Source organism: Daphnia magna, linkage group LG5 (genome assembly GCF_020631705.1).
Source record: "Daphnia magna isolate NIES linkage group LG5, ASM2063170v1.1, whole genome shotgun sequence".
NCBI lineage: Eukaryota > Metazoa > Arthropoda > Branchiopoda > Diplostraca > Daphniidae > Daphnia > Daphnia magna.
Genome location: NC_059186.1, coordinates 4,903,430 through 4,964,377, shown reverse-complemented (window position 1 = coordinate 4,964,377; position 60,948 = coordinate 4,903,430). Strand labels below are relative to the sequence as shown.

Below are 60,948 nucleotides of genomic sequence, written 5' to 3'. Positions count from 1 at the left end.
GCACGAAGTGGAACTGAATATTCAAATTTGCTGGGCAAATTTAGAAATAAAAAGTATGGGGCAAAGGGGATTCAAGAAACCCGATGAAATGCTAAAAATAGCAATCAACTATGTTAATTATAATATCTAATGCCATTCGTCTTGCATTTCCGGTCTCAACTTCCTGATGTGAATAATTTGTTTTGCATTTTTTTTTTTATTCTTTGCAACCGTTAATAAATGCCAGGCGAAATGAAACTTAATTTTTCTTTTTCCTTTTGTTCCTCTTGGGCATGTAAATGCAGGAAAAAGAGAAAAATTTCATTTTTCAAGGTCCCGATCGTCACACGTTTAAAGCTGAGCAAATGCTGCTCAGTGTGTAGAAACTGGAGACGTATTGAAAAGGATGGAAAAGAAAAAAAAAAGAAAATAAAAAGTGTTGAACGCTCTAGTCCCGCCGAAAGGCAAACCAACCAATCAAAAGGTCCCATCTGTAAAAAGCTTTAAGGCGACCGGTATAGGATTTAAGAAAAAAAAAAAAAAGAAAGTATCCTAAACTCCTTTTTTAGACGTTCCTTTTTTTTTTTTTTTTTGCATTTGACTCTGTCTGATGATTACTGGGAGATTCTCCCAGGTTTGAAGGAAAAAAAAAAAACATTTTGAACCGAAAGAAGAAAAAAAAATATATGAATGTGCATATAAATTTGAATAAAGCAGGAAAAAAAAAGGAAAAGCCAAAGGAAAAATATGTGGATGACCATATAAGAAGTCTATAGAAGAAAAAATATATATATATATAAATAAAAAATAAGAAAAAAAAAATAGAAGAATGAGGGAGGAGTAGAGGAAAAATGAAAAAGAAAAAAAAGGGAAACGAGATTTTTCGTGTTATCTTTTGTATAGCTGTACATGTTATGCACATATATGCTGCATGTGTGTATCCTTCAAGATGTGTATAAATACGAGCGAGAAAAATGTTACAAATATTTTTGAAAACATCAAGCTTGATGGGCTTTGCAAAGAGAGGCAGAGAGAGAGAAAAGTGGGAGAGAGTTGAATGCGAGATACTTTGCCAACAGGCATCATTCACGACAAAGGCCAACTTTTAAATACCTTATACCATAAAAAATTTGTTTAAAAAAAAACAATTGAAAAAAAAAAACCCAAAAGGTAAAAAAAACAAAACAAAAGACTAACTGATGAAATAAAAACAAGTCGACGTTTCGTATATAATAATCAAAATGTTTTTTCTGTCTACCGTTTCAGAAATGCAGTTGAGCGTGAATTGATGGTCAATTTGATGATGACATTGAGGGATGCGTTATTCATGCGTACCGGATTCCATTTTTTTAATGATCGTAATCAGCAGACGGCTAATTCTATTCTATTGGAAGCCAACTGCTTTCCGTGTGGCAGCAGTTCGCGAGTCATCCAAATATTTATGTTTTTTTTTTATTTTTTCATTTTTCTTTTTGCAATTTATTAGCGCAATTGCAAGATGGAATGCTGTTACAGTATATCTATATATATACAGTATATAGTATACAACATTTAATTATCGGCGATTTATTCATTATATCGCGTTTGAGACTTAAAATAACAGGAACTTGGACTACATTAATATATGGAAAAGAACCGATTCATTGATTGAGGTGGTTAACTTTGAAAACAAATTTCGTGGAAGACGAATGCTCTTTTTTCATTAATTGGATTCCTCTTATATTTTCTATATAGACTACTGATGTTCCCGAGAACTTGCGTGCGGCCGTCTATATATACAACGCTGACGCGGTTTGACCAGTTCACCGACACGGACAAATGTTCCGGCACGGTATATATTAGTCTATATAATTAAGCACATTGTATTGAATTCCGATTTCATTTTAAACTAAACACGAAAAAATAAAAAAATTAAATGAAAATTATCTGAAATAAAGGACTTTTTTTTTAGGCCTTTTTATTCGAAATTTCACATTTAAATATGCAAAAAAAAAAAGAAAAATGAATGAAATTTAGGCCATCACCGTTACAAATGTTATAGTCTATACCTTTATGCAATCGAGTGTAGAGATATTTTTTGGCGTTTATTTATTGCCCGCCGAATTCTAAAGGCGGATAACACAATATAAGTTCAATGATTGAACATATGTATAAGAATTCTGTAGCCTATATAGCAACTCGGTAAGTCTTTTTTTCTATTTTCTATTTTCTTTTTTTTTTTTTAATTCGCCACTTTGTTTCGTAACCCCTATGCCTATACCGATACGCATATATAGCCCCATATACATATACTTGTGAATATGTAAATTGTGTGGGATATGCAGCTGCAGCCCCCAATATTCACCCCGATTCTCCCACATTTCTTCGCAGGTCTACATCGCTATGGGAACGATACGAACGCGCTCGAAATGTATCACTTGGTATTCACCCTTTTTCTGAACGCGCATAATAAAAAGCTTCAAATTCACATAATACAGTGTATATACTATATACTCTGTATAGCTAGTGTATAGATACATACATGCAACCGAATCTTAACAGCTATCTGGCGATGGGTGTGGGACAACCAATTAAGCTCGAATTCAACCGAATTTCGCTGCTCCAACGGCTGCAATGGGCGAACTGTAAAAAAATTGTAATCATAATTAAAAAAAAAAAGAGAGAGAGAGAGAGAAAAAAGGGCCGTGCGAACAGGAAATGCGGCAACATTAATAACCTGACCTAATTTTTTGAATAGTATATAATTATGCACAGCTAAATTTGAATCCGAGATTTTTTATACGTTTCCGTGCCAATATGTTTGTGAAAATTCATAGGTTCAGGTAAATGCTGGTCATTCATTCGTCGTCGGCTCGGCGATTCTAGTTGAATTCAATGAAACATCTACGTAATAGTCTAAAACGTTGACGTCATCTCTATGAGATGCGCAGTTACTGTAATTTGAATCATATATAAATTTTTTTGGGGCTTAAAATTCTGTAAAAAATGTATTGCCTAATGACTTGAAAAATGAAATACACACCGTAAAAAATGGTTTCCCACATAACATTCGTCATCAAAGTTGACCTATAGCTCAAGTTCAGCTTAGACCAGATTTTTGGTAGTTGCGCAATCCCACTGCAATGTCCACCCGTTGATGAGTGTACGTCTACCAATATATCATTTACGAAATTCATCAATTAGTGCAGCCGTTTTTAGGCTGGTATATATAATATAAGCCTTTTTACAATGAAGAGGCAGAATGAAAAACAGAATTCGTCAAGGTCGTGGGAAACCACGCGTGGGGAAGGGGGATTATTATAGATATTTTTTTTTGTTGCATCGTCAGACAATCAGCTGCAATGTGTCAACGCAAATGCAAAAAAATAAAAAAATAATTCAAGGGCGACGATTTTCAAGGCAAGTTCAGGCAAGGCGGGAGGGGTTTGCAAAATGATCAACATCGTCACAAATCAATTGTGTAATGGAAAAAGAAGATTGTATAAGATCGATTATAAGTCTAGAAAAGAGGTCCCGCTGGTATTTTAGGAAATTTCACATTGAAATAGCAGCACATTTTTACGTTAAACATCCCATAAGATTGGCAAAATGCTCTTTCGACTGTGATGCGCGAGTCCCGCGTTCGATTCCCGTCGCAGCCAATTCTTTTTTTTCTTAAAAAAAATACGAAAATGAATTGCGTATTTTAAGACTTAATCCTTAGCCACTTAAGGTGTATAGATGGGTAGTTTACACTTTGCCTTTTGCTAACTTGTGAACATCATCACTATGTGGGCATTTTATACCCATAGGCTATACTGCTGTTGCTGCTTAAAACGTTTAACGAAACAAGCTAAATTTTTAAACTTCCCATAGCGCATTTTGGGAATTCATTTATACTTCTGTATAGACCTGCCATTCCAAAAAATATTACAAATGGACTGCAGAATACTTGAAATATGAGATTCCGCAATAAACGTTGAGCGCATTCGTTCGCTTAAATATATAGGACATGAGGCGTCTATACCTGGAAAAAGCGTGTGCACTGCTTATTAAATTTTAATCCTGGAACTATCGCTCCAAATGCGGAAATAAGAACATTTTTTGTTGTTGTATGTTTCAAACGAATTGATGCCGAGTTTTTTTCCCTCTTATTTTCGTGCGCTTTCACGGTGTAGAAAAAAAAACCTGAGGTGGAATGTATATAGAGTCAAACCACAGCAGCAGTTGCGGGAAGAGAAGATGAAACAAAACACTGGACAAGAGACACAAAGGCATGTGCGCATCAGCTGAATTTCTTTGATACTTTATTTAAATGACATCGTTTGAGGTAAAATCCTTTATAGTTCCTCATATGTACCGTCTGTATATGGACATTGATGCAAGGACTGTGACGTTGCTGTGCAGCAACATACGAAACATATATATATATACCCAGTAAGCCTGTCGTTCTATTTTATTCTTATATTGTATTTTCCTTTTTTCTTTTTTTTGCGTGATTTTTTAAAAGATGGCGGGGATGTAGGTACGTACATATAGTACTGTATCTCTCTGATGCCGTCGTATGTATCTAGTGGCCGTGAACGGCGTGCTCATCAAATATACAAAACGAAGTCGACGGGAGGCATCGCAATATATCGCTTAGATCGGGGGAAAAAGCTTTGGATATCGCGTTCAACCATCGCGGCTGCGCTGGATTATGATTATTATTTTCTTTTTTCCTTTCTTTTTTCGTCCTTTTTTTGTGTGTGTGTGTGTGTTTAAAACGGCGCCGCAAGCGTCGTTTCTCGTAACAGATGCATTCCTAAGCTCGGATGGGCGTACGATTTATATTTTTTTGTCCGTCTTCCTCAAAATGTGTTTCGGAAAAAGAAAGACTGCCTAGAGAATGGAATAAAAGTAGGAAAGAAAAACAGGCACGGTCGTAACACTTCGTCTTCCCGTCCGAAGTCGAGAATAGAGAAACCCTTTTCGACGTTAACTACCTTCTCCGGCCGTCAGCGTTGTTTTATTTTGTGCTTGACTTTTCCTCGTGAAACATGTCAGAGCGCCATCTTTGAATCAACATTTTGCATAGGTCCTACGAATCAGATTTCTTTTGTATTTTATTAGTTGCATATTTGTTCTGGATACTTATAAAAAGACATGATCATTTTAGGGACGAACTTTAAATCTCACTTATTCCCCCAGTTTCACTTGGGCATGAAGCAGCGAACTTGTGTCCCAATTAAAAAGTTGCTAATTGGTGGCGCTGATTTATTTCGTCGTCTAGACCGGTGGATGAACGAAGTTTTTAGTTTTGCTACTCCCGCCTTAAAATAACAAAGAATAAAATAAAATAAATAGAAAAAAAAACATGGCCTTAGACGCGATGCACACCTCCAAAGTCTAAACATGCACTGTCAGTAGAGTCACGTAGCGGCCAGTTACAGAAGTATAATTTGAAAATCAAATTCTTTTTAACTTTTTAACTTTTTACAGCTAAATCAGAATAGTACAATTTACGAAAAGTTAAATTAATGAGGGATAAGCTTTAAAAGAATTTTTAAATTATATTTTTTTAAATAATAATTTTACAAATACAAAATACGTCTATGTATTTTCCTCTCTTGGATTCACTTGCAAATTTGCACATTAGCTACCTGAGAAAGCAGAAAGAGAAATTAAATTTTGAGCGCTAAACAAGTTTGTTTTGTTCGCGTAAAATACCAACTGTTCATCTGTTAATCGAAAAAGTTTATTAGGAAAATTGTTGTTTACGGGAACCGAAAAGCGATGCCAAGTGAAGTCATAACCCTACAACTGGGGCAATGTGGAAATCAAAGTATTAAACTATTGTCACTTATAGAAAGAGAATTCATTTTTATTAAGACGTCGCCTTTAGCTATTAAAAAGCCTATTAGATGCAAATGTCAGGCGAGATTCATTTCCTTCTTAAAACTATTAAAAGCAATTCTATTTTCTCAACTAGCTTTTGTTTCTGTGTGACATTGTCTAACATTTTCACATGTTGCGCTCTCAATACAGTCGGATTCGAGTTCTGGAAGAAGCTCTGTGCAGAACATGGAATTAGTTCAGAAGGAGTACTGGAAGACTTTGCAACTGAAGGTGTTGATCGAAAAGATGTCTTCTTCTACCAGGTTTGTATAAATTATCACAATATCATAAAAAATATTCATATTATGAAATATATTTTGCTGTATCTGTGGTAAATACAGTATGAATACAACATATGCTTTCTATTTGGGTTGTATTAAAATGTTTATTTGTACATCATAGGCTGATGATGAGCACTACATTCCCCGGGCTGTCCTGCTTGATTTAGAACCTCGAGTTATAAACACAATAATGAATTCCCCATATGCCAAAGTATAAAGATATCCATGTTACTTTTATTCTTGAATAATGACATGATGTTATTTTGTTTTATCAGTTATACAACCCGGAAAATATTTACCTTTCAAAACATGGTGGAGGAGCAGGAAACAATTGGGGTTCTGGCTACAGCCATGGTGAAAGACTTTTTGATGAAATTTTCGATATTATCGACAGAGAAGCCGAAGGCAGTGAAAATCTTGAGGTGTGAAAGGAAAGAAAATATGTTACCGCCATCAAGCACATTTATTGTGTCATTATTTTATTGACAGGCTTTCACACTTTGCCATTCAATTGCTGGAGGAACAGGTTCTGGATTGGGTTCGTACATGCTGGAAAGAATATCGGAACGCTACCCAAAGAAATTGGTGCAAACCTACAGCGTATTTCCAAATCTAGCCGAATCCAGGTAATACAGAATAATTAGAGAAAAAAAAAGAAACACGACCATGGAATCACATGATTTCTCTCTTTCCTAAAAAGCGATGTTGTTGTTCAACCTTACAATTCATTGCTGACGTTGAAGCGATTGACGCTGAACGCTGACTGCGTCGTAGTTCTGGACAACACAGCCCTGAATCGGATTGCCACCGATCGACTGCACATTGAAACGCCATCTTTTACGCAAATCAATTCACTCGTCTCAACCATAATGTCTGCATCAACCGCCACCTTGAGATACCCGAGCTATATGAACAATGACCTCATAGGTTTGGTCGCTCCGCTTATTCCGACACCTCGGCTACATTTCCTTATGACAGGCTATACTCCACTTACGAACGACCACGAGGTAAAAATGTTGTCATCATCTGGTTTAACATTTTTCATTTTATAATCCTAAATGGACAGGAAACATCTGTAAGGAAAACAACTGTCCTGGATGTTATGAGACGTTTGCTTCAGCCTCAAAACATGATGGTCTCTACAACACCCGACCGCAATGGCTCGCACTGCTACACGTCTATACTAAACATTATCCAAGTAAATGAATCCTCCTTGTTTAGTGTTCAGCAAGTTCTAACTTCTAGTTCTTTAGGGAGAAGTAGACCCGACGCAGATCCATAAATCGCTACAGAGAATTCGCGAAAGAAAACTGGCACAGTTCATCCCTTGGGGTCCGGCTTCTATCCAAGTGGCTCTTTCACGCAAGTCGCCTTACGTCACAACATCGCATCGCGTATCCGGATTGATGTTGGCTAACCATACGAGTATTTCCACTGTAAGCAGAGTCACGTTGATTGCAACAGCCCAATGGTAATTACCTTTTCTTTATTCCTGTCAGCTTTTTGCGCGGACGCTGCAACAGTTCGATAAACTGAGGAAACGGGAAGCTTTTCTCGATCAGTTCCGCAAGGAAGCCATGTTTCAAGATAGCCTTGACGAAATGGATGATTCCCGTGACGTCATTCAAAACCTGGTGGACGAATACACGGCTGCAACAAAGTCTGACTACCTCTCCTGGGGTATGAACCGTCCCGGATCTTCGGCTGCAGGCGCACAGACGTCAGCCTAATGTTAAAACTTGTACACGGAAGATTATTAAAATACAGACTGGCTTTCATTTCACAGTAAATTCTACAAAAGGCTGTGTTTTTGTAGGTGATGTCTTGCGACTGATTTAAGGCAATAGAGAAACGACCCCCTTTTGCTGAAATGTCATAATTTCGGAAGTTGGTCGGGAGCCTCATTCTTTTCTTAAGAACAAAAATCAATATTCCGTACCTAAAGCGAACCCTCTTTCTAAGGGTTGTACTTCCAGCGTTAATTTCCCAATAATTTGTCTTGTAAGCTTTATCGATTTGTATTGTGTTACCTCCGCCGTCACGCTCCGCCTTCTTCCGCTAAGTGCATGCGCACGCATTTTTTTTTTTTTCTCCTTGTGGAACCCCGTCGAGGAGGATTTGATCAAGACATTTTCCCAGTACAATACGTGGTCTCTTACTCGCCGTTTTCGCGATCGTTTGAGAAGTGCAAGTACATTTACCTAGAAATCAAACATCTGGCAAGTAATTATGTATTTATTTTTTCTTAGACAACAGCAGTTGAAGGGCCACTGTGCTTTAGTTTCCTCGCATCGTGGTATAAAACCTGTCGCCGTGACGCAACAACGTACTACGAAGTTCAACAAGTTGATAAGTAATGGATGCTGGCAATGCAACTTGCGAGGAGGAAACGAGGCACATATTGTCCGTTGAAAGTCAACACCCACACGCAGTAAGCAGTACGTTGGTTGAGTTTACTTGCTATTTATTCTAACAGAGATTTGATTTTGTTATTTCAGAAGGATGAGGAAGGGAAGAAAGAGGGCAGCAGTTTACCAGGTAGATTGTGATGTAATCAATCCAAATGATGTACCTAGTGGTTATGGAACATTATCGTTGCACGCTAACGTTTCAGTTATACCTTTACAGTTTGGTTGTCGTTTAGGTATTTGTATAATCAATCATTCGTATCGTTTGTTGAAGTCAATTCATTTTGAAATGAGGCTTTCAGCGAGCCTTTAGCAATAAGTATTTTGGATTTCGTTTACAATGAACTAGGAAATTTTGAAAGTGTTTGTGGAATTTTTTTAACGTGGTCGGGATTGAAAGTTAAACGCGACTGAAAATGGCACGAAAAAAAAAAAAACTTAAGCAGCAGCAAAGAAGATGTTAAAATAGCATAGATTGTGAAACGCGAAGTAAGAAGCTTGTTATTGATCCGACTTGTTTTTTAAACACCCGGCTTATGTTTATTGGGTCAAAAACAAATCTACAGGGATCGCATCTTTGTTAATAAAGAGATGGTAAATTCGTTTTGAAAATGAATCAGTCCTACTGTACCGTAGTAGCACATCTTTAAAGTTTTGTATTTGTAAAATGTGAGTGTGTTAGTTAGCAACAACATAATTGCTATACAAATATTTAAATATTTCTTTTTTGTAGCGGCGTCGTTTAATTACGTCAACTCAATCGTAGGAAGTGGCATTATTGGTAAGTCTACTTTAAAACTTTGATCTCATTTTTACATTCCCGAAAACCGAAAATTTAATTGAGGCAATTGATTTTTAAACGCGGGCTATCTCCTTGATGATTGTTGTCCTTTTTGAATTACACGCCTTGCGCTTATTATTCGAGTAAATAAAAAAGAAGATATCATCATGCTAAGATATTAGCAACTTAACTTCTGAATTAATTTCCCTCAATTGAGTAATCCACCACTGTGATTCCCGGAGCAGTTTGACGGTATATAACAACATTGTATCAAAAGAGAAATTTCTTTTCATTTACAGGAATGGCATTCGCGGTAAAAACGAAAACTTTTGATAGATTGATTTCAAATCGATAATGATTTATGCCACTTTATTACCTGAATTCAGCTAAATCAAGCCGGAATTCTTTTGGGTACGTCAATCAACGGATCGTCTGTATCGTTTTAATTGTTAACTACAATAAGAAATTCGATTCACCTAAATTTTTCACATGGATCCGCTTTCAAAACGTTTTACACATTACTTTTAGGACTGATCCTCATTATCGGCTTGGGAATGGTAACGTAAATTGAAGCTACACTTCACAAAATTTATCCTTTGTCGCTTGAAGCTGTTTTCACATTTTGGATCCTTGAAAACGAATGTGCCAATGTGCCACTTGCTGTCTCTCGTACAGAAAAAAAACATGCTTTATTAAAACAAAACATATCCATTCATAGTAAAGTCATAAAAAAACAAACTATTATCGATGAGCATGGAAAAAATCTTATCCCAAAATGTAGGCTATATACGTATTAAATTACTTCACACCTAATGTCATTATAACAGGTCACCGATTATTCTCTTATCATCCTAATCCGATCAAGCCTGATCTCGGGTACAAATTCATATCAAGGTGTTATGAAGGCTGCATTTGGAAAAGTTGGATATTCAGTTCTATCACTCTTGCAATTCATCTATCCGTTCATTGGTAAATTTAAGTTATTAATTTTTTAAAAATTGAACACGTTTTTACGATTTCCCCTTCATAAAAAAAAAAAAAAAATAAATAAATAAAAATGTACACCAGCAATGATCAGCTACAACGTTATCGTTGGCGACACCATAACAAAAGTTCTAACGTATTACACCGGACTGGAAAGCGGCAGCGTTTGGGTGCGCCGAGAGCTCGTTATAACAATCATGTAAGCTCACTCACTATTTATCAAATGTTATTGGAAAATCAGTATATCGAGTTAACCTTTCTTTGAACCCCTTCACGTGGGAGTTTAAAAAAAATTGATTAAAAAAAGATACCATTCTTAATTTATCGAAAACAGGACACTGTGTCTGTCGCTTCCTCTATCTCTTTGCGACGGAATGGCGAAATTTGCAAGAGTTTCATTCATTTCTTTAGTTGTCACCGCATTTGTATTGCTCGCAATCATCATCCGCCTATTCACGCTCGGCCCCTTCGTGTGAGTTGTTTATGATTGAATCAGAATCGCCAAAATGTGCAATTCAATCGTATATGCAAATAAGTGCGTCAATGTGCTTACTTGCAGACCGCAATCAAATGACGCTTGGGTCCTGGCCAAACCTGGGATTACTCAAGCGGTTGCTATTGCTTCGTTTGCCTACATGTGCCACCACTCCACCTTCCTACTGTATGGCTCTCTCAAACAACCAACCGAGGCCCGTTGGGCTCGACTTACGCACGTGTCCGTTTTCACTTCGGCCCTCATTGAAATCTTCTTCGCTTTGTTTGGCTACGCCACCTTCACTGGATTCGTTCAAGGTAAGCTTTCGGAGACACAGGATCATTTGCTTATTCGCGGGCGTGGTAACAAATTCAAAATGATGACCAAATCTCAATTAAATTGGGGCCCCGTAAACTCGATTTGGGAATATTTTCAGTTTTTTGCACGCCATGATGGCGCTACCCGCATCACCAGCTTTCCTTGTTGTCTATTTCATATCATCTGTGACCCCCATTTGCCTGCTGATAAATGCCTACTTTTGTTTTTCAATCTAACCACAATTTTAGGCGATTTATTGGAAAATTATTGCCACGGAGACCACCTGATGAATGCCGCTAGAATAATGTTTTGCGTGACAATTCTACTAACATCGCCGATCGAATGTTTTGTGGCTCGTGATTTAATAATGAACACCTTATCGGGACAGAATGGCAATTGTGAGGAGTCCACCACCAAAACTAATTTCCTGTCAAAGATCATTGTCACCTTTTCACTTGTTACTGCGACGTGTTTAATATCTTTCTCCACCGACTGTTTGAGCATCGTGCTGGAATTCAACGTAAGAAGACATTTCGTTTTGCTTTCATCAGTATGGTTTTTAACCTTTTCGTTACATGACCCAGGGAGTTTTCGCTGCCATACCGTTGGCGTACGTCCTTCCGGCGTTGTGTTACATACGCCTCGAACCCAGTTCATGGAAAACCTGGCATAAACTACCAGCTATAATGATGGCATTTTTCGGCATACTCATGTCCTTCAGTGGTCTCATTATGATATTCGTCAACTGGGGTATGAATTCTAGCTGCAGTCACGGCGCTGAGATGAGCTATTGCCCATTGTGGGTCAACGCTACGCAAACAAAATTTTAAGTGTGGAGGCAAATAATGTTCTATGTACAATTTTTGTGTGGGCTTTAAATGTTGTTTCATTGAAATTTATAAATCATGACTAATGAACTGTGAAACTGGTATACGGGATCGATTGCCGGGGGAGGTAGCTAGTTGCCGAAGGCAAACGGGTATTCAAACCAGTACGTCTGTTAAAGCAATGTTAGAGGCCGACAAAGTGACAAAATGGGATGAAGGACCATTGAGAATAATTCTGACAATAAAGTAAGGATCAAAATAGAGCTGAGCCCAAAATGAAGAAAAACAGCATACAAAATAATAAAATAAAATAAAACCCGTTACGCATCGTACAGCGTCGTACAGTTCCGTTTTTTTTGTGTCCTGTTCCAGCAAACTTGTCAGCCTGGATTTCAATATCGAAATATAAGAAACAGTTGCACCCGTTGGTAACACTGAAAAAAAGAAAAAGAAAACGGAGATGGCATGTGGTGTGATAATTGCTTCATATTAGTGCATGTTTCATAAGCTGCCATACATCTATTTCTTTTAGGCACAGTGATCGTATAGGCTAGGCAGAGTCATAGAGAGGAAGGATCACCAGCTTTAGCAAATTTCACCATAAGCCGCTGTGTCACTTTTTTGCCTCTGATACTATTTCCACCTAGCGGATAAGGACGGGGCTTATTGCACACATGACCAATCAGGTTTGAAAGTTTTGCGCCATACCTCAACACGGTCTCATATCCCCTGTTTTCATCCAGCCAGCACAATAAGAAGTTGATTGTGTTATTTTAAAATCATATCTATTAAAAAGAAATGCACCGCTGGTTAGTTAGATCAGAGTCATAGAGGGGATGGTTCGTTCACGGCGTCGACTTTGGCCATAAGGCTTGGTCGTCAAAATTCTCCTTAACGATGGTGATGGCACCTAGTGTGTTTCAAGTAAACTACATGTCAATCCTAGGCTAGGTTATATCAAGAAATTTAAAAAGGAGTGAAAACATAAGATATTCTTTAAATGCTGCAACGGGTTTGTTCCATACATTTCCAATTCAAGCTAAAGTTACGTTTATAAGCTAAATTCCAGCTACCTAAACCGTTCTTTTAGCGTTTTTCCTTAACTACTGTGCTGCCCTCTGTTGTATCAGTTAAAAACAAAAACAAAATCCTTAAAAAACCCTTGAAAACTGACGACCAAGCCTTATGGCCAAAGTCGAAGCAATGAACGAACCATCCCTCTATGACACTGGTTAGACAAAATTAATTAACAAGTTGAATTTTTGTTAGGTATTTTATTCATGTGCTACCCTCTCTTTCAATCTTTTTATATTATTATGTTAGAATTACGTTATTTAAATTAACGTAAATCGATTGATTGCAATCGGGGATGCATCTCCGACTATGCACCCCAATTTAACCCCGATTGGATTCAGGGCGAAACAAATTTTACCCCGAACCCCAAACGCCCCGCCCCGCTCCCCAAAATGCCAAACCCGATTGAAAAAAAAGCACCCCGATTTGGGTCGGGGCGATTCCTAGCTGGTATAGAGCTTTTCGACATCTTTTTGTTACCCTTTCCAGATCGTGCAACGCAGCAATCGATCGAGGACCTCCCAACTTGATCTTCGGTCGTCGGGTTGGAGGTGAACCCTACCGTCTTTCATGGGTACACAGAAAGTTGGTAGGGTTCGCTCTGACGACACTAAGGGAAATTTTTTACATCGTGAAGCTGCGCATCTTCCCTCCTCAAAAAAAAAACCACCGAGCCGTTATTTTATCTGTTATTGTCGCGGGTAAAAAGGGAGATTGGTTATCTCTTCGCAGAGATGAGTCACCATCTCCTTGTACAACGCTGCGATCGTAGTGAAGAAATTATCACGAGAAGTCCACTCTAAGAAAGTTACGGAGATACGCAGTCCGGAAGGGGAGTAATTCGTGCAACGGTATAAACCACTACCCCGAATATACGTTAGATGAGTCTCCATCGGGTGAGCTCCCGGAGCTGGGCTCTGTTAGAGGAGTTCCCTGGTTTCCCTAGAGGTCATCAGACGCTTCTTTGAGTCTTTGTAAATTGTTATTCTCCTTTTGGCTTTAGTAAAACATTGTTTAGTTTAAGTCATCACTTGTTGTATTATTCCTTGTTTGTGCTAATAGAGCAGTAAAACATCCTGCGTTGCGCGTTTTCCACAAATGCGAAAATCTCATTTGTGTCCAAGTTGGTCTGCTGCGGCTGCAGCGTTTTATGGAGAAACCATCTTCTTCACGTTAAGAATTAAGTTTTCATAACTATAATTTAGATTTCCCCCTTTTCTTCCTAGCAGTGGGTACCCTATTCATCTTTTCATTTCAAATTTTTTTTTTCTAGCCCCAGTTCTATCTACTTTATTTTTATTTTATTTTTGTTTGTAAGTTGCTCGTCTCTTTTAGCCGAAGAATTTCGTTTGGTGCCAGAAATTCGTCTGCCACAAGCGGATGAACAACAAACCATTCACAAACAATAGCTGAATAAAAATAAACCAGATAGAACTAGGGCTAGAAAAAAATTGGGAAATGAAAAAATGAATAGGGTACCCACTGCTAGGAAGAAAAGGGGGAAAATCTTAATTATATTTATGAAAACTTATTTTTTAACACGAAGAAGTTGGTTTCTCCATAAGACGCTGCAACCGCAGCAGACCAACTTCGACACAAATGAGATTTTCGCATTTGTGGAGAACGTGAAACGTAGGATGTTTTACTGCTCTATAAAACATTCCTGTGACATTATTATTTATGTTTATTGATATTTTTTGCTGATTCATTTCCGAAATACAATGTATTTTAACTTTATAGTTTTGTTTTGCTATATTAGAATATTACTTAATTAAAAAACTGTGTAATTTCATTAAAATTTGTTTTAAAATTGTGAATTTTCACTCATGGGCATTCGGGTAGTAGTACCGATTTCAAAACCCAATATCAATACTGTGTACCCTATTTGACTTGCTTTGTGCAATACATTATAGTTTTATTTATTTTCCTTCACTTGCCCACCCTTTTTTAAATTAAGGCTGGGCAATATTGTCGCGGGTGAAAAGAGAGATTGGTTATCTCTTCGCAGAGATGAGTCATCCGATCCTTGGACAACGCTGCGATCGTGGTGAAGAAATTATCGGGAGAAGTCCGCTCTAAGAAAGATACGCAGATATGCAGTCCGGAAGGGGAGTAATTCGCGTGACGGTATAAAAAACGCTGCCCTGAATCTGCATTAGATGAGTCTCGATCGGGTGAGCTCCCGGAGCTGGGCTCCGTTAGAGGAGTTCCCTGGTTTCCCTAGAGGTCTTTAGACGCTTCTCCAACTTTTGGTAATGGTTATCCCTTTTTGTTCGAGTTAAACCATTGTTTAGAATTTAAGTAATCACTTGTTGTATTCGTTTGTGCTTGTTTAAATACAACCAGTGTGACAATATCGTTTAAAGTGGGTATTTTGAACGAAATAAAACTGCTTGAAAAGCACCTAAACGAGCAATGACCGATCAGCTATTTTTCAGGTATTTCACGGATTTATGGGCCGAATCATACAACTGCGCTACCTACACTCTCAATCGGACTCCATCAACGGACAGTCACGTCACTCCATACGAACTATGGTTTAAGAAAAAGCCACATCTAGGTCATCTGAGGATTTTCGGATGTACTGCTTACGTCCACGTTCCCGATTGTGACAGAAAGAAGCTGGATGCCAAGAGCACTCGTTGCATGTTCATTGGCTATTGTGACACGACTTAACCGTATCGTCTATGGGACCTAGCCACACGGAGAATAAAGATTAGTCGTGATGTAAGTTTTGACGAGTTCAGCCCGGCATCCTCCTCCGACAATCCGGACATGGAACCCTCCATTCCTACCAACTCTATCCCACTATTAGCCTCAACATCAGACTCATCAACACCACGGCGATCATCTCGTGGTCCCCAACCGAAGCATTGCTGGGTGGAATCTGCCAGCCTTCACTCCACTATCCTTTTCGATGATAAAAAAGAACAGAGTCTTACTCTCGCGCCATTTCAGACATCAACGCTGAGTCATGGAAGAAAGCAATGTCAGAAGAAATTCAATCACTACTTGACAACCACACCTGGTCCTTGGCAGAGCTACCCCCTGGTAGGTCAGCCATTGGCAGCCGATGGACTTATAGAATCAAACGATCTCCCGACGGATCCATCGAAAGGTACAAGGCTCGTTTCGTAGCAAAAGGGTTCTCTCAGAGACCTGGGATCGACTACTACGAAATACATTCTCCTGTCATTAAACTTGACTCACTTTGCGTCATCCTATCTATGGCCGCCAATCGCGATCTTTCAGTGACACAATTAGATGTAAAAACAGTTTTTTTGTATGGTGACGTGACCGAAGAACTTTACGTCCGCCAACCCGAAGGCTTTACTACACCCGGGAAAGAGAAATGGGTCTGCAGGCTCCACAAAGGATTGTATGGTCTAAAACAATCCTCTCGTCTCTGGAACATAAAGTTCGAAGCATTCATCACCAAGAATGGACTCACCAGCACACGATCTAGTGAAAACGAGTTCATCATACTAGGGATATGGGTTGATGACGGCCTCCTATGCAACAATTCATCAACACTCACTGTGTTACGGATCAGGTCCGTGGAAATGACTACAGATATATTAATCACGAGAACGGCTCCTTTTTATTCTTGTTCACTCTCGTTTTTTACAGTTCAGCCAGAGGAGAGAATCAAAAACTTGTGTCCCGTTTGGTGTCTCCTTCTTCGTCCCCTTCCCTTTCCTCCGCAGCGTTGCCGGCGCCCACCAAACTCCGTCCCTCTGGCGCTGGTGCGCCACAGTCCGGTGGCCGGCGACGATGTGATTTAATTCTGGGGGCCAGCTGCAATAAAACAGAGTTTAACAACAGGGCGGGTTAGTATAGAGCGAGGGATTTTGACAGTAACTCTTTGAACTACTCCATCACTACTGGGATGAACGCTAGTGACCGTCCCTGTAAGCCATTCCCCACGCTTAGCATTCTCGTCCATAATAAGAACTTGGTCGCCAATTCGAAGAGGACGAGCAGACTGATCCCATTTTTCTCTCCCAATTAGACTCGGGACATATTCCTGCATCCAGCGACGCCAAAATTGATTGAGGATGAACTGAGATTGCTTCCATCTTCTTCTTGTCAGACCGTCGAACGCCTCTTCACAGTCGGGTACACGGTGTGGATGGGCGCCACCGAGTATAAAGTGGTTTGGCGTTAAAGGCTCAGGCTCTGCTGGGTCGATGTGTACATGAGTGAGAGGCCGACTGTTTAACATTAATGCAACTTCCGCAAATACTGTACGAAGCACCTCGTCAGTGACAGATCTAGAGTGGAGAATAGTGCGCATTACGGCCTTGCTTGACCCGATAAGTCGTTCCCACACACCACCAAAGTGGGATCCAGAAGGTGGTGACTTGCGCCAGTCGATGCCTCAGTCAATGAACTCTTCCGTGACTCGTGCAGAATTAAGGTTCGCAATTCCTTGCGCGAGCTCCTTCTCTCCGGCCATCTGATTAGTCCCATTATCGGAGTAAATCACCTTCGGGCAACCGCGGATGGAAACGAAATGGCGGAGGGCCATAATAAATGAGTCGGCATCCATAGTGTCGAGAACTTCTAGGTGAACGGCGCGTGAGGAAAGACACGTGATAAGGAGGCCGTACCTCTTGTTTGATCGCCTACCGTTCACAACACTAAACGGGCCAAAGCAGTCTAAGCCAACATTAGTAAAAACACGAATAAACGCCTCGAGACGCTCTTTTGGGAGGTTCGCCATACGGGGCGGTTTCGGCAACGAACGTTGAATTTTGCAAGGCTCGCACCTTGCCAGGGTGCGTCGGATCGCTCTGCGTCCTTGGGGGAGATAGAATTGTTCACGGATGACACTAAGGGTGTGCTCGACACCCGCGTGATGAATTTTTAGATGACGATCATTAATGAGGAGCTTGGTCAGCGGGTGATCAGTGGCAATGATGATTGGGTGTCGAGTTCATGCCGGAAGCTCAGCATGTTCCAATCGTCCGTCAACCTTGAGTAAACCGTCGTTCTCGAAAATGTATGGCCCGACACGTCGTAAAGTCGAGTCGCGGGGAATCACTTCTCCTTTAAGGAGCACCTTTCGCTCTCGCGGAAACGATTCTTCTTGGGAAACCATCACACTAATGCGGAAGGCCTGCTTCAGGTGGTTGGCAGTCATATTGTCACGTTCCGTCTGTTCCCTAATACTTTTGTTCTTTAGTTGAGCGCTAGATGGCTTCGCGGCAACCTGACTTTACTCTTTAACCCCTTTTTCCCTTAGCAGATTGTGTCTACTTGTTGCGTCGGTCGGTCGCATCTGTTCTCTCGTCCGAGTTTGCTCATTTTGTCTGTGTGTTGCTTGTGTGTTAGCGTGTGAGAGTGCGTGTGTGTAAGTTGGTTGTAGACCCATTAGGGGCATTATAGGCGTAGTGTTAGAATAGTTAAGTGTAGAGCCGATGGTGAAGGCCACCGCCTTGTCCTGTGCCGTGTCGATTGGCCAGCATTGCGGTGCCTTTTACAAGTGTTTTCTCAACAACGAGTGTGCTAACTAGATTGCCCGTGACAATATTTGGGTTCACTGGTGAGCCGGGCTAGATCAACTGGGCGACATCACGCTTCAACTCGTTCAGTTGCGTTGCACGAGAGATGAGGTTAGAGATAGCGGGCGCCAACGGATGGGAATAAACTGTTGCCAGGGTTAGTTCTCCAATGGTGATGATTGGTTCTATTTGATCGTGTTCTGGCGTCGTAGTATGGGATATGAATGGTACTGGAACTTATTTATGATCCACCTACAGTTTGGTCCAAAATCTTTTGGTGGAGGAGCGCGAGTGCAATCGTCGGCCGGGTTGTCTTCGCTACGGACGAAGTACCAGCGATCTAATTCAGAATGGAAAAGGATCTCGTCACGCCTTTTACACACGAACGACGGACGATTGGGCTTGTGGTAACGCAGCTGATGCAGTACAATCTGTGAATCGGTGTAATAGTCAACAGCGTAGATGGGAATTCGGAGCTCCTGTCTTATCAGAAGTGACAAGCGGACCACTAGCACCGCCGGATCCAACTCAAGACGCGGCACAGTAATTGGTTTAAGAGATGCGATCCGGCCCTTAGCCATCACGAAACTGAGACTAGCTGATCCATTACATTCAGCCCGCAAATATGCCACCGCTCCAAACGCAACCGATGACGCGTCCGCAAATATGACAAGACGAAAGATTGACGCTTCCAACGGAAAATCGACGGGGCGAAAACAACGGTTTACACAGGGAAAGGACGTATTCTCCAAACTAGTGGCCCAAGTCTTCCACTTTGCCAGTATATCAACGGGCAAAGGTTTATCCCAGCACCGCGACGAAGAGTGGTCGAACATTTGCGTTTCTTGAAATAACAATTTTGCGGCTGTTATAACTGGGAGACAAATACCTAAAGGGTCGAAAATTAGAGAAATGGCCGATATAAATTCTCTCTTGGTTTTGACATTTGTCATTGAACGGACTCGGATGCCATAGATGTCAGTAGCCAATTCCCATTTCATGTCAAGCTGGTATTCGACAGGAAGTGCACTCAGATTAATGTCCAGTACTTGGGGTGACCTGTCTTGCTGGGGAATCGTCTCTAGAATTTGGTGGGATGATGAGGCAAATGCTGTTAGTCGAAATCCGCCTGCTTCGAGGGTCTTAGTAACTGCTTTGGCAAAATCGACTGTTTCGTTTTCTATTTCGAAGGAGTCAACCAAATTATCAGAGTAGAAGTTATCCCGCATTTTAGCGCCCACTTGTGGAAAGGTATTATTGCTTTTGGCGGCGTATTGAAGGGTTTGGACCACGGCAGAGGACGAACATACAGCGCCAAAAATCAGCGTCGTGAATTGAAAAGTTCGTACGGGTTCGCTGCTTCCAAACGGTAGAAAGACGAAGCGCTGCAAAGATTGATCCTGCTTCTCAACTCCTATACGGTGGTAGAATGCTTCAAAGTCTGCGGAGAGCGCGAAACGATGCTGTCTTGCACGAAGGAGGACACCTACTAGGCTTGGAATAGAAGGTGGGCCCCGCAATAGAAGGTCGTTGTATCATAAGCCGTAGAAGCGGGCAGCGACGTCGAATACCACTCTAATCTTGTCCGGCTTGTTGTGATTCACGGCGAATAAACGCGGTAAGTACCAAACCTTGCCGGCAGGTTCGTTGATGTCTGAACTATTCACGTGAACGGCTGTTCCCGACGCGATCAACTTCTCTATGGCGCTCCGGTACTTAATTGCAATGTCGGGCATATCAGGTTGGATGAGGCGGTATTCGATACTGTAAAAACGAGATAAGGCCTGATTCCGATTATTCGGAATCGTCGTGAAATTAAGACGAAGGGGTAGTGCAATCCGAAAGCCGCAATTGACAAAGGTTATCGAACGGTGAAGGATGCCTACCATCTGAAGGTCTTCGTCGTCTTGAGCTTTGGTTGAATTAGGTTTGGGCACTATGCCGAACGTTTCAAGAGAGCGATATTGATCAACCACACTAGAAAGCGATGGTAAAAGGCACGCGGACTGAAGGTTGACATTTTTCTTGTTTCTGGGTCCCACAACGAGGCTTTGAGGGATATTTCCGGCCACCGCCCAGCCGAAACGCGTGTGATGCGCTGCAGGCCCATCTTCGCCCTCGATGGGCCCAATTATTTGGTTCGTTTGATGGGTTGTTGATAAATCCATTCCGATTAATAATTTGACCTGATCGGAATCGATTGGGGGTAGCTCTAAACCGGCCAAGTGGGACAAGCGATGCTTAATTTCGGGCCAATTAATTCTTCGACAGGACAAATTAATTTTCGGGACTACTAAACCGTTCGCAGTTTTTGTGTGTGCGTGCGTGTGCGTGCCGTCGATCGATTTCAATTTAAAACACACCTTTTCGGATTCGATCAGCACCGAGCTACTGAAGGAACCGAATTGAACTGACATGGAAGGCCCTTGAAGGTGAAGCAGATTAGCTAACGAGCGCATGATAAGGGTGGCCTCACTACCTGGGTCGAGGACTGCGGAGGTTATGCAAGACAAACCATTGGCTTCTATCACGACTGGAACTGTCGCTAGGAGGACAGGGTGAATACTTGGTTGTGGTGCACGCACCATAAGAATGATGGACTGGTTACCTTGGTTGGCTTGAGAAGGCGGAAATTGTCACTCGGCCCCGTGGAGCAGGGTATGATGGGGTCCGTTGCATTCGGTGCAATTGGCATTCTGTCTCCGACATTTGCTGCTGTAGTGTCCTCGGATGAGGCATTTGAAGCAGTGGTTGTTCGTTGCGCATAGGGTCGCACGAGCGTTGACGAACATTCGGATGAATACATTACAAAGTTCTAGTCTATGCTTCGCTTTTTCTTTGCAAGCTGGACTTTCGATGTCGGTAGATGTTAGAAGTGATTGGTTTAGAATTGTTGGAATGCGACCACCATAATTGCTGCTGCCTGGCGACTGGTTGTTTGATTGGCGATTGGCGTTGTATTGATTCGCCGGAGGCTTAATACCGCTGTTGTTGGTGTATGATGCTGACAGCTTGATTCCGCGTAATTCCTCTGCACCGACGACCGTGTCGATCCATTAGTCGAAATCTTGAAGAGTTGGCAATCTATTCAGCCCATACGCCAGTTTGCCCCAATCCGACTGTAAATGGATGGGCAACTTGGCACACAGCGACGTGACGACTGATGTAAATATAACGATGTGCTCCTTGTTGACGCTTGATATGGCATCACGAACTGCAACAGCCATGTTGAAAAGCCCATTGAAGTCGCTATGCTTGAAAGGCGGCAACTGCTGAAGGTGCTGGTTGTGCGCTTGAATGATGAGACCAGGGCTACCATATTTACTCTCGAGGACAGCCCATGCTGATTGAAATGAGTGAGTACTGGTGAAGATGTGAGCGACACGCTTCTGAATTTCGTCTTTCAGGTTATCTTGTAGGGCCAACAATTTCAAAGACTCTGGCATATTAGTGTCTCGGAGAGTTGCGTTAATGCCGTGAGCAAATTTGGTCCAACCACGAGGGTCACCGTCAAACTTAGCAACAACAAGTTTCGGCCAATTGCGGGACGATGCGAGTTGAGGATGTCCAGTGTAAACCACCGGTCCTTGAGGCGGAGGCAGCGTTGTGTTCACCTGGTGGACGGGAGTCAAAGCGAACTGCGGGCCTTGTTCGGACACAGGACTATCGCTCAGCTGTGATTTCTGCTGAATATGCTGGATTTCGAGTAGCATATCTTCTTGCTCACGTGCGTATTTAAGTTCCAAGTCCTTCATTTCACGTTCTTTCTGCAACTGCTTCTGACGAAGTTTAAATTCCAAATCAAATTTTAGCTTCTTTGCTGCAGCTGGGTCGGATTCAGGTTTGTTTGATGTTGGACTGCCTCGATTATTGGTTTGGCCATTGCTAGAATTCGTGTCGATATTTTGGTTATCGTGATTTTCAACGAGGTGCGTTGGCAAAAACGTAGGATCGTGCTGCTGATTTTCCTGGTAGTTAATCTGATTCGGAGCGGTGTTGTTGAGCAGCGCATTTTGTACGTCTTCTATCACATTTGGTGAAATTTGTTCGGTTCGATTTCCCGAAGCATTGTCGTGGTTCGATACATTCCATGATCGACGACGTTCGGACCTATTAGCCATGGCGACAGCGATCGTCCGTAAGCAGGTTAGCTGTTGATTGTTGATAGTTTGGAGGTAAAGTTCGGCGGTATGTTGTTCAGTGTCGCTGAGATCGGTGAGCTGGACGTATCGTTGATGAATGCTAACTAGCCGAGCGTGGGCCTGTTTCAGTCTAGTTCTAAATGCTGCAAACTCTTGCTGGGAGGCATTTCTGCTCAACATCGTCCTTGCTCGGTTCAGCAGCGTGGTGTGAGTACGTTTCGCTGGTGTTTTTAAGTACAAAGAGATTACGAGGGTCGTCTTTGTTCATATAGTCTTTTTCCATTGTTCTTAAGGAGATCGACGTCTTTGATTCTCAAGTTGCTTGTTCGAATACAAAATGCAATAGACAATCCAAGAAACGGAAGCTTTTGCGGGGAGAATTTTATGATGGTGTTCGATATTAGATTGTTCGTTTTTCAGTTAAAGCCACTGAACGAGTTTGAATCTTGAATGGTAATAAGTGGTCACAAAGTCTATTACAAATAAATGATAATTAGTTGATGGGCTAGATTATCGTAAGTCAAAAATAAATACTGGAGTTGTTCGATGCAGTAATTATCAGTTATACAAGTTCGATATCTTAGTCTGGTAGCTGATACTCGTATTGTCACAGGGTGAAATCTGTAAATGCGAAAGATTGGTTATTGATGTTTCACTTTTGATGCAGTTTTATGCACAGAACAACTGAACAACCAATCACACGACTCAAAACCCGAAGCGTCTGGAGTGAAACCCCATCAAAATGGCAATCACGATCAGATGGCAGCGAAATTGCACGAAAAAATTGAGTTTGGGTGAGTTCAAAATGCATGTAGTTCGATTTGTTCGAGTCTTGTGTTCGAGTTTTGTGTTCGTGTTCGAGTTTGGGTTCGATAAGTTCTACTTGTTCGAATTGTTCGAGATAAAAAAAAAAGACATATCCTTTTACACTGGAAAAAAAATGGCCGTTACACGTTGACAACCGACTTGTCTAGGCTCTCCTGAATTATTCGCAATCGGGTTTCGGCACCATGTTACGGATCAGATCCGTGGAAACGACCACAGATATATTAATCACGAGAACGGCTCCTTTTTATTCTTGTTCACTCTCATTTTTTACAGTTCAGCCAGAGAAGAGAATAAAAAACTTGTGTCCCGTTTGGTGTCTCCTTCTTCGTCCCCTTCTCTTTCCTCCGCAGCGTTGCCGGCGCCCACCAAAACTCCGTCCCTCTGGCGCTGGTGCGCCACACACTGAATCGATTATGGCGTATTTATCCACGCATTTCCAGATGACTTCTCATCAGGCAGACTGTTTTCTTGGTCTCCAAATTGATCGCAATCGGGAAAAACGTCAACTACTCTTGTCCCGGCCACAATATATTGCTGGTATTCTTCGCCGTCTCAAGATGTCCACCTGTTTTCCCGTGAAGTTGCCTGCTGATCCTCAATCTCATCTGACAACCTCGATGTCACCACCATCCCTGAAGGCATTTCCTTGATGGCTGGGGTACCCTACAAAGAAGCCATCGGTTCTTTGATCTACTTAATGATGTGTACTCGTCCTGATATAGCCTACGCTGTAGGCCAGGCTGCTCGTTTTTCCCGAAATCCTGGCAAAGCTCAGTGGTCAGCTGTTAAGCGGATTCTCTCGTATCTGTCAGGCACTCTCAATCACGGAATTCTTTTTTTCAGCAGAGGACGGGCCCAGCTCGTTGGTTTTACCGATGCAGACTACGCAGGATGTCTTGATTCTCGCCGATCAACCTCCGGTTTTCTATTTCTTCATTTAGGTGGCGCGGTGGCGTGGGGAAGTCATCGTCAAACCTGCACAGCGACCTCCACCACTGAAGCCGAATATATTGCGGCCAGCGATGCTACGAAGGAAGCAATATGGCTCCACCGGCTTTTAATTCAAATTGATTCCTTCCCAAACAACCCTGTCCGTTTAATGTGCGATAATCAGAGCTCTATTCGCCTGGTCCACAATCCTGTTCTCCACAACCGCACTAAACACATCCAGATTCGTTATCATTTCATCCGCGAGAAACAGGAGGAAGGTGAGATCGACATAGTTTATGTCACCATTATACACCAGCTCGTGGATATTTTTACAAAATCATTACCGACTCCTCAATTCATGTTTCTTCATTCATGCATTGGGATCCAGGACTCTTTTTCTAACGAGTAATTCCTTCAACCTACCTTTCGTTTGAGAGGGGGTGTTAAGATACTCTATGCCCCGCCACCTAACGGACATAAATCATACTCTATACCTAGAAACAAACTCTCTTCAACGTTGCTACCTTACTTGTTAGTGTGTCTAAAAGTCCTTCGAACTACTTCACTGTGTCTCTGAACTACTTTGTTCTTTACGTGTGTTCTCTCTCTTCTCATCAAGAAAGGTATTACAATAAACATTTTGCTATCAAGCCGACATGTATTGAGCGTACAATGTTAATAAAGGAATGATTAGAATTTGAGTATTTAAATTTTAAAATGGCCATAACTTGACCTGATTTGACTTTAGAATGTATTCTGGAACAAGTGTTATGTTTCAAAAAATATTTCAATATCATGTCTACCCTGTACCATCAGCTGAACCCTGACCATTGATAATTTCAAATGTATATTTCTTCGATGTAAAAAGTGAATGTTTTCAATTATAACAAATTAATAATTTCTGAAATTTCTCCTTAATAGAAACTCTAGTTGAAAAGAAGAAGACACGTAATTTTTAAAAAATTGGGAAATAAAGCACATCAGGGCAAATTTTTTCTCCTTTCCAACGAGTTTTTTTTAAAGAAAGTTTGTAAAGGGTTAAGATGTCGCAGTGGGAGACATTTATCTCTAACACCCAAGAAATAACTCTAAATATCACTGTAACGAGTTAGCTGCCAGGTATCAGTTGATGGTTTCAGATTTAAACACTTACATTTTAATTAATTTTAAAACCTTAGTGGGATTAAATTAGTTAAAGAAATATTTTTTTAACATTAAAAATATCCCTCATTATATGCTCATGTAAAACAATGCACAATTATAAACGTTTTTTATGTTTAAAGAATAAACTTCAGATATTTTGCTATTCCTTTGCTGTTTAAAAAATTCCTAACACAATATAGTCCGTCAGATAGATATCGAGGTCAGATTTTGAGTACATCTTTTTTATATCCATCGGACAGCCAGACATCCCATTTGGATGTTCGACGGATGTAATTTTTATTGGTTTTGATCGCCCTAAACAGAGCCGTCAGACATTCTAAGGATATCCGAACGGGTTTTTATTTGCTATAAATTTGACATGCATTGGATCTCTAATCGGGGAAAAAAATAAGGTTGTAGCTAGGTCTGAACTTTATTTTATTTTGAAATTTTTATTAATTTTAATATGTGCTGATCCCGTGACTTGCTACTGCCACCAACGAAGCGTCATAGAACTAAATCAATAAGCGTTTTAGCAGCAGTATTGGCATGGTTTTGGTTTTGTAAAAAAACAAGAAGATTTTCTACTTTCCTCGGTGATTGCAGAAAATTAATTGGGTAATATTTAAAATTGCTAGTTATAGTTAACAGTTTTCTAACAACCATATGCAATGGTGAAACATCAAAAATATTAAAAATATTCATTTGAAGTATTCAACAGTAAGAGTGTTTTGAAATTTTCCCATAGTAAACCAAAGGAATCGTGGTACTGTTGCGAAAATGTCTTGTGAGAATACTTCAAGAGGGAAATTACCCAAAAAATTTTCTTGTTCTACTTGCGGTAATATATACGAAGATGAAAACAGACAAGTTGGTCTATTTTCTGTACCAAAGAACAAGTTTTCCAGTTGGAAATTTGTGATACCCGAACTGACGGACAATTGTAGATTGTGTGATATCCATTTTGACGAATGTGACTGAAAGGATTTAGATTTGGTCAGGAATTTCATCTAAATGGTAGACGGAGATTACTTTCCTCAGCTATACAAAAACATTTATTGGGTAACGTTACAAATCTACTATTTCTAGTTACAACACACCAATAATACAACTTACATAATAACTGTATAAATTTTGGTCGCGCCTATTACCCCCCAGGATCTGGGGGGTAATAGCATTTCTGGCTATTGCCCCCCAGAAAGGCAATACCCCCATCTAGCGGTGGTCGAAATGAACTGCAGCTATTCCCGCAGTTAGTTTTGACGTTTGTTGGTCCTGATTTGTCCTGATTTGTCCTGATTGCTGTTACAAATGGTTACAAATAAATAGTCGTATGCGTAGATTTACGTTTCGTCAGTGCTGCCGTAAAAACTGCGAAAAAAGTAAAAAGGCCTCCTCTTCAGAAGTATGTGAATTTAGTGTATCGTTCCCTTAAGCATTAAATTTGCACACTTGAAACGGTTTAGATATCTGATGGAAGGAGATTTCTTCATTGGTGTATCTGTGGCTGCAACTATGACCAAGCTGGCCTTACGTTAGTGCTGCTGCAACAACTGCAAATAAGGGTATGTGAATTTTGTGAATATGTTGTTCCCCTGGCATTATATTTGCATAATTAAACCTTTCTGTGTAAATATCTGATGGAAGGTGAGTTCTTCCTGGGTGCATCAATGGCTGCAACTATGACAAAGCTGGCCTTACGTTTTGTTCATCAAGTGTCTAACCCTGTCTTGGACTGCCTCAGAAAGCTATTAACCATGGTGATGCTGTAAGATTGGGACTTACCTTAAGGTAAACTGTTAGTAAATGACTAAAATGAGTAAATGATTGAACTCCCATTACTAATTTCTTTTTTTGACATAGGTGTTCTCTGTTCGATCACCGATTTTAGAAGAAGCTTTTACCGAGTGCTTTCGCGCAATCAACTTGGTGGTCTCGAAGACTTCATGGTAGGATTCAGCAAAGTGGACTATATCTGAGTGTCTCAAAACTGAACAAGGTGACACAGTTGACTGGTTTCTTAGAAGCAAAGTCAATTTGATGTAATAAAGCTTAAAACCAAATTTATTTTTTGAACATTTCACAACTCCAAGCATCTTTTATGTTCACAGGGTATTCCTTCACGCACATTTTATGGAACCATTCCATGCAATTGCCACATTCTATCCAAGTAACTTCATCGTCTTTTGTCTACATGTAGTCGGTTGTTCTGCAGTAGCAGAACAATGGAACCTTCTTTACTGCATCCTTACGGAATCTCTTGATGCGGGAAGTAGTTGATGGGAAAGGGAGGAGCACACCGGATTTCATACACGAATCGAGGTGAGTCCGCATTGTGTCAGGATTGTAAAGTAGTGTCGCGGGGTCTATGCCGTTCGCTAAGCTTGTGGCAAAAGCTATAGCGAAAACACCACAGTCGTACCCATTCCCTTGCTGCTGGCAAGATTTGATGATGTATATCATTTCTTTCTCAGAGGTCTTCAAAAGAGAAGATGCAGTTAACAACGTGGTCACATTTCCATTCAGAAAAATCGCCGGCGCTGCTGTCATATACCATGACGTGATCGCGATCTGTCTTGCTGAAGCCCTTGGATGCCAAGACCCAGTGATTGGAACTATCGTAGATAATCTGCATCCATTTGTCACCAGTCGCTTGAGGGTATTCTAGCGAAGCTCCCAGTGTGCAGCAATATAACCCACCGATGTCAGGGTGTTGTTGGCTAAGCATTTGCATTGCTCTATTGATGAACCCAGGACTGAGCCTCTTGGTTTTGGTCAATTGCTCCACCTTATCGAGGAAAAGCATGGCTTGAATGCTTTTGTCACATTTTGACCTGGATACCGACTTCATTCCCTGTTAATATGTAAGTGAGCATTTTATTATTCGTTAAATAATTTTTTAATGAATTTGCATTACCTCGAAGGGTAAAACCACTATATCAGTGGAGCTGGAATCGAGAGCAGTATTTTCCTCTATCAAGACTTCCAGGGCCAATTTTTCTCCTCGGAAATGATCCTCTTCGGTCACCAATAATCCTCTTTCAATATTCTCTGCTTCCTCCCTAAGCAGTATCTCTTCTTCTGACTGTGCGTCAATTAAATCTTGCTGAAGCCGAGGTCGTTTAGGTTTTTTATGAAAGGAGGAGAAGTATCCAGCGTTGTTTTTGGGACGACCTCTTGCTTTTGGAGCTGTTGGTAGATGGAGGTTTGACCATGGATGAGTAATGTCCTAAATTTCGTTAAAAAAAATTTATGTTAACAAATCCGATGAAAACTAGATTTTAAATTACTTTGCTTTCCATTGTAGGTGACAAAACTGCTTCGGAACTCGTAGTAATGACGTCTTCGGCGGAAGAAGAATCAATAACCGGATCTTGGTCGATGGTGGAACTTGGAGTAATGGCATCTTTCGCGGAAGAAGCATCAATGACCATAAGCTGAACCGGTTTGTCTTCCTTGATCAAGGTGTGTATGTCTTTGAAGAGCTGTATCTTTTCATTAAAAGCAGGTGCAGCTAACGAACTAATTGTGTCAGCAAGATTCTTCAATACAACCATGGCCTGGTTGTACTGATCTTTTTCAGTTGTAGGATTAGGCCGGACCGTTTTTTTTTTATTTTTTATTCTGATTAAGTCTTTCGGGTCAAAAGATGAATTAGGTTATTAATAATGTATTCCTGAATTTTCAATAAAATCCGTCGAAGCATTTTCCGCCGGGAGTGATTTTTATAGCTCAAAAACCATCTTTTTTCTTACTAGTATCCGTTTATCACTGTGTAACTTTTTCAGTTTTCCATTGAAAGTTATGAAAATTGGAGGGATTATAGACATCATATTTGTCTATCATGCCGTTTTCAAATATCGGAAATATACTGAAAATTGTGGTCTGTACACAAAAAATAATTGAAAATTTAGAACTTTCTTTCCCTCTTATGGCAAATTACATGGTGGCGCTGCCAGTCTCATGGGAAAATTTAGTTTAAAACTAGAAATTTTTCAAAAAATGAGTCAACCTTCGCATATTCAGATTTGTCATTGTCCAGACTACCTTTTCACGTGTTTTAGTTTTAATTTCTTACACGGGAAATGACCACAAAACGATCCAAAAGTAAACGCAATTTAGCCGCATCGACTGCGCGCGAATTTTGAATTTTCAATGAGTTGCTATACAAAAAAAAGAGATTAAGCGTCAACACTCAACAGTGATGAACAGCATGTCTTGACAGGACATCACGTTTTACCCCGAGGTATTTTATGAAGTGTCTCCAGTTATCCCCAACCTCATATTCTCAAGGACAAATGAAACACGCATCACGATACACGCAACTACCAAAAGTCACAAGTCTTTCTTCAGTTTTTTTTTATTCGAGTCCAGACAAGTCGCACATGCATTCTTCTATCCATCTAAAAAAATGGCGACAGCTAAAAGAAAAACCAGAAATTCCACTGAATATTTAATAATAAAGAAATCGGCTGAATTATCAGTAACTCAACTGCCGTCCAAAAAAGGAGTCTTGCAATATTTTTTTTTGCTTAAAGAAAAAACTCTTGTGTCTCGATTGACTCAAGCTGCAAAATCTGAAATTGTATCTCAAATAACGAAGGAATTGTCATCGATTTGGAAGAAAGCTTCTTTAAAAACTATTGATGACACTCAGATTGAAAAAATGGTTTTTCGACTAATGGAAAAGTACGAAAGCATTCGTCGGAGCCACAACTCAAAGAGTATTAACAAGAAGGAGGTAGATTATGCTGGCGAATTAAATCAGCTATTCGATATTTCATCATGCCCATGTTACAAACCAAAATTTGGAAAAACGATAGACTCATCATCGATTAAGTCAACGGATTGCGTTTGTGAAAACAAGATCCCGGAGTCAGAATGGGAATTTTACGTTGATCAACTTGAAAGACGCACATTATTTATTTCTGGTTCCATTGACAAAGAAGAAACCGAAAAACTAAAGAAAAGAGAAAGATTATTGGAACGTAGAGCTGAAAGAATCAATCTTCATTTGTCAAAAGAAAAAACAAACTCCATCCAAACGCAAGCTATCACCGAAATGAGTAATTTTGATCACTCAGAAGAGCAAGAAGATGAAATCGAAGCATCAGAAGAAGATGATTGTTGCAAAGAATCGAGAAATAAATCATTCGCCAATCACAATAGAAATGAATATCCAACTTTGATTTCTACAGCAACACGATTTGGCATCGGAAAACGAGCAGTGTGTGCGTTGAGCAACGCACTGTTAGATGATCTTGGTAATATAAAGAATTTTAATTTAATTCAACTAATTGATGTAAATAAATATTTTCGAAGGTATGAGAATTCCAAGTAGAGAGCTTCGCCCTTCAAAAATCTCCCGAATGTTTGACAAATATGGAAGGAAGTTAGCCGATGACCAGAACGATACAATTTCTTGCTTGATGTTTGATGGTCGTAAAGACGAAACGTTGTGTTCGACTAACACAACAGAAAACACCTTGAGAGGTTCTACGAAAGAAGAACATATTTCTCTGATAAGCGAGCCAGGATCAGTTTACCAAGATCACGTCACTCCGAAAAGTGGAAAAGCTTCCGATATTTCATTTGAACTCTACCGTTTCTTGCAACAAAGGAAGTCTGAACACAACCTTGTCGTTATCGGAGCCGATGGGACAAACGTCAACACTGGTAAAAACAATGGTGCAATCAGATTGCTAGAATTGAAACTCGGTCGACCACTGCAATGGGCAATTTGTCAGCTTCATCTCAATGAACTTCCCTTTCGGCATCTGTTTATACACTTGGATGGAGGAACTAGTGGTCCAAACAGCTATAAAGGGCCAATTGGATCGGTAATTAATAATGATTTAAGACAACTGCCCATCGTCAAATTCAAAAAAATTAAAGGACGTATTCGTAAACTCCCGAAAGAAGTCGTTCAGAATTTTACTGGTGACCAAAGATATTTTTATGACATGTGTCTTGCCATAAGAAAAGGATTCCCTCTTTCTGAATCTCTCTCAAATCGAAGCCCTGGTAAACTTTGTGAGTCAAGATGGTTGACAAAAGCCAATAGAATTATGAGGCTATATGTCAGTACCCTGAAACCAACTGATAGTCTTCGAAGGTATTCTCGTTAATATTTTTCCTTACTCTTACGGATTTTAAAATTATCTTTTTGCGTTCAGACTAGCGTTTATTGTAATGTATGTATACGCTCCTTCATGGTTCCATATTAAATGTCACCCGAAGCTTCAAGATGCAGCTAGAAACTTTCACAACCTCATCAAACTTTCTTCTATACTGCGATTGAACGAGAAATGTATAGTACATCGCATTTTATCGATTAATTCATTTTCTTGTCACCCAGAAAGTATTTTGCTATCGATGGTATGTGACTCTAATCGGTCAATTAGAAACAGTGCATTAAAGCGCATTTTAGCAATAAGAAAGCAGTCCAAAAATTCAAGTTCCCGTTTAAGGAAATTCGTTCGTCCAACATCGATTAATTTTAATGCCTCTGAGTATTTTCAAATGGTCGATTTAAAGTCCATGGATGTTTCTGAACCTCCATTAACTTTTGCTTTCACAAATAATCAAATAAGAAGTGCAATTAAAACCGGTGAAATCTTAAGCTTGGGCGATTTTCCAAACAACACTCAGGCAGTAGAACGAACGGTTAAACTCGTTACTGAAGCTTCCTCAAAGGTTATTGGGTACGAAAGACGTCACTATTATATTCTAAATGCGTTGAAGTCACGTGCTGAAGCATATGCTAACCTTTAACTTAAAATGTCCATGCTAATAATCATTTAAATGGGCCAAGTAAAAAATACACTCATTGAAAATTCAAAATTCGCGCGCAGTCGATGCGGCTAAATTGCGTTTTCTTTTGGATCGTTTTGTGGTCATTTCCCGTGTAAGAAATTAAAACTAAAACACGTGAAAAGGTAGTCTGGACAATGACGAATCTAAATATGCAAAGGTTGACGCATTTTTTGAAAAATTTCTAGTTTTAAACTAAATTTTCCCATGAGACTAGCAGCGCCACCATGTAATTTGCCATAAGAGGGAAAGAAAGTTCTAAATTTTCAATTATTTTTTGTGTACAGACCACAATTTTCAGTATTTTTCCGATATTCGAAAACGACATGATAGACAAATATGATGTCTATAATCCCTCCAATTTTCATAACTTTCAATGGAAAACTGAAAAAGTTACACAGCGATAAACGGATACTAGTAAGAAAAAAGATGGTTTTTGAGCTATAAAAATCACTCCCGGCGGAAAATGCTTCGACGGATTTTATTGAAAATTCAGGAATACATTATTAATAACCTAATTCATCTTTTGACCCGAAAGACTTAATCAGAATAAAAAATAAAAAAAAAACGGTCCGGCCTATTGTAGGATGTCTCATTTGCTTGGCATGATACAATCCAGTTGGAGATGTTAAAACTGGTGCAACCGTCGCGTGAATCTGGTACCAAAAAATAGTTAGAATAATGAAATATTTATGTTCACTAAAATTTTTTTTTGTCTTACCTCTAGGCATTGATTCTGCCAGTGTTCCAAAAAAGCCCCAACAGGAATTTCTATGTTGTCCATGATGTGGAAACTTATGATATGTCGACATGGAAGAAAATAATGTAATGACGTCACTCAGCGAAATAAGCTAGACGTCGGTGATTGATTTAACTGACTGTATTTGAGATGTGTCAAGTAACGGAGGGTCCTAAGTAGCGGGCATGCACTAGGCCTCAGTCGTGTAACCACTGTGTCGATTAGACAAAGGGTACTCTCAAGGGGAGGATGGGAGGCTGTCAAGTAGCCGACGGGCAATACAATGTTGCAATATCGCAAGTCATCACACGTCCCCTTTTTTTTTAGTTAAAGTGGGAACTTTCACTTTCTGGTTGAATTGATTACATTAAGAGAAGAGATAGGTATAGATAGAGACGATAATACATTAAATGAAAATGAAATAATTCTATTTGGTGTATCGCGTGGGACGTTTAGTCTGGCGTGTTGATCGTCTCGGCGTATCGTTTGTGATCCTCTTGGTTCTTCCTCTCTTCCGGCGGGTAGTTCCAGCTGTTTCATTTGATCCGGGTGGGTTTTCTTCCGGTGGAGTTGGGGCCGGCTGGATAGATGGCCCCGTAGGCGGGTTGCCTGGCATAACCGGCACTCTTTTTCGTAGCATTCGTCGATTTCGGCGAAAAAGACGACCGGCTGGTGTCTTAACGATATAATCCCTGTTTGGGCCGATCTCTACGACGATTGCTGTTGTTGCCCAGCATTTGGAGACGGGGTGTTGAACAATTACATGGTCTCCAATTCCGAAGGGCTGCAATGGGTGAGCTGTCCGGTTGTAGTGCTCGATTTGCACTTCTTTTGCTCTTCTCGCCCTTTTTTCTATGATGTCAGCTTTCAGCTGCCATTCTGGTGCAAAAGATCGGCGGTGTGCCGGTAAGGCGTCGCGCACTGGTCGGTTAAATACCATTTGGGCTGGCGATGCTGCACCTGAGCGAGGAGCGTTCCTGAAAAGTAGAATAGATTTTGCGAATTTGTTAGTGTCGAAGGAGCCATTTCTCCATGAGCCAGCGATGAGTTTTTTCATGCTCTTGATGGTCGCTTCGGCAAATCCGTTTGACTGGGGGTAGTGGGGCGCTGAATTTCCGATTGACACGCCCCAGTCTTTTGCAAAATTTTTGAATTCGACGGCATTAAATTGGGGCCCGTTATCACTCCAGAATTTGACGGGGGCCCCTGGACCACGAATAAAAAATTCACGCACTGCATCGACAACGCGACGGGCTGTCGTGTTTTTGTTCGGGAATGGGATGACGTCTGGCCAACCACTGTATTGGTCAGCAATGATGAGAAAATCACGTCCGTTCACTGTTGCTATGTCCGAGTGGAGTTGTTCGAATGGACGGGTCGCTGTTTCGTGCGGTTTTAATGGCTCACGTGGAAGCGACGGGAGTTTTTCGGTGCACGACGGGCATGTTTTGGCGGCGTTAGCGATGTCGATGTCCATTCCTGGCCAATACACGGATATTCTGGCGCGCTGCCTTAGCTTCGTGGCACCTTGGTGCATGTTGATTAGATCTTGGAGCAAGGGTTGACGGCATTCGGCTGGAATTACGACCCTGGCTCCTGCCACGATCATTCCGTCCGTCTCGTCTATTGCTAGCTGGGACCTAATATTCCAAAATGGACGGAGAGATAAAGATAAATTGCATTTATCATTTGGGAAACCGTTGATGATAGTCTCCCGCAACTCGATCATCTGCTTGTCCTTTTGGGCTGCAATTTTGATGCGTTCAAGCACGGGGTCCAGTACTGCCGCATCGGACCCACTAATGGCGTTGATAAGGTTCAGTTTTGCGGAAAATGACGCTGCTCCCTCTGCTAATTCGTCTTTTTTGGATGCGGTGTCTACCGGCGCTCTCGATAATGCATCGGCTTCGATGTTTTCTTTCCCCGGCACCCATCGGGCTTTAAACTGGTAACGCTGCATCTTGAGTCGGAGACGGAGAATGCGCGGGTTGTCGATTTTGTCGAGGCTGTGGTCATTCAGGATCGGCACTAGCGGCTTGTGATCTGTGATGAGTTCGAACGTTGGTAAGCCCTCGATGAATTGACGACACTTCTGCATCGCCCATGCTGCTCCTAAGCACTCCAACTCGATCATCGCGTAGCGCGATTCAGTTTCTGATAAATACCTGGAGCCTGCTTGGACCATTCGCCAGTTCCCCTCGGCGTCTTTTTGCTTCAAGATAAAACCAAGGCCGAAAAGTCGAGATGCGTCGACGTGTAGGGCTGTCGGTCGATTCTGGTCGTAAAAGGCTAGGTCGTGCATTTCAGACAGAGCTTTTCTGGCATTCAGGAACGCGTCTTCATGCGTTGTCGTCCACTCCCACAATGTTCCTTTTTTCAGAAGGGGTGACAGCGGCTTCAGCGACTCGGCGACTTTGGTAGAAAAGTTGCCAACCTGTTGACATAAACCATGGAATGCTCTTACGTCTGTGATGTTTTTTGGCTGCGGGAACTCGCGGATTGCTTTAGTTAGATCCGGATTGGGCTGGAAACCTTGGGGACTCACAATGTAGCCCCCGAATCTCGCTGTTGGTTGGGCAAACACCATTTTTCCAACGTTGATTGCGATGTTGTGGTCGGCCGCTCGTTGAAAAAGATGGCGCACCAGCTCGATGTGCTCCTCGTAGGTCGCAGAAAAAACCATCACGTCTTCGACGATCCGGCGGCAATTTGGGATGTCGTCAAAGACTTCGGAGACGCGACGGCTGTAGTCGTCTCCTGCGTGAGTGATTCCGAACGGAAGGCGCCGATATTGATACCGGCCAAACGGGGTTGAAAATGTTGTCAAGGCTGCCGATTCTTCGTCCAGTTGCACTTGGTGATAACCTTTCAGGGCGTCGATTATTGTGAAAAAATTCATACCTGGTGGAATCGTTCGCACTGCTTGAAAAGGTGTGGCCGTGTCGAATCTCGGCCGGATGATGTTGTGATTTAAGATTGTGAAATCCACACAAACTCTGATGCCGCCATCTTTCTTCGTGGCTAGCACCATCGGATGGACCCAAGCTGTTGGTTCCGTTACTCTTCGGATGATCTCCTGCTTTTCGAGGAGGTCCAGCTCCTGTTTTAGTCTTGGCATGAGAGGGACTGAGACGGGACGAGATCCGCGGATGGCAGCTGGAATCGCGCCTTCCTTGAGCTCGAAATGACATGCCGGGCCAGCCATGGGTCGACAGATTCCGTCAAAGATGTGGGGATGGACGGCCGTTAACCGGTTTAGGTCCTCCTTCTTCCTCTCTTCCGTCGGGTTGATTCCGACTGTAGCCATATGACGTTGAAAAGACTTGGAGCCAGGATCTTTTCGTGGCTCCTCCTGTTTGATCGCATTGATGCTCTCGTGAGGGTAACCAGCTGGTAACATTCCGAGTGCCTTTTGAGTCTTCTTAGATAGCACCGGTTGTTTCAGATCCTGTAGTACGTGAAAAGTGGTTTTGATTGATTTACTCTTTTTACCCGTTGGCCAACGGATTGTTGCTTCGAACGTTCCGATACTGATAATGGGGCTTCCGGTAGCTGTAATGGCGTTGGTGCCCCTGGGCAAAAGATTGGTGTCTCGAATCTCGTCGTGATACATATCGGCCGGAATGGCGTCGATTTGTGCCCCTGTGTCTGGCAAAAATTGAATGATAAGTTCTTTCATACTGCCATTGGGTTGAATTTCTGCTTTAACGAGATCAGATTCTTCTATGCCTGCAACACGAGCTGGAGAATTAGGGTCGAGTGTGATGCATCCGGTTTGAGGCGGTTTTATGCTCTTCTTTGAGCTGCACACTCTTGCAAAATGACCAATTTTCGTGCACTTGCCGCATTCTTTTCCGTTTGCTGGGCATAGTTGACGTGAGTGGCGGGTTTCACTGCCACAGTTCCAGCATCCTTCTGATTGGTTAACATCTTTCGGCTGTTTACCGGACGGTCTGTCCTTCGCCGACTGATTAAATTTAGTGCTGGGCGGTTTTTGCGTTTTACCTTTCTTGTATGACGATTTGGCCATTGCTTGAATTGCTGCCGCGTCGCCAGTCTTCAGATTTGTTGCTTGTTGAGAAGCAGCCTCTGCTACACGTAGGATGTCGATGGCTTGGTCGAGCGTAAGGGTTGCACCTTTCTCGAGGAGTTTCCGTCGGATTTCATCGTCGTAAACTCCATAGACTACTTGACCAAGTATGCGGGTGGGTTGACAATTTGCGCAGCAGTCGGTGGCGAATTCGCACTTGCGAGCTAGATCGCGGAGATCGCAAAGCCAATTGTCGGCAGCCTCGTTCGCTCGTTGTTTGCTTAAAGCAAATTGTTGGCGCCAGACATTTCGATTTCGTCCTGCATTACAGCGTTCGCGCAACTTCTGGATCACGACCTCGTGATCCCCCATCTGTGCATCAGTTAGCCCCATAGACATTACGGCCTGTAGAGTTTCCTTTGAGAGGCAAGAAAGTAAAATGTTAGTTTTGTAGGCTGGGCGCTCATCGTCTTCGAGTACAGAGTCGATGGTTGAAAGCGCAAGAAAAATTTTCCATTGTTGGTGCCAAAGCTCGAACGAATCCTTGTATTCGTCGAGATCAAATCTTGGAGGTGATCCATACGGTTTGAAAGCTTTTGGTGGCATTGCTGGCACGTGTGCAAATTCTTCTTCTTCTTCTTCTGGAGCCACGATGAATAGTCGGGATAAATCAAAAATATCTGCTGGTGATTTGCTGTCTTCGGTTTTTTGTTTCACCATGAATAATTAACTCGTTGATCGTAGACGGCGTTTGGACAAAATTGCTTAGACCACGAGTACAAAGAATGACGGCAACCAGAACAATTTTTGCGAGAAAAAATGGCAGACTAGTCACGTGGGGTCGTATTCTTGCTTCGACCCCTACAAAAAATGGTACACTAGTTTGATAATTAACAATACTTAACACGGTGGTGTAGAATAAGTAACCAACTGCGCCATGTAATGACGTCACTCAGCGAAATAAGCTAGACGTCGGTGATTGATTTAACTGACTGTATTTGAGATGTGTCAAGTAACGGAGGGTCCTAAGTAGCGGGCATGCACTAGGCCTCAGTCGTGTAACCACTGTGTCGATTAGACAAAGGGTACTCTCAAGGGGAGGATGGGAGGCTGTCAAGTAGCCGACGGGCAATACAATGTTGCAATATCGCAAGTCATCACACATAACAAACAAAAAAATGGCATGAACAGCAAAATAAATCATGTCGTAACTGATAAGGCTGTTTGTTTCTAGAAATGATGCTGCAGCAAGACAGTTCCTAAAGCCACAGAAGTAACATTATTTTGAAATTAGAATAAAATATGGTTATCGGTTGTGTTACCTCGTTGAATATAAAGTCGTACTGCTTTTTCATTATTTTCAATTCCCCTTCTAGTTTACGCCACGCATAAGGAGAGATGGAATTCGCAAAGTTTTGAAGTAACGGGTGCTTTGACTTTGTCGAAAATCGAAGTTCCCTAATGTTCTGCTTCATTTCTCGGTCACTTAGTCTAAGCAAAACAATGTTGACTAAAGTCCTTATAACTTCGGGGAGTCTTCTCGTCTTTTGCAGGACATCTTTAATTGTGTGATGAAAGCTGAAAACAGAAACGTATCATTATTATCGATGTCTGGCTGAATTGTAAAAGAAATTTTGCTATGGAATCGCAATGTATACCGTTCCAAGCGGCTGGTAGTGTCATTGCCGAATGTTGGTAAATGTTGACGTCCAAGATAGGACCACTTTTCTGAGATATTAAACCAATTTTCATGGAAATAAGTAGAAATGCTTTTTTCTAAAAAGTAAACATTAACAAAAGTTCATGAACTAATTTTTTTAAATTTTGTACCTAGCTTCATGAGATCTGCAAATGCTGAATCAAATTCAGCCTGCGTGGTGGCGTAAAGGGCGGACCGAAACTTTTCCCTGATGTTTTGATTCTGCTCTTTGGAAAGACCCTTAAAAGTGGCAAGTTTGGCGTCAACCGCTTTTAAAACATGAAAGTGACACAGAATGTGTGTTGATGCGGTAAAAAATTTTGCTAAAGCAGCAATTTCGGCACAATCGTTGTCCGTACCTCTGAAAAAACTTTAAGGCATGCAGAAATTGCTTCCGTCGTTTCTTCTTTGATAAAGAACTTCGCTACAGGCTGCCCATCGCCATTGTTGTCTTCTATCAAAAGATGGTAAAGAGAGAAGCCAGCCTTTGTTATCCTATAAGTACCATCTAACTCTACAACTTTTCCGTATTTTTTGTAAAGTTTTCGTTGCTTCTCCAGCTGAATGAAAATTGCGACCACCTCTCCATCCGCATTGTGCAAAACTTTCACGACATGATTTTCGTCTTCTTGTAGGCTCATTAGGACATCTACAGTATCTCTCCACTCATTTTCCGATTTTCCTAATAATTTAGAAAAGTAAAGAATATGTATACACTGGCAAGTTTTAATATTATTAATTACCTGTCAGGGTTTGTTTTAAATTTATTAAATCCTTGCTGATCAAATGAGTACCAAATTTGGTTTATTTTTATTTAGCTATTGTTTGTGAATGGTTTGTTGTTCATCCCCTTGTAGCAGACGAATTTCTGGCAGCAAACGAAATTCTTCGGTTAAAAGAGACGAGCAACTTACAAACAAAAATAAAATAAAAATAAAGTAGATAGAACTAGAGCTAGAAAAAAATATTGGGAAATGAAAAGATGAATAGGGTACCCACTGCTAGGAAGAAAAGGGGGAAAATCTTAATTATATTTATGAAAACTTATTTTTTAACATGAAGAAGTTGGTTTCTCCATAAGACGCTATTATAGAAAATTCGTTATTATCATATCTTTGTTCAGCGCGGGGAAATTTGCTCACTCCCTTTTCGACAGAGTTAACGTTTCGCTCACTAGATGGCTAGTTCAATAAATTTTGTAAGCAGTTTCTATTATTTTTTAGAATAATTATTTATTTGATTTTTTAATTATCCTTCTCGCTGTAGATTTCTTATAGAGGCAATTCACATCGCGGTTTCGCGTGTCAATTGTTTCGATGTCCGCCATTTTCTCTGGTTGTTTATGTCATGTTTTGCCTTGTTTGTATTGGCTGAAAGTGTTATTTCCCAATACAAAGTGGATTTTATGAATCAGTGTTTAATTTTTTTAAATTTTTTTTTGTGTCAGTTAATTGCTACGTATCTTGGTTAGTATGTGTAGCAATTTCTGTTTCCAGATCACATTTCTTGTATTTTTTAAAAAATCTTTTCTGTAGGGCTGTCATGGGTTTTCAATATTGTTGTGCCCCGGGTTGCAAAAACAAATAATATTAGAGTTTGTAATGCACATTTTGTTCTAGGTAAGTCTCAACAAATTTATTAATAGTGAATGTGTCTATCTAATTCTTCTATTTGAAATCACACAGGAAAACCTTTTTAGTACACTGGAGAAACACACCCAGACTGGGCCCCATCCCTGAATCTTGACAAAGTGTATGTTAACGCTAAGTCAGCCATGGATAGAGAGTCAAGAAGAGTAATTTTAAATGTTCAAGAGGTAATACAAATTATGAAGTATAATTTATTTATACGTTATGACATCAAAAAGTTATATGTTATAGTAATGTTACAAATAAACAAATGAAGAGTAATAACCTTCGCTTTCATCAACAAATTTTTGTTTAAAAGACTGATTGCACAAAATGATCCAATTCCCCCATCGATAAATCTCTTGTAGGTCTCAAGGCCCTTGTAAGCCTTTAAATCTTCATGCGTGTATGGAGACTTGGAACATAGCAGGTAATTTACCAAATCAAGATTGGTTACCAGTGGCATTTTTCCTGCGATGCTAAGTCCATTGCACCAATACTCTTCGTGAATTGTAAAGGGGCAATCACAACCTACTATTAATAGTTTTGCTGCATACTTACGTTTATCTTCTGACAGCCCTACAGAAAAGATTTTTTTTTAAATACAAGAAATGTGATCTGGAAACAGAAATTGTTATACATACTAACTAAGATACGTAGCAATTAACTGACAAAAAAAAAATTGAAAAAAATTAAACACTGATTCACAAAATCCACTTTGTATTGGGAAATAACACTTTCAGCCAATACAGACAACGCAAAACATGACATAAACAACCAGAGAAAATGGCGGACATCGAAACAATTGACACGCGAAACCGCGATGTGAATTGCCTCTATTGTTTATTGGTAATTTATGGAAAAAATATTTTTACTTGACTGTTCATTAAACAGTGCTTGGTTACGCTCATTCTGGACTTGGGTTGTAGCGTCTGTGTTCTGCATCGTTTGAGAAAGCTCGAAAAGAGTATTTCTGTTTCTTGATTCAGTTAATGAATATTTTTACTCAACAAGGTATTATTTTTACTATTTTTCCATGATTCGAGGCCCTTATTTGTTGATTGAGCTTATAACGTTCTTTTAGAAACATTCAACGCCGATTTTGTTATTGTAGTTGAGTCACGATTAAGTCAACCGATGCGTTCTACAATTTTAACGCTAGATGGCTGACAAATATTTATAAACTCTGAGTGGTTTGGTTTGACGTATTACGACTAACATTTACGACGTAATACGAAATATTACGACCTAATATGGCATTAAGTTTACTTTTGGTCTTATTAATTTACATTTTTATGTTTGATTTGTTATCGATAGCAAAGATACCGATACTGACGCATCGTTTGGAACTTCAAAGAGTCATCAGTGTTGACAATAATGGCATGTGCAAGTGCATATGCAAGTGTTTCTTCAAGACATAAATGAAGACGCATTCAGAAAAAATTTGGTCCCGTAGTGCGTTTTACGAGGAAGATGCCGAAAAATATTCCTTTGCTACTGAAAGTGTCACAGGTGCGAGTGAATCAAACAGTGGTCAAAGTAATTGATTCCCTAACAATCTATTTCAAGAGGATTTCAATGCAGAAGTGGTCGACAGTGACATGAATCATAGTAATAGAGAACCTGACAGTGGCAGCGACGAAGAAACTTATGTTGACTATGAAGAAGAAACTGAAACCTTTTATGAAATGGAGGAAGATGAAACATTTTTCGACTGTGAGGAACACAATATCAATAAATGTAAGTTTCGTGAAAGTCTTGCCGCTTGGATCTTGAACTTGAACTTGGAACAATGAAGATGGAAAAAAAGATGGGGAAGAGGAGCTCCGACAAGATGATAGCGACTACTAATTGCTGACTAATTCATCATTTTCTACGTAAAGTGCGATTGTTAATGCACTGATTAAATTACCTATTTTGAGTTTCCTTTTGTACCTGATAAGTTAAACTGTTTTTAGTTTCCTATTGTAATTGATTAATTTGACTGTTTTGAGTTTCGTATTGTACCTGAAGAATAGGTAGAGTCTCTTTATGTTATGAAAAATAGCGGGATTGCTGCAAATTTATCAATATATGCAGCGGAAAAATTGAGAACGAATGATGAGTCTATTCGTATACAGGACGTTTATTACGCATCTTACTTGATCCATTGACATCCCAATTCCGTCCGAATGACGTCCAAGGTCTATCCAATGGGACGAGATAGGTACGAGTATGGGATCTCGGCGAAGCGGACATTACCCATACGTAAAAGACGTCCAAGGAATGTAAACTTGGAAATCTGGTATGTTCTAAGTACATCTCAGACGTCTCAAAATAACGTGTTTGGGACGTCTCTGGGACGGGACTGTGTTATCTGGGAAGAAGGGTTTGGACTATCCCTAAGTCAAGTTTTTGAGGGATTCCAGCAATTTTACAAATCTCTTATCAATGTTACTATCTCTGATGAAAACATTTACTTTCTGTCACTCCAATCCAGTACGGACCATGCCAAAGTGTTTCGACAAAAAAGATATAGTGTAAGCTTCAGTGGTAAACGTAACTCTTGCGACCTGGTTTCGTTTCTCTAGCACTGCTACAAGACCTAAAACATCCTGAGGTTGTATTTTTAATGAACGGACGAACCCATGTATCGCCTGCATGCTCAATCACAGGAATTGGACCCCGAAATCGATGTCAACACAGTTTTTCCATTTGAGAGCCATTGCCCCTCAAAACAAAGAGAAATACTGTCAAATAGCTAGGGAAGGAAGAGGAATGACCCCAACCAAAACAACACAGTAAAAAACAATCAATAAATGGGAAAAGGATGTAACTAACAAATATAAAAAACAAACAGTACAACCATCAAGCAATACACGAAAAATAACAATGAAATCAAAGTAACAACTCACAGTTTGGACATAATGGAGACCACAAGGAAAAACTCAAGGCTCCCGAAATACAGTACGATTTTTTTCAACTGTTTCAATCTACATACAGTACCTACCAGAAGTCTTTGGAAGCCTGAGAGAACGTTATACAAAAACGCCATTTTTGTGGTTCTCTCAGTGCTACAATTATCACTCAAATGGTACTATTTTTTGTGGGTACGTTCTCATAAATAGTAGGAACGTCCATAATTTTTTTCAGAATTTTATTTTAATGGGAAGGGTGGGTAAAAATTCGATGAAAAAGTCTTTAGAAAGCCGAGAGGACCTTATGCAAATGACGTCACTTTGGCTTAAAAAAACAAACAAACAGCTAGGGCTACGAAGACGCAAAAGGGCTTAAAATAAAGAACTACGTTAGTTCTACCTGTAGCCTAATTTTCAGATTTTTTTATTTTTATTCAACGATTTTAGAGTAGGTTAAAAAACGAAATTATGGAAATTCCTTTTTTGCGGCATCAACCAGAGTTGCCGAATTCTTAAAAATTTTTTATTTTTTTTCCTACAGTTTTACCAGAGTGAAAGAATATTATATATATAATAGAATACTATATATATATACCAGAGTAATAGAATACTATGTATAATATATATAGTTATACAGCAAAACGGTAGAAAAAAAACAAGGGGTTTCTAAGAATTCGGCAACTCCGGTTGATGCTTATTATTGATATTATTTGTCGCTCGTACATGGAGATTCGCCGGGGTCGTGCGCTTACGGGGCGCGCGTCTCCTGTGTCGATGCGATGAGCGTGCCCGGCGTCCACTCCGATCTTTCCTTCATTGGAGAAGCAACCGGCGTACTTATTTTATTTTATCTTCATTTTATGAAGAGCGATTTTCTGTTCCGTCGTAATTTTTGCTTGATTTGTCATTTTCTCCTTTATTTCATCTGGCAGATACGTATTTTCTTCTCCTAATGTCCCGCACACCTCGTCCTTGTTCTCCGTTTCTTCGTCGACGCCCCATGGGTTGATCCGGGTTAATTTTTGACCCTTTTTGAGCATCAGGGGTTCGTTGGACAAGTTGGTTACTGGTACGCGAACATGTTTGCCCTCCACACTTACTAGACAGTGTGGGACTATCCATTCTTTGTTGGGAAAGGCCGAGTGAGCCCTTTCTACCATCATTGTCTCGCTAGTAGTTTCTTCGATGCTTACGTGTACAAATTTCATCGTTTTGGCCGGGATGACGCATGGCTCCATCACGTATCGTTTGGCTCGTGTAGGAGGCATCGCAGGCGAAAGAGTGATTGCTGCCAGCATTCCATTGCCATCGTCCGTTTTTTCTTTCTTGAGTTTTTCGTCCGTGTTGTTGGTAGTCGTCTCAGGAAAGATAATGGCTTCCATTTGACATCGATCCCGGAGGCTCGGCCTCACGCTGACGTTGCTTTTTCCCATCTAATCGACTCCTAGGATCAAGGGAAACAACGCCTGCTCTACTACCCTTACTTTTTGCAAATCCACCACTCGGTCTTTGAATCTGACCGTTAGCGGAATTTCTCCCACTATTGGGACGCGTTCTTTATTGAAGCTCAATAGAGTTCCGCCTACTAGAAACTCTTCTTTTAATAAATGTTGGATCATCTTCTTCTCTATTACGCTAAACATGGCCCCAGTGTCGACCATAGCTTTCACGGGCCCCACCCTGGCGATGTGGACTTCGATCAACGCAAGGTTGGTGGGTTTGAGGGCTTTTTGTTCATTTATTGCCGCTCCTGCCTCGACGGGGTGGCTTGCCCGTTTTCCGAATTCGCAGCTGGCTTAGGGAAACGAGCGTTTGGTAGCGGACAATCTCGTGCAAAATGGCCAAATGCATTACAATTGTAGCATTGAATCTCGTTTTTTGATCCCGGTGATCGACGTTCGAACGTCACTTGTTTTGGTGCTGGTTTCACTGGCCCTGGTGAAGTGGTTTGATTGGTGGCTCGGGTTAGAAAGGCTACCTGATTGGCCAGGGCTTCTATCACCTGCGTCAGCGAGCGATTATCGTTGGTGTTTGGAGGAGGAAGAGAAGTAGTTCCAGTTATGGCTCCTGCTGCATCCGTCGGGGATACGTTGATCGCCTCTAGCCGGCGTAATTCGACAAGAAAGTCGTTGACTGTTGCAGGCGGATTTCCCATCAGGACCGAGCGTATTTCTGGACGATATAATCCGCGAATGAGATAAGGGGTCAGTTCCGCATCGTTAATAGGAATGGCCCTTCGTCGGCATAGTTTGACTTTGTCAAGAACATATGCGGAACCGGTTTCATTCGGCAGCTGTTTTCTCTCTTTTACCAGTTTTTGCCACTGGCTTTCAGTTAATTGGATTTCGAAGGTTCCGCGCAAGCTCCCTATCCAATCGTCCCACTGAGGTAGATTTATACCAATCTCCTCGTGCCAGGTGAGAGCCTTGCCGAATAAAGAGCTTATGGCTGCTCTCCTTTTATCTGCGTCTTGCCAACCTTCTGCTAAGGCTTTACGATTAATCAGCTGTAACCATCCTTGCAGCGATTCATTATTCGATCCTGTGTATCTAATGTCGGAGTCTAGCGTGGTCCGGATGATCGCGGCCGGGGCTGGGGCGGCAACAACGGGCACGGCGGTGGCTGGCGCAGCAAGAAGCCTATTTGCTAGGGCCGTCAGCACGTCTTGTTGTTTTTGCATCTGTTGTTGTTGAATTTGGAACTGATGTTGCTGCAGTTGTTGATTAGCCATTAAATGGGCCAATGCCGCCGTTAACGCGTCTTGATCCATTGCGGTATTTTGATTATTATGGCTTATTACTGGTCGATTTTCGTACCGATTTGGATTACACTTACAACGTTCGTTGCACTGTCTCTGGTTTTGTGTGCATACGCACCCTTTACAGGAGGTTACTTTACAGACACAGCTTGATCGTGAGGACATCAGTTTTTCCTAGCCCCTGTTTTGTCGGATACCCTGAGACACCAATGTGTCGATTAGGGAGTGGCCCTGAACTGTAAGACACTAAATGTGTCAATTAAGAACCGACGCTGAGCTGTAAGACACTAAATGTGTCAATTATAGACTTAAATAAAGCTATTAAGACACTAAATGCGTCCATTAAATGCAGAAACCGGTTTATTAAGGCACAAGATAAGGTACACTGTAACTGAGTTAAGACACGAGACGTGTCATTTGAGATAATGAGAACTTTTTTAAACTTGAGATCAACTGGAAAAACACAGGCAGTATATTAATCAACAAAATAGATCTCCATCTGCATCCTTTCTATCTCTTCTTCTTCTTCTTGCTTCTTCTTTGCTGCCTATGCAATCTTTAGTCTTTCGCACCTTTCCTTGGCTCTTCTTTCTTCTCTCTCGGCAATGGTTTCCTCCTTTTCTTTTCTTATTGGCAGCATAAATTTCACCTTCCCATGCAGGTTTTCTTTCTTTCTTTCAGCTCTTTCCTTTCTTCCTCTCTCTCTTCTCTCCTTTGGGTCTTTCTCTTCTCTTCTGCTTTCTCTTCTCTATCTTTCTTTCTCTTCTCTTTCTTTTGCCTTTTTGGCCCTTCTTTTTTCTATTGCCCTTTCCCGTGCGACCTGTTCAAGCTCCCTTTCTCTTCTCCTTTGGACAAACTTACGGGCTCTGTCCTCCTCACTAGGGAAATGATTAGCCGAACGGCAGTGGTTGCAGGATACCTTTTGACTGTTCGGATTCCTGTTTTCCTTGGCAGGCTGAGGTGGATCAGGTGCGGTGGATGGATCGGCAGGTAAAGTTGGCAGGTTGACGGACGGGCCGACAGTAACGAGGGGTCTCAGTGGAAGATCGGTGGACGGGCCGACAGAAGCGAGGGGTCTGAGTGGAAGATCGGCGGACGTAAACACCACCGACCTTTCGGGGGCGTCAGGGATGGTCGCAGTTAACGCCGCGGCTGCTGCAGCCTCTCGTTTCCTCCGTTCCTTTTCGTATTTATACCGGTTGCGCCGCCTCTTCTGTCCCTCTGTCAGCTTTTTCTTCTTCTTCTGCTTTCTTCCCACTCCAAGATTAGGGGCCAAGCTTTCAGAGATCAAAAGATAGGGTTAGTTAATGACACTAAACGTGTCAAAAATGACACAAAAGTGTCAAAAATGACACAAAAGTGTCAAAAATGACACCAAGGTGTCAACTAATCGTACCCTAAATCAATTGAAATCAAATAATGACAACAACGAGTTAAATACAAATAACAGAGGAAATAGATAATGACTCTTGATGAGTCAATTGACTGACACAAAAGACAAAGAAAATAGTTGATGACTGTAAACGAGTCAATTAACTGACACAAAAGACAAAGAAAATAAAAAATGACTCTAAACGAGTCAATTAACTGACACAAATAATAAAGAAAATGGTTAATGATTCTAAACGAATCAATTAACTGACACAAAAGACAAAGAAAATAGTAAATTAATCTAACGAGTCAATTAACTGACACAAATAATAAAGAAAATGGTTAATGATTCTAAACGAATCAATTAACTGACACAAAAGACAAAGAAAATAGTAAATGACTCTTAACGAGTCAATTAACTGACACAAATAACAAAGAAAATGGTTAATGATTCTAAACGAATCAATTAACTGACACAAATAACAAAGAAAATAGTTAATGACTCTAGATGAGTCAATTGACTGACACAAAAGACAAAGAAAGTGGTTAATGACTCTAAACGAGTCAATTGACTGACACAAAAGACAAAGAAAATAGTTGATGACTCTAAACGAGTCAATTAATTGACACAAAAGACAAAGAAAATAGTTGATGACTCTAAACGAGTCAATTAACTGACACAAAAGACAAAGAAAATAGTAAATGACTCTAAACGAGTCAATTAACTGAAACAAATAATAAAGAAAATGGTTAATGATTCTAAACGAATTAATTAACCGACACAAATAACAAAGAAATTGGTTAATGACTCCAACGAATCAATTAACCGACACAAATAATTCGTATGACACGAACGTGTCAATACGAAAACACACAAAAATAGATTAATGACTCTTGTGTCAGTTAATTGACTCGTTTAGAGTCATTTACTATTTTCTTTGTCTTTTGTGTCAGTTAATTGACTCATCTAGAGTCATTAACTATTTTGTTTGTCTTTTGTGTCAGTTAATTGACTCGTTTAGAGTCATCAACTATTTTCTTTGTTATTTGTGATGGTTAATTGATTCGTTTAGAATCATTAACTATTTTCTTTATTATTTGTGTCAGTTAATTGAATCGTTTAGAGTCATTTACTATTTTCTTTGTCTTTTGTGTCAGTTAATTGACTCGTTTAGAGTCATTTACTATTTTCTTTGTCTTTTGTGTTAGTTAATAAACTCGTTGTTGTCATTAATTGATTTCAATTGATTTAGGGTACGATTAGTTGACACCTTGGTGTCATTTTTGACACGTGTTGTGTCATTTTTGACACGTTTAGTGTCATTAACTAACCCTATCTTTTGATCTCTGAAAGCTTGGCCCCTAATCCCGGAGTAGGAGGAAAGCAGAAGAAGAAGAAGAAGTTGACAGAGGGACAGAAGAGGCGCCGCAACCGGTATAACTACGAAAAGGAACGGAGGAAACGAGAGGCTGCAGCAGCCGCGGCGTTAACTGCGACCATCTCTGACACCCCCGAAAGGTCGGTGGTGTTTACGTCCGCCGATCTTCCACTCAGACCCCTCGCTACTGTCCGCCCGTCCACCGATCTTCCAATGAGACCCCTCGTTACTGTCGGCCCGTCCGTCAACCTGCCAACTTTACCTGCCGATTTATCCACCACACCTGATCCACCTCAGCCTGCCAAGGAAAACAGGAATCCGAACAGTCAAAAGGTATCCTGCAACCACTGCCGTTCGGCTAATCATTTCCCTAGTGAGGAGGACAGAGCCCGTAAGTTTGTCCAAAGGAGAAGAGAAAGGGAGCTTGAACAGGTCTCACGGCAAAGGGCAATAGAGGAAAAAAGGGCCAGAGAGGCAAAAGAAAGAGAAGAGAAAGAAAGAAAGAGAAGAGAAAGCAGAAGAGAAGAGAAAGACTCAAAGGAGAGAAGAGAGAGAGGAAGAAAGGAAAGAGCTGAAAGGAAGAAAGAAAACCTTCATGGGAAGGTGAAATTTATGCTGCCAATAAGAAAAGAAAAGGAGGAAACCATTGCCGAGAGAGAAGAAAGAAGAGCCAAGGAAAGGTGCGAAAGACTAAAGATTGCAGAGGCAGCAAAGAAGAAGCAAGAAGAAGAAGAAGAGATAGAAAGGATGCAGATGGAGATATATTTTGTTGATTAATATACTGCCTGTGTTTTTTCAGTTGATCTCAAGTTTTAAAAAGATCTCATTATCTCAAATGACACGTAAACAACAAGACGTGCTGACGGCCCTAGCAAATAGGCTTCTTGCTGCGCCAGCCGCCGCCGTGCCCGTTGTTGACGCCCCAGCCCCGGCCGCGATCATCCGGACCACGCTAGACTTCGACATTAGATACGCAGGATCGGATAATGAATCGCTGCAGGATGGTTACAGCTGATTAATCGTAAAGCCTTAGCAGAAGGTTGGCAAGACGCAGATAAAAGGAGAGCAGCCATAAGCTCTTTATTCGGCAAGGATCTCACCTGGCACGAGGAGATTGGTATAAATCTACCTCAGTGGGACGATTGGATAGGGAGCTTGCGCGGAACCTTCGAAATCCAATTAACCGAAAGCCAGTGGCAAAAACTGGTAGAAGAGAGAAAACAGCTGCCGAATGAAACTGGTTCCGCATATGTTCTTGACAAAGTCAAACTATGCCGACGAAGGGCCATTCCTATTAACGATGCGGAACTGACCCCTTATCTCATTCGCGGATTATATCGTCCAGAAATACGCTCGGTCCTGATGGGAAATCCGCCTGCAACAGTCAACGACTTTCTTGTCGAATTACGCCGGCTAGAGGCGATCACCGTATCCCCGACGGATGCAGCAGGAGCCATAACTGGAACTACTTCTCTTCCTCCTCCAAACACCAACGATAATCGCTCGCTAACGCAGGTGATAGAAGCCCTGGCCAATCAGGTAGCCTTTCTAACCCGAGCCACCAATCAAACCACTTCACCAGGGCCAGTGAAACCAGCACCAAAACAAGTGACGTTCGAACGTCGATCACCGGGATCAAAAAACGAGATTCAATGCCACAATTGTAATGTATTTGGCCATTTTGCACGAGATTGTCCGCTACCAAACGCTCGTTTCCCTAAGCCAGCTGTGAATTCGGAAAACGGGCAAGCCGCCCCGTCGAGGCAGGAGCGGCAATAAATGAACAAAAAGCCCTCAAACCCACCAACTTTGCGTTGATCGAAGTCCACATCGCCAGGGTGGGGCCCGTGAAAGCTATGGTCGACACTGGGGCCATGTTTAGCGTAATAGAGAAGAAGATGATCCAACATTTATCAAAAGAAGAGTTTCTAGTAGGCGGAACTCTATTGAGCTTCAATAAAGAACGCGTCCCAATAGTGGGAGAGATTCCGCTAACGGTCAGATTCAAAGACCGAGTGGTGGATTTGCAAAAAGTAAGGGTAGTAGAGCAGGCGTTGTTTCCCTTGATCTTAGGAGTCGATTGGATGGGAAAAAGCAACGTCGGCGTGAGGCCGAGCCTCCGGGATTGGTGTCAAATGGAAGCCATTATCTTTCCTGAGACAACTACCAACAACACGGACGAAAAACTCAAGAAAGAAAAAACGGACGATGGCAATGGAATGCTGGCAGGAATCTCTCTTTCGCCTGCAATGCCTCCAACACGAGCCAAAAGATATGTGATGGAGCCATGCGTCATACCGGCCAAAACGATGAAATTTGTACACGTAAGCATCGAAGAAACTACTAGCGAGACAATGATGGTAGAAAGGGCTCACTCGGCCTTTCCCAACAAAGAATGGATAGTCCGGCACTGTCTAGTAAGTGTGGAGGGCAAACATGTTCGCGTACCAGTAACCAACTTGTCCAACGAACCCCTGATGCTCAAAAAGGGTCAAAAATTAACCCGGATCAACCCATGGGGCGTCGACGAAGAAACGGAGAACAAGGACGAGGTGTGCGGGACATTAGGAGAAGAAAATACGTATCTTCCAGATGAAATAAAGGAGAAAATGACAAATCAAGCAAAAATTACGACGGAACGGAAAATCGCTCTTCATGAAATGCTCGATAAGTACGCCGGTTGCTTCTCCAATGAAGGAAAGATTGGAGTGGACGCCGGGAACGCACATCGCATCGACACAGGAGACGCGCGCCCCGTAAGCGCACGACCCCGGCGAATCTCCATGTACGAGCGACAAATAATAACCGAGCAAGTAAGAAGCATGCTATCTAAGGGGATCATCGAACCATCCAACAGCCCATGGAGCGCCAACGTAGTGCTAATCAAGAAAAAGGACGGTAATCTACGGTTTTGTGTGGATTATAGACCGTTGAATGCAGTCACTAAGAAAGACGTATATCCAATGCCCGACCCGACGACCTTATCCAAAAGGTAGCCGGGGCGGCGATCTTTAGTTCTATGGACATAAAGAACGCATTCTGGCAGGTTCCGGTACACCCTGAAGTTCGGGAGAAAACGGCATTTGTCACTACAGATGGCCTCTACCAGTTCAAATATCTTCCCTTCGGGCTCTGCAATTCTCCTGCAACATTCGTCAGAATAATCGACCATGCGCTACTTAATCTGAAATGGACACACTGTCTAGCATATATAGACGACATCCTAGTGTTCGGATCCAATTTTAAGGAACACCAAATGCGGCTAGAAGCGGTCCTCACTGCCTTCCAGAACTCCAAAATAACGCTCAATGTAGAGAAATGCAGCTTTTGCGTCCCGCCCCGACGACTTTAGATTTTTCACAAAGTGACCCCCTGCCTGAAGAAAATCAATTAATCTCGGCTAAAAACGCACTCAATTGCTCTGCATAATGGCTACCCCTATGACTTCAAATCCCAAACTTGACTTCCAGGGCATTCATGCAAAATTCAGTTTAGCATTTGTCACTGGACCATTGACTACGCAGATTTTCGTAATCTGTTCAAATTCACAGGATTTGACCCTGAGGTGATTGCCAATGAGTTCAATAGACTTGGTGACACCACTGCCTTGGCTGATCTTGCTGCTCTAATTGTCATTGGTACAGAACGTGGCAACAATATCCACAAAATGCAGAGATCTATGAGCGAGGAAGGAAAACAGAAGCTACAAGGCCTGATAAACAAGTATCACCTCGTCCCTTCTGTTGGCAACAACAAAGCAAAAGCTATGACATTGTCAAGGATTGCACTTTGCTTTCCCTGGGTGTCTTGTGCTTATGCTGCCATATCGGAGTCTCCTGTAGTCCCTCTGAGTGTCATGAAGCAATACGTTGACAACTATCCCGGGTTTATGCTGCATCCATCATTTGCATCTTGCGTACCAACTGACCTGGATCAAGTAACAACAGACACAATATTCAGTGCATTCGCTCTCTGCCAAGTTCGATTTGCAGAAATTATTAATAGATCTGCAAAAAGAGGTCTTAAAAAGCCGTCTGACTACCATGAGCAAGTAACTTCTTTCGCCAGGGTGTCATTCCACAAGGCTTACATCCCAAATGACATCAGGGACCAGCTTATGAAGCTATGGAAGTTATATGACGAGAATCGTATGGTCTCAGCTGCTGTAATAGTAGCAGCAGATAGATACTCCAGAGATAGAGGAGATGGTCCACCGCCAACGCTTAGAGAACGCAGGAGAAAGAGGACCGCCGAGGATGATGACGATACTCTGCCAGGAGATGATACTCCAGTGCCCAGTGCATCTTCAACTCCTGCTCCGAAGAGAAAAGCCTTAGATTGAAGGTCAGGGGAGTCCAGGAGGAGCTCGGAAGTAATGACTAGGACAATGTTAAGAAGCACAAAACAAAACTGTTCTAAAGTAACGAATTTGTATTGCAACTCTACACTTGAGTCTACAAAACAAGATCTCCTAGACCGTAGCTCTAGCTCAAACGGTTCTCTAACAGCAACTGCCGCCAAAAATGAGTGAGGGCGCTATTTATGGGGATACAATGGGGGGCGTGGCTTAATGGGAATAATTTCGGCGCTGAGTGCATGCCCGCGCATTCTAGCGGTTGAAATAACAACTACATAATGACATATTATAACACTCGACCATCCTGACAATTTCAAGGCTCCTGCCTTGACGGATCAATTTCATTGTACATATATTTCAAAAATTAAGGCCCTTAAACGCAATGAATACTTTTATAAATTAATTTATATCTTGTAGTCGCCAAGCAGGTGGGTATGTTCGTCTTCCGGCTCGGGTTACGGTTCCCTCGGGTCGTGGCGTGGGTCGGGCGGGTTGGACGTCCGGGTTTCCCCTGTTTTCATTCCCATTGTCCCCCGGTTCGTTCAGATTTTGAGCGGATTTTGACGGTTCATGTTCTTCTTCAGTATGTTCATTCTCTGTGTCGCTTTCCGAGTCCTCAGGACGCCATTCTGTTTCATTAGGGGCCCGAAACGGCCTTTGATGTGTTTAATCTGGATTTGAAATTCTTGTAGCGCTAAGATCCAGCGGGCGTATTTCCCGTCTATGTCCTTCTTTGAATAAAGCCATTTCAATGCCGAGTTATCTGTAAAGACGGTGAAGTTTCTCCCATACACGTAGGGTTTTAACTTATCCAAGGCCCATACTAGATCGAGGCACTCTAGGGCATTACTATGGTAATTCATTTCTGCTTTAGAGGTCCTTCTACTGATGAAGATTATCGGCCGTTCGACCTTTTCTTTTACGCGATTTAGGACTGCCCCTAGACCAAATTTACTGGCGTCGGTTTTTAAGACCAAATCGCCATCATCATCGTCGTGGGCCTGGGTCGGTGCTTTATCTATTTTCCAGTTGATCTCAAGTTTAAAAAAGTTCTCATTATCTCAAATGACACGTCTCGTTTCTTAACTCAGTTACAGTGTACCTTATCTTGTGCCTTAATAAACCAGTTTCTGCATTTAATGGACGTATTTAGTGTCTTAATAGCTTCATTTAAGTCTATAATTGACACATTTAGTGTCTTACAGCTCAGCGTCGGTTCTTAATTGACACATTTAGTGTCTTACAGTTCAGGGCCACTCCCTAATCGACACATTGGTGTCTCAGGGTATCCAAAAAAACAGGGGCTAGGAAAAACTGATGTCCTCACGATCAAGCTGTGGCTGTAAAGTAACCTCCTGTAAAGGGTGCGTATGCACACAAAACCAGAGACAGTGCAACAAACGTTGTAAGTGTAATCCAAATCGGTGCGAAAATCTACCAGTAATAAGCCATAATAATCAAAATACCGCAATTGATCAAGACGCGTTAACGGCGGCATTGGCCCATTTAATGGCTAATCAACAACTGCAGCAACATCAGTTCTAAATTCAACAACAACAGATGCAACAACAACAAGACGTGCTGATGGCCCTAGCAAATAGGCTTCTTGCGGCGCCAGCCGCCGCCGTGCCCGTTGTTGCCTCCCCAGCCCCGGCCGCGATCATCCGGACCACGCTAGACTCCGACATTAGATACGCTGGATCGGATAATGAATCGCTTCAAGGATGGTTACAGCTGATAAATCGTAAAGCCTTAGCAGAAGGTTGGCAAGACGCAGATAAAAGGAGAGCAGCCATAAGCTCTTTATTCGGCAAGGCTCTCACCTGGCACGAGGAGATTGGCATTAATCTACCTCAGTGGGACGATTGGATAGGGAGCTTGCGTGGAACCTTCGAAATCCAATTAACCGAATGCCAGTGGCAAAAACTGGTAGAAGAGAGAAAACAGCGGCCGAATGAAACCGGTTCCGCATATGTTCTTGACAAAGTCAAACTATCCCGACAAAGGGCCATTCCTATTAACGATGCGGAACTGACCCCTTATCTCATTCGCGGATTATATCGTCCAGAAATACGCTCGGTCCTGATGGGAAATCCGCCTGCAACAGTCAACGACTTTCTTGTCGAATTACGCCGGCTAGAGGCGATCACCGTATCCCCGACGGATGCAGCAGGAGCCATAACTGGAACTACTTCTCTTTCTCCTCCAAACACCAACGATAATCGCTCGCTAACACAGGTGATAGAAGCCCTGGCCAATCAGGTAGGCTTTCTAACCCGAGCCACCAATCAAACCACTTCACCAGGGCCAGTGAAACCAGCACCAAAACAAGTGACGTTCGAACGTCGATCACCGGGATCAAAAAACGAGATTCAATGCTACAATTGTAATGTATTTGGCCATTTTGCACGAGATTGTCCGCTACCAAACGCTCGTTTCCCTAAGCCAGCTGTGAATTCGGAAAACGGGCAAGCCGCCCCGTCGAGGCAGGAGCGGCAATAAATGAACAAAAAGCCCTCAAACCCACCAACCTTGCGTTGATCGAAGTCCACATCGCCAGGGTGGTGCCCGTGAAAGCTATGGTCGACACTGGGGCCAAGTTTAACGTAATAGAGAAGAAGATGATCCAACATTTATTAAAAGAAGAGTTTCTAGTAGGCGGAACTCTATTGAGCTTCAATAAAGAACGCGTCCCAATAGTGGGAGAGATTCCGCTAACGGTCAGATTCAAAGACCAAGTGGTGGATTTGCAAAAAGTAAGGGTAGTAGAGCAGGCGTTGTTTCCCTTGATCTTAGGAGTCGATTGGATGGGAAAAAGCAACGTCGGCGTGAGGCCGAGCCTCCGGGATCGGTGTCAAATGGAAGCCATTATCTTTCCTGAGACAACTACCAACAACACGGACGAAAAACTCAAGAAAGAAAAAACGGACGATGGCAATGGAATGCTGGCAGCAATCACTCTTTCGCCTGCAATGCCTCCTACACGAGCCAAACGATATGTGATGGAGCCATGCGTCATCCCGGCCAAAACGATGAAATTTGTATACGTAAGCATCGAAGATACTACTAGCGAGACAATGATGGTAGAAAGGGCTCACTCGGCCTTTCCCAACAAAGAATGGATAGTCCCGCACTGTCTAGTAAGTGTGGAGGGCAAACATGTTCGCGTACCAGTAACCAACTTGTCCAACGAACCCCTGATGCTCAAAAAAGGGTAAAAAATTAACCCGGATCAACCCATGGGGCGTCGACGAAGAAACGGAGAACAAGGACGAGGTGTGCGGGACATTAGGAGAAGAAATTACGTATCTGCCAGATGAAATAAAGGAGAAAATGACAAATCAAGCAAAAATTACGACGGAACAGAAAATCGTTCTTCATAAAATGCTCGATAAGTACGCCGGTTGCTTCTCCAATGAAGGAAAGATCGGAGTGGACGCCGGGAACGCACATCGCATCGACACAGGAGACGCGCGCCCCGTAAGCGCACGACCCTGGCGAATCTCCATGTACGAGCGACAAATAATAACCGAGCAAGTAAGAAGCATGCTATCTAAGGGGATCATCGAACCATCCAACAGCCCATGGAGCGCCAACGTAGTGCTAATCAAGAAAAAGGACGGTAATCTACGGTTTTGTGTGGATTATAGACCGTTGAATGCAGTCACTAAGAAAGACGTATATCCAATGCCCCGACCCGACGACCTTATCCAAAAGGTAGCCGGGTCGGCGATCTTTAGTTCTATGGACATAAAGAACGCATTCTGGCAGGTTCCGGTACACCCCGAAGATCGGGAGAAAACGGCATTTGTCACTACAGATGGCCTCTACCAGTTCAAATATCTTCCCTTCGGGCTCTGCAATTCTCCTGCAACATTCGTCAGAATAATCGACCATGCGCTACTTAATCTGAAATGGACACACTGTCTAGCATATATAGACGACATCCTAGTGTTCGGATCCAATTTTAAGGAACACCAAATGAGGCTAGAAGCGGTCCTCACTGCCTTCCAGAACTCCAACATAACGCTCAATGTAGAGAAATGCAGCTTTTGCGTCCCGCACGTGAAATTTTTGGGTCACCTAGTAGACGGCGAAGGACTCTGACCAGACCCACAGAAAATTGCAGCCATAAACAATTTCCCGTTGGAACTTTAACATAAACGAGTTTCCCGCCAACAGTTACGCCCGTGGATGTCTCATCCTTGAAAAGCTTTCTCGGAGGCATTGGATATACGTCTTTCTTAGTGACTGCATTCAACGGTCTATAATCCACACAAAACCGTAGATTACCGTCCTTTTTCTTGATTAGCACTACGTTGGCGCTCCATGGGCTGTTGGATGGTTCGATGATCCCCTTAGATAGCATGCTTCTTACTTGCTCGGTTATTATTGGTCGCTCGTACATGGAGATTCGCCAGGGTCGTGCGCTTACGGGGCGCGCGTCTCCTGTGTCGATGCGATGAGCGTTCCCGGCGTCCACTCCGATCTTTCCTTCATTGGAGAAGCAACCGGCGTACTTATCGAGCATTCTATGAAGAGCGATTTTCTGTTCCGTCGTAATTTTTGCTTGATTTGTCATTTTCTCCTTTATTTCATCTGGCAGATACGTATAAGCTCCGCCTACTTATAAGCTCCTCCTCCTATTCCGCCTACTAGAAACGTTCTTTTAATAAATGTTGGATCATCTTCTTCTCTATTACGCTAAACATGGCCCCAGTGTCGACCATAGCTTTCACGGGCCTTACCCTGGCGATGTGGATTTCGATCAACGCAAGGTTGGTGGGTTTGAGGGCTTTTTGTTCATTTATTGCCGCTCCTGCCTCGACGGGGCGGCTTGCCCGTTTTCTGATTTCGCAGCTGGCTTAGGGAAACGAGCGTTTGGTAGCGGACAATCTCGTGCAAAATGGCCAAATTCATTACAATTGTAGCATTGAATCTCGTTTTTTGATCCCGGTGATCGACGTTCGAACGTCACTTGTTTTGGTGCTGGTTTCACTGGCCCTGGTGAAGTGGTTTGATTGGTATGATAACAACTACATAATGACATATTATAACACTAATGTTTGCAGGGTAAGGGTATGTACGGCACTGTCATGTTGAGCTTTCCGCGGTTTGGATAAGCTGAAGGTGACCTTATTGCCGAAAAAGGTGATTGGTTGTCGGGCGATTCACGCAATTTAAGAAACCCGTAATAAAGTAGTCAGTGCGAGGAGAATGACGAGGTTATGTGAGATTTGGGACACATTCAAATTTTCATTATCTGGGATAGTTTTAAGATAACCTAATACTATTTCTACGTTCCATGTCGATTGATATTTTGGTTTTTGGGGGTTCAGATTAAAGATACCGTCCATCAGTTTGGTGACAAGGGGGTGTTTTCCTATTTGGATTCCATCTACGGTAGCAAGAGTGGTTGACAACATCGGTCTTGCCACGTTAATCGTGCTGTATGCTTTCCCGTTTGACGCCAAAAAGGCCAAAAATTCTAGAACATTGATTAAAGAGCTTGACATGGGATTAATATTGAATCGAATACACCAATTACTCCAAGCGACCCAGGAGGATTGGTATGCAGACTGTGAAGAGGAACGGAGTCCTCCCAAGAAAAGTCGGACCACTTCGTTCGAAAAACCTTGGCGCTGGTAGCCGTCCCGGATAATCTCCAGGCGGCTAGCCAGATTGATTTGGCCGCTACTAGAGGGTGTGGTAGTCTATGAGCTGATTGGAGGAGATTCTGGGATTGTGGTAGGACTAGTGGCACATCGCATGTCAATTCTAGTAGGAGGGGGTACCATGGCTGGCTCGGCCAGATTGGGCAAACGAATACGATCGACGTTACTCTGTTTCCTGACGGATCTTGTATAAACAATCCATGATGAGCAAGAATGGGGGGAATGCGTAGCCCTGAAGGTTTGACCAGTTCGACGCTAGAGCATTCACCCGTTAAGCGTTCGGTTGGGGAATCCAGCTGATAAACCTGTCCAGCTGGGCATTCCATGCCGATGCAAATAAGTCTGTTGTCATCGGCCACCTCTTCGTTATCGCTAGAAATAATTCCGGTGACAATTTCTAGTCGCTGGCGTCCGCTTTCCCTCTGGATTCTTGGTCTGCAATTATATTGAGGTAACCCGGCAGATAAATAGCATGCAAAACTATCGATCGTGACTCGCACCAATTAGCTATGTTAATAGCGATTTTGTTAAGTCTATGTGATCTGGAGCCCCCTTTTTTATTTACATACGCCACGGCTGTAGCGTTATCCAAGTATAAAAAGATCGAAATGGTAGTAGCTTGAGGGGCAAATGATTTGAGGCAGTTAAAAGCCGCGATTAATTCTAGTTCGTTTATGTGTCTATTCTGGTCATTTGCGTCCCATGCCCCTCTTGTTGTGACACCGTTGCAATGGCCACCCCATCCCGAAAGGCATGCGTCTGAATAAATAATTAAATCTGGATCTGCGATTGTTAACGGTTTCCCGTTGACTGCTTTCAAATTTTGGACCCACCATCTTAAATCACGCACTGCTTCCTGAGATAGGGTTATTTTTCGTTCCAAGTTAGAATTGAATTTGGTATTAGCAATATACTGGCTTTGAATACTACGATAATGTGCCTGGGCGAACTTTAAAGCGGAAGTGGCCCAAGAAAATTTGCCCAAAATTCGTGCTATTTCATACAAAGAAATATGATTTTTGTCGATGGCTAAATTACAAAAATCAATAATAGAATCTACTTTCGTATCCGGAAGGGACACCGATAGATTCATAGAATTCACAATCAATCCAAGAAATTCTATGGATTGGCTCGGAGTTGCTATAGATTTCGTTTGGTGTACGATAAACCCTAGTTCTTCCAAAAGCCCCTTGGCGATATTGAAATATTGTTCCGCCTGTTCTTTTGAAGAGCTAATGATAAGTATATCATCGAGGTAAAAAATTAATTTAATTCCATTTCTACGAAGGAAAGCAAAGACTGGTTTCAATATCTTTGTAAAGCCCCAAGGTGCTGACGATAACCCAAAGGGTAGGCAAGTAAATTCGTACACCCTTCCTTTCCATTCAAATTGGAGAAAACGACAATTGGAGGGGAGGATGGGCACCGTTAAATAAGCGTCCTGAAGGTCGATTTTTACCATCCAATCCCCTTTTTTAAGCAAGTGTTTTAGCATGGCCGTTTTTTCATTTTAAAATGGCGATACAGAGTATTTATGTTCAAAGGTTTTAGATTTACTACGGGCCTGAATCCTCCAGATTTTTTGGGAATGACAAGGAGCGAACTAACATAATCGATTGTTGTTGAAAGCCTGATAGAATTTTTTTCCAGAAGAACCTTTACTTCTTGATCGCATAGATTCTCTTGCGTTTTACCTAATGTTAGGGATTTTTGTGGTTTAAATTTACGTGGGGGGAACTGAATTCGACTTTAAACCCGTTCGTGACCGCTTCCAAAACCCACGGGTCTTTTGTAACTTGTGTCCAACATGACGAGAAATGACTTAATCTACCGCCTACTGGAATATTTAGAGTGGGAGGCGAAGCAAATTCCGGTACATACCTGCAATTGTTGAATCCGCTGCGGCCACCTCCACGATGACTGAAAGGTTGGTGGTGGTTGGAAAATTGGAAGCCTCCGCGCCCGTTCTGCTGTTGAATTCCGCTAAATCGGTTGGTTTGGTTGCCTCCGGTACCGTGGAATCCTCTACCTTCTCTGCCACCACTGCTGGGGCGAATGTTTGGCCCGCC

General features: G+C 41.8%; 4 protein-coding genes, 4 long non-coding RNA genes and 2 pseudogenes across 8 annotated transcripts; 4 read left to right on the top strand and 6 right to left on the bottom strand.

The window, feature by feature from the left end:
- The first annotated feature begins 5,590 nt into the window (after window positions 1-5,590).
- LOC116922321 (tubulin gamma-1 chain) lies at window positions 5,591-7,901 on the top strand. The gene is made up of 9 exons (XM_032928706.2): window positions 5,591-5,782; window positions 5,986-6,098; window positions 6,238-6,327; window positions 6,392-6,538; window positions 6,606-6,742; window positions 6,817-7,123; window positions 7,183-7,314; window positions 7,370-7,552; window positions 7,616-7,901. The coding sequence occupies exons 1-9, from the start codon at window positions 5,734-5,736 to the stop codon at window positions 7,844-7,846; spliced, it is 1,389 nt and encodes a 462-aa protein (XP_032784597.1). The 5' UTR covers window positions 5,591-5,733; the 3' UTR covers window positions 7,847-7,901.
- A 147-nt stretch (window positions 7,902-8,048) lies between these two features.
- LOC116922322 (putative sodium-coupled neutral amino acid transporter 11) lies at window positions 8,049-12,241 on the top strand. Its single transcript, XM_032928707.2, has 13 exons — window positions 8,049-8,307; window positions 8,366-8,547; window positions 8,615-8,654; window positions 9,258-9,305; window positions 9,605-9,618; window positions 9,692-9,716; window positions 9,834-9,862; window positions 10,133-10,274; window positions 10,374-10,488; window positions 10,624-10,761; window positions 10,849-11,081; window positions 11,331-11,602; window positions 11,667-12,241. The coding sequence occupies exons 2-13, from the start codon at window positions 8,473-8,475 to the stop codon at window positions 11,910-11,912; spliced, it is 1,377 nt and encodes a 458-aa protein (XP_032784598.2). The 5' UTR covers window positions 8,049-8,307; window positions 8,366-8,472; the 3' UTR covers window positions 11,913-12,241.
- A 6,434-nt stretch (window positions 12,242-18,675) lies between these two features.
- Window positions 18,676-19,719, bottom strand: LOC116923886. Its single transcript, XM_032930446.1, has one exon. The coding sequence runs from the start codon at window positions 19,717-19,719 to the stop codon at window positions 18,676-18,678; it is 1,044 nt and encodes a 347-aa protein (XP_032786337.1).
- Window positions 19,720-21,546: 1,827 nt separating this feature from the next.
- Window positions 21,547-22,915, bottom strand: LOC116923885. Its single transcript, XM_045174481.1, is given in 2 exon segments — window positions 21,547-22,854; window positions 22,856-22,915. Coding segments are annotated over 2 exon segments (1,368 nt in total).
- Window positions 22,916-27,709: 4,794 nt separating this feature from the next.
- Window positions 27,710-28,414, bottom strand: LOC123472267 (annotated as a pseudogene).
- Window positions 28,415-32,811: 4,397 nt separating this feature from the next.
- Window positions 32,812-33,282, bottom strand: LOC123472269. The gene is made up of 2 exons (XR_006646624.1): window positions 33,068-33,282; window positions 32,812-33,002 (listed from the first exon to the last, which is right to left on the bottom strand). It is a non-coding gene; the product is annotated as an uncharacterized LOC123472269 (long non-coding RNA).
- On the top strand, window positions 32,927-33,170 carry LOC123472268. The gene is made up of 2 exons (XR_006646623.1): window positions 32,927-33,005; window positions 33,074-33,170. It is a non-coding gene; the product is annotated as an uncharacterized LOC123472268 (long non-coding RNA).
- A 4,994-nt stretch (window positions 33,283-38,276) lies between the features above and the next one.
- Window positions 38,277-39,533, top strand: LOC116922373. Its single transcript, XR_004393963.2, has 3 exons — window positions 38,277-38,388; window positions 38,492-39,281; window positions 39,357-39,533. It is a non-coding gene; the product is annotated as an uncharacterized LOC116922373 (long non-coding RNA).
- Window positions 39,534-40,634: 1,101 nt separating this feature from the next.
- Window positions 40,635-41,146, bottom strand: LOC123472172. Its single transcript, XR_006646448.1, has 2 exons — window positions 41,087-41,146; window positions 40,635-41,021 (listed from the first exon to the last, which is right to left on the bottom strand). It is a non-coding gene; the product is annotated as an uncharacterized LOC123472172 (long non-coding RNA).
- A 17,238-nt stretch (window positions 41,147-58,384) lies between these two features.
- The window catches only part of LOC116923883, a 3,325-nt pseudogene continuing 761 nt past the window's right edge, over window positions 58,385-60,948 (bottom strand).

What these genes read in the sequence shown, in the direction of transcription:
- LOC116923886 (XM_032930446.1), bottom strand. Translation starts at nt 19,719, where the DNA reads ATGCGGGATAACTTCTACTCTGATAATTTGGTTGACTCCTTCGAAATA.
- LOC116922322 (XM_032928707.2), top strand. Translation starts at nt 8,473, where the DNA reads ATGGATGCTGGCAATGCAACTTGCGAGGAGGAAACGAGGCACATATTG. An exon ending in TCATTATCGGCTTGGGAATG is followed by an intron (nt 9,863 to 10,132) that starts GTAACGTAAATT and finishes TCATTATAACAG; the next exon opens with GTCACCGATTATTCTCTTAT. An exon ending in ATTCATCTATCCGTTCATTG is followed by an intron (nt 10,275 to 10,373) that starts GTAAATTTAAGT and finishes AATGTACACCAG; the next exon opens with CAATGATCAGCTACAACGTT.
- LOC116922321 (XM_032928706.2), top strand. Translation starts at nt 5,734, where the DNA reads ATGCCAAGTGAAGTCATAACCCTACAACTGGGGCAATGTGGAAATCAA. An exon ending in TGAATTCCCCATATGCCAAA is followed by an intron (nt 6,328 to 6,391) that starts GTATAAAGATAT and finishes TTGTTTTATCAG; the next exon opens with TTATACAACCCGGAAAATAT. An exon ending in AAGGCAGTGAAAATCTTGAG is followed by an intron (nt 6,539 to 6,605) that starts GTGTGAAAGGAA and finishes TTTTATTGACAG; the next exon opens with GCTTTCACACTTTGCCATTC.